General features: G+C 44.7%; 3 protein-coding genes across 16 annotated transcripts; all 3 read left to right on the top strand.

The window, feature by feature from the left end:
• Nucleotides 1-19,642: 19,642 nt before the first annotated feature.
• LOC308410174 (histone-lysine N-methyltransferase set-1-like) lies at nucleotides 19,643-21,796 on the top strand. 2 transcript variants are annotated; one of them, XR_013974133.1, is made up of 4 exons: nucleotides 19,643-19,758; nucleotides 19,842-20,004; nucleotides 20,123-20,315; nucleotides 20,611-20,987. XR_013974133.1 is itself a non-coding variant. In XM_080903339.1 (4 exons), exons 1-4 carry the CDS (start codon nucleotides 19,656-19,658, stop codon nucleotides 21,775-21,777), a joined length of 588 nt encoding a protein of 195 aa, XP_080759465.1. In that variant the 5' UTR covers nucleotides 19,649-19,655; the 3' UTR covers nucleotides 21,778-21,796. The 2 variants fall into 2 exon arrangements, 1 of the variants encoding a protein (XP_080759465.1); XM_080903339.1 differs by lacking the exon at nucleotides 20,611-20,987 and adding an exon at nucleotides 21,649-21,796 and having other exon boundaries at nucleotides 19,649-19,758.
• Nucleotides 21,797-25,146: 3,350 nt separating this feature from the next.
• Nucleotides 25,147-27,820, top strand: LOC308410173 (uncharacterized protein). Of its 2 annotated transcripts, none has more exons than XM_080903338.1 (3): nucleotides 25,147-27,068; nucleotides 27,150-27,203; nucleotides 27,636-27,820. In XM_080903338.1, exon 1 carries the CDS (start codon nucleotides 25,226-25,228, stop codon nucleotides 26,612-26,614), a length of 1,389 nt encoding a protein of 462 aa, XP_080759464.1. In that variant the 5' UTR covers nucleotides 25,147-25,225; the 3' UTR covers nucleotides 26,615-27,068; nucleotides 27,150-27,203; nucleotides 27,636-27,820. The 2 variants fall into 2 exon arrangements, with proteins under 2 accessions (XP_080759464.1, XP_080759463.1); XM_080903337.1 differs by having other exon boundaries at nucleotides 27,147-27,203.
• Nucleotides 27,821-44,972: 17,152 nt separating this feature from the next.
• On the top strand, nucleotides 44,973-58,123 carry LOC308410577 (uncharacterized protein). Of its 12 annotated transcripts, XM_080903985.1 has the most exons (15): nucleotides 44,973-45,005; nucleotides 45,592-45,735; nucleotides 46,890-47,052; nucleotides 47,140-47,332; nucleotides 49,189-49,266; nucleotides 49,938-49,982; nucleotides 50,687-50,731; nucleotides 51,436-51,480; nucleotides 52,185-52,229; nucleotides 52,930-52,974; nucleotides 53,888-53,941; nucleotides 54,120-56,109; nucleotides 56,229-56,294; nucleotides 56,743-57,093; nucleotides 57,588-58,122. In XM_080903985.1, exons 1-15 carry the CDS (start codon nucleotides 44,984-44,986, stop codon nucleotides 57,800-57,802), a joined length of 3,501 nt encoding a protein of 1,166 aa, XP_080760111.1. In that variant the 5' UTR covers nucleotides 44,973-44,983; the 3' UTR covers nucleotides 57,803-58,122. The 12 variants fall into 12 exon arrangements, with proteins under 12 accessions (XP_080760111.1, XP_080760115.1, XP_080760117.1 ...); XM_080903989.1 differs by lacking the exons at nucleotides 51,436-51,480; nucleotides 52,185-52,229 and having other exon boundaries at nucleotides 52,930-53,007; XM_080903991.1 differs by lacking the exons at nucleotides 49,938-49,982; nucleotides 51,436-51,480; nucleotides 52,185-52,229 and having other exon boundaries at nucleotides 49,189-49,233; nucleotides 52,930-53,007.
• The last annotated feature ends 13,627 nt before the right edge of the window (nucleotides 58,124-71,750 follow it).

The raw sequence follows: 71,750 nt of genomic DNA, 5'->3' as shown, positions 1-71,750 counted from the left end.
GGTTTCCCGTGTCCCCCTCAGTTCAGTTTCCAGTGTCCCCCTCAGTTCAGTCTCCTGTGTCCCCGCTAGCTCAGCCATTAACTCCACCACACGCTCCATTTTCACCTCTACCATCGCTTCAGTCATCAGTTCGGTCTGCCACTCAGTCGCCCTTAGTTCCGTCATCCACACTACCACCTGTTTCCCTTCCACCCCAACCATCACTACACCCAGCCATTCAGGCTGCTACTCAGTCAGACATTCAACCCATAGCCCTGCCGTTACTATACTCTGTAGCTGAGCCACTAGCCGCCCGACCCACAGCCACTTCAGCCACTCCTCCACCCGTTACACCTCCACTACAACCATCACTGCAGTCTCCAGTGTCCCCAGTGCAGTCTCCAGTGTCCCCAGTGCAGCATCCCTTAGCACAGTCATCCACTCAATCACCAGCTCCACTTTCCCCTCAACTATCACTACCACCTCTAGCTCAGTCTCCTGTGCACTCACCTCTGGTTCATTCTCCTGTGAAGTCATCAACTCCACTGCCTACTCCACTCTCACCACCTCCGTTACAACAGACATCAGTTCAGTCCCCTGTGCCAGTGCAGACGCCCTCAGTTCAGTCTCCCGTGCAGTTATCTACTTCACCACCATCAGTAGCTCAGCTCCCACTCTCATCCGCATCTCCAGTAGCTCAGCTCGCACCTGAACCATTGGCCCAGTCCCCGATAGCAATACGGTCTTCTGTTCGGCTTAACATTCAGCCAGGGGTCCCAAACCTCTCTGGCTCTACATCAGCTCCTGCTGGAAGCTCGGATGAGCTCATCCAGGACTCCGCGGCTCCCACGCCGCCATCTACCTCGTCCGCTGGGGGTTCCAGTGAGCCCGGCCAGCACCTCCTCGTCTCCGCTGGAGGGTCCGAGGGGCCCGTTCAGCCTCCTGTCTCCGCTGGAGGGTCCGAGGGGCCCGTTCAGCCACCTGTCTCCGCTGGAGGGCCCGAGGAGCCCGTTCAGCCTCCTGTCTCCGCTGGAGGGTCCGAGGGGCCCGTTCAGCCTCCTGTCTCCGCTGGAGGGTCCGAGGGGCCCGTTCAGCCTCACGCCGCATCAGCTGGAGGGCCCGAGGAGCCTGTCCAGCCGCCATCTGCGACCGCTTCGTCATCGCCTGGTCCGGCTGCATCCGCCTGTGCTTCTGCTACGCCTGGGCCAGCCTCTGCCTGTGCTTCTGCTACGCCTGGGCCAGCCTCTGCCTCTGCTTCTGCTACGCCTGGTCCAGTCTCAGCCTCTGCTTCTGGTCCAGCTTTGGCTTCTGCTTCTGCTCCGCCTGGTCCGGCCTCAGCCTCTGCAGCTCCGCCTGGTCCGGCCTCCGAGTCTTCGTCCTCGTCTGGTCCGGCCTCCGAGTCTTCGTCCTCGTCTGGTCCGGCCTCGTCTGGTCCGGCCTCGTCTGGTCCTGCCTCATCTGGTCCTGCCTCGTCTGGTCCTGTGCCCACCAGGCCATGGCCAGCACGCCTGGGACTGGAGGGCCGCCGCCGCCTTCCGCGCGGTCGGCCCCCTGAACTGCTCCGTCGTCTCCTTCGGCGCCGCCGCCGCCTTCCGCGCGGTCGGCCCCCTGAACTGCTCCGTCGTCTCCTTCGCCGCCGCCGCCGCCTTCCGCGCGGTCGGCCTCCTGAACTGCTCCGTTGTCTCCTTCGCCGCCGCCGTTGCCTTGCGCACGGCCGGCCTCCTGAACTGTTCCCACGTCGCCGCCGTTGCCTTGCGCACGGCCGGCCTCCTGAATTGTTTCCACGTCTCCGCCGTTGCCTTCCGCATGGTCGGCCCCCTGAACTGCTCTGTGTTTGGGTTATTTTCTTGGGCTCCGGTGTTTGCTGTGCTCTTCTTTTGTTTTCTGTTCCGAGCCCTCCGTCCTGGGCCCCCGCCGCCCGCCCTGGGTTGTTTTCTGTTTGGTTTTGTTTTTCTGTGTTTGGGCTGTCTGGAGCCAGCCCTTGAGGGGGGGGTACTGTCATGGTCCTGGGCCATGTTGGCCCAGTGTTCTTAGTTTCCTTGTATGTTTGTATTTTGTTCCTTGCTTAGGCCATGTTTTCTGAGTTGCCCTGTTGTGTTGTTCCCTAAGTGTTTTCCCTTCATGGCTTTTACCCCCTGTGTGCCCCTCTGTGTATCTGTGAGCCCTCGTCTCTCCTTATGTTTTATTCCATGCTTCCCCTGCCCATTATGTCTAAGTTCTCCCCGTGCTCTCTCTTCCCCCTGTGTGCCCTCTATGTATTTATGAGCCCTCGTCTCCCTTTGTGGTTGTTTCATGTTTCCCCAGCCCGTTATGTCTGTGTTTTCCCCGTGCTCTCTCTCCTCCTGTCTGAACCTCTGTGCACTTCCTGTTTACCTTGTGACTCTCACGCCCGTACATGTCATGTTCAGTTCACCCCGCCCTGTCTCGTTATGATTATCAGTGTCACCTGTGTTCCCCGTGTGTTCCCACTTTCCTCGTTAACCCTCTGTGTATTTCTGTCTGCGTCTCCCTCTGTTCAGCGTGACGTCGTCCCTCATGCTGTGTGTGATTCCCCCGTGTTTCCTGGTGAGCTTTATGTTAGTTTTTCCCAGTTTAGTTTTGTATCTCCTATTATCTTTGGTCAGCAATAAAGCTGCTTTTTGAGTTCATCCCCGTGTGTGTGAGTTTTGCATTTTGGGTCCTCCTCCTGCCTGCCACACAGCCGAGCCTTGACATCCTCAGACCTGACATGGGCTGCCTTTTTGGTCCAGACCAAAAAGGCTAGGCAGCGCCTGTATCACCTACGACAACTGAGGAAGTTCAGGGTCTCTCCAAAGATCCTCAGGATTTTCTATACAGGCGCTGTGGAGAGCATCCTCACACAGAACATGACATCGTGGTTTGGGAACAGCTGTGTGAAGGACCAAAAAGCTCTCCAGAGAGTGATCCGTACAGCAGAACGCTGCTGCAGGATTGCTCTCCCCCCGCTTCAGGACACCTACACCAGGAGATGCCGGACTAGAGCAGCACAGAGACTGAAGGACCCGTCCCATCCAGGCAACAAACTGTTCCAACTTCTGCAATCTGGTAGAAGGTTCCGCATCTTCCGGGCAAGGACAGAGAGACTCAAGAGGAGCTTCTATCCCCAAGCCATCCGTGCCCTAAACACACACACCCGCCCTCTCACATCATCTATAATTGACTGAGACAGGACTCTCTTCCAGACACTCTAAACCAAGGCACAATGTACATTTCAATTCCTTTAATTTTAAATATGTTTATATTGTCTATCCTGTAAAATAGTCAGATGTCTATTCATATTAATGTACAGAATTCACCTGCTTGCTGCTACTACTGCACATTCACCCAGTGTGTGTGTGTGTGTGTGTGTGTGTGTGTGTGTGTGTGTGTGTGTGTGTGTGTGTGTGTGTGTGTGTGTGTGTATATATGTTCTTCCTCTACCCACCCCCCCCACCCCATTTTTGCACATGTCGAGGAGCGTGTCAGGCTACATTTCACTGTGTGTTATACTTGTATAACTATGCATGTGACAAAGAACCTTGAACCTTGAATACCATCCACATTTCACCAGGGCTTGTGTTTCTACCTGATGACATCCACAAAACACAGGGGCCTGTGATACTGGCTGATGCCATCCACATTACACCACTACCAGTGCTTCCTGTGAGGCCATCATCACCACACCAGGGCTTGTGGTGCTGGATGAGGCCATCCACATTACACCAGGGCCCAAGAAACTACCTGGTACCAGACCCACCTGGCCTTTTTGACGGCCACGTCTGGCCCATGTACCTGAAACATAAGAACATGGAGCACATGCCTGTGCCACGGCATGTGCTCCCTGTGAGGCTATCGGCACCACACCAGGGCCTTTATTGCTGGTTTAGGCCATCCACATTACACCAAGGCTAGTGCTCCCTCTGAGGCCAACTTCACGACAGCAGGGCTTGAGCTACTGTCTGAGGTCATCTACATTTCACCAGAGCCTGTGTTGCTGGCTGATGTGATCCACATTACACAAGGGCCTGTGCTACTAGTTGATGCCATCCACATTAAACCAGGGCCTGTGGTGCTGGCCAATACCATCGACATTTCACCAAGGCCACTGTTGTTTGCTGAGGCCATCCACATTACACCAGGGCCAGTGGTGTTGGCCAATACCATCCACATTTCACCAGGGCCAGTGAAGTTGGATGAGGCCATTCACATTACACCAGGGCCTGTGGTGCTCGCCAATACCATCCACATTACACCAGGGCCAGTGGTGTTGGCTAAGGATATTCACATTACACCAGGGCCTGTGGTGCTGGCTAATACCATCCATATTTCACCAGGGCCAGTGTTGTTGGATGAGGCCATCCAAATTACACCAGGGACAGTGCTTCCTGTGAGGCCATCATAACCACACCAGGGCCTGTGGTGCTGGCCAATACCATCCACATTTCACCACGGTTTGTGTTGCTGTCTGATGCAATCCACAATACACAAAGGCCTGTGCTACTGGCTGAAGACATTCACATTACACCAGGGCCTCTGGTGCTGACCAATACCATCCATATTTCACCAGGGCCTATGGTGCTGGATAAGGCCATCCACATTACACCAGGGCCTGTGGTGCTGGCCAATACCATCCACATATCACCAGGGCCACTGTTGTTGGCTGAGGCCATACATTTTACACCAGGGAGAGTGCTTCCTGTGAGGCCATCTTCACCACACCAGGGCCTGTATTGCTGGTTTAGGCCATCCACATTGCACCAAGGCTAGTGCTCCCTCTGAGGCCAACTTCACGACAGCAGGGCTTGAGCTGCTGTCTGAGGTCATCTACATTTCACCAGAGCCTGTGTTGCTGGCTGATGTGATCCACATTAAACCAGGGCCTGTGGTGCTGGCCAATACCATCGACATTTCACCAAGGCCACTGTTGTTTGCTGAGGCCATCCACATTACACCAGGGCCTGTGCTACTGGCTGACACCATCCCCATTACATCAGGGCCAGAGTTGTTGGCCAATACCATCCACATTTCACCAGGGGCAGTGTTGTTGGATGAGGCCATTCACATTACACCAGGGCCTGTGGTGCTCGCCAATACCATCCACATTACACCAGGGCCAGTGGTGTTGGCTAAGGACATTCACATTACACCAGGGCCAGTGTTGTTTGCTGAGGCCATCCACATTACACCAGGGACAGTGCTTCCTGTGAGGCCATCTTCACCACAACAGAGACTGTGCTGTTGGCTAAAACCATCCACATTACATCGGGGCTATTGGTCCTTGCCGATGTCATCCACATTTCACCAGGGCCTGTACTGTTGGATGAGGCCATCCACATTACACCAGGTACAGTTCTTCGTGTGTGGCAATCATCACCAAACCAGGGCCTGTGGTGCTGGATGAGGCCATCCACATTTCACCAGGGATTGTGTTTCTGCGTGATGACATCCACAAAACACAGGGGCCTGTGATACTGGCTGATGCCATCCACATTACACCACTACCAGTGCTTCCTGTGAGGCCATCACACATCAGCAGGGCCTGTGGTGCTGGATTATACCATCCACATTTCTCCAGGGCCAGTGTTGTTGGCTGAGGCCATCCACATTACTCCACTGCCAGTGCTTCCTTTGATTCATTCATCACCACACAAGGGCCTGTGGTGCTGGCCAATACCATCCACATTTCACCAGGGCCACTGTTGTTGGCTGAGGCCATACACTTTACACGAGGGACAGTGCTTCCTGTGAGGCCATCTTCACCACACCAGGGCCTGTACTGTTGGATGAGGACATCGACATTACACCAGGGACAGTGCTTCCTGTGAGGCCATCTTCACCACACCAGGGCCTGTACTGTTGGATGAGGCCATCCACATTACACCAGGTACAGTTCTTCGTGTGTGGCAATCATCACCAAACCAGGGCCTGTGGTGCTGGATGAGGCCATCCACATTTCACCAGGGATTGTGTTTCTGCGTGATGACATCCACAAAACACAGGGGCCTGTGATACTGGCTGATGCCATCCACATTACACCACTACCAGTGCTTCCTGTGAGGCCATCACACTACAGCAGGGCCTGTGGTGCTGGATTATACCATCCACATTTCTCCAGGGCCAGTGTTGTTGGCTGAGGCCATCCACATTACTCCACTGCCAGTGCTTCCTTTGATTCATTCATCACCACACAAGGGCCTGTGGTGCTGGCCAATACCATCCACATTTCACCAGGGCCACTGTTGTTGGCTGAGGCCATACACTTTACACCAGGGACAGTGCTTCCTGTGAGGCCATCTTCACCACACCAGGGCCTGTACTGTTGGATGAGGACATCGACATTACACCAGGGACAGTGCTTCCTGTGAGGCCATCTTCACCACACCAGGGCCTGTACTGTTGGATGAGGCCATCCACATTACACCAGGTCCTGTGGTGCTGACCAATACCATCCATATTTCTTCAGGGACAGTGTTGATAGATGAGGCCATCCACATTACAACAGGGCCATTGGTGCTGGCCAATACCATCCACATTTCTCCAGGCTCAGTGTTGTTGGCTGAGGCCATCCACATTTCACCAGGGCTTGTGTTTCTGCCTCATCACATCCACAAAACACAGGGGCCTGTGATACTGGCTGATGCCATCCACATTACACCAGTGCTTCCTGTGAGGCCATCATCACTACAGTAGGGCCTGTGGTGCTGGATTATACCATCCACATTTCTCCAGGGCCAGTGTTGTTGGCTGAGGCCATCCATATTACTCCACTGCCAGTGCTTCCTTTGATTCATTCATCACCACACCAGGGCCTGTGGTGCTGGCCAATACCATCCACATTTCACCAGGGCCACTGTTGTTGGCTGAGGCCATACACTTTACACCAGGGACAGTGCTTCCTGTGAGGCCATCTTCACCACACAAGGGCCTGTACTGTTGGATGAGGCCATCCACATTACACCAGGTCCTGTGGTGCTCACCAATACCATCCATATTTCTTCAGGGACAGTGTTGTTAGATGAGGCCATCCACATTACAACAGGGCCTGTGATACTGGCTGAGGACATTTACATTTCACCAGGGCCTGTGGTCATGGTTGAGGCCAACCACATTTCATCAGGGCCTGTGTTGGTGGCTGATCCCATCCACATTTCACCAGGACCACTGTTGTTGGCATAGGCCATACACTTTACATCACAGACAGTGCTTCCTATGAGGCCATCTTCAACACAACAGGGCCTGTACTGTTGGCTGAGGCCATCCACATTACTCCAGGGACTTTGGTGCTGGCCAATACCATCCACATTTCACCAGGGCAAATGTTGTTGGCTTCTACCATCCACATAACACCAGGGACGGTGCTTCCTGTGAGGCCATCTTCACCCAACCAGGGCCTCTGCTGCTTGTTGATGCATCCACATTTCACCAGGGCAAATGTTGTTGGCTTCTACCATCCACATTACACCAGGGCCTGTGCTACTGGCTGATGCCATCCACAATACACAAGGGCCTGTGCTGCTGGCTGATGCCATCCACATTACACCATGGCCAGTGGTGTTGGCTGAGGACATTCACATTACACCTGGGCCTGTGGTGATGAACGATATCATGAACATTTCACAAGATCAAGTGGTGTTGGGTATAGCCATTCACATTACACTGGGTGTGTGGTGCTGACCAATACCATCCATATTTCACCAGGGCCTATGGTGCTGGATGAGACCATCCACATTTCACCAGAGCCTGTGTTGCTGGCTGATGTGATCCACATTACACAAGGGCCTGTGCTACTCGTTGATGCCATCCACATTAAACCAGGGCCTGTTGTGCTGGCCAATACCATCGACATTTCACCAAGGCCAGTGTTGTTTGCTGAGAACATCCACATTACACAAGGGCCTGTGCTACTGGCTGATGCCATCCCCATTACACCAGGGCCAGTGGTGTTGGCTGAGGACATTCACATTACGCCAGGGCCTGTGGTGTTGGCCAATACCATCAACATTTCACCAGGGCCAGTGTTGTTTGATGAGGCCATTCACATTACACCAGGGCCTGTGGTGCTGGCCAATACCATCCACATTTCACCAGGGCCAGTGTTGTTGGATGAGGCCATCCAAATTACACCAGGGACAGTGTTTCCATTGAGGCCATCATCACCACACCAGGGCCTGTGGTGCTTGCTGATACCATCCACATTACACAAGGGCCAGTGCTGCTAGCCTTCCACATTACCCAAGGGCCTGTGTTGCTGGCCGAAACCATCCACATTTCGCAAGTGCCAGTGGTGTTGCTGGCTGATCTCATTCACAATACTCAAGGGCCTGTGCTACTGGCTGATGCCATCTACATTACACCAGGGCCTGTGGTGCTGGTCGATACCACCGACATTTCACCGGGGCCAGTGTTGTATGCTGAGGCCATCCACATTACACCAGGGACAGTGCTTCCTGTGAGGCCATCTTCACCACACCAGGAACTGTGCTGTTGGCTGAAACCATCCACATTACATCAGGGCCAGTGGTGTTGACTAAGGCCATCCACATTACACCAAGGTCTGTGGTGCTGGCCATTACCATCCACATTTCACCTGGGCCAGTGTTGGTAGATGAGGCCATCCACATTATACCACGGCATGTGCTGCCTGTGAGGCTATCATCACCACACCACGGCCTGTATTGCTGGCTTAGGCCTTCCACATTGCACCAGAGCTAGTGCTCCCTATGAGGCCATCTTCACGACAGCAGGGCTTGCACTGCTGTCTGAGGTCATCTTCATTTCACCAAAGCCTGTGTTGCTGGCTGATGTGATCCACATTACACAAGGGCCTGTGCTATTCGTTGATGCCATCCACATTAAACCAGGGCCGGTGGTGCAGGCCGAAACCATCCACATTACACAAGGGCCTGTGCTACTGGCTGATGCCATCCCAATTACACCAGGGCCAATGGTGTTGGTTGAGGACATTCACATTACAACATGGCCTGTTGTGCTGGCCAATACCATCCGCATTACACCAGGGACAGTGCTTCCTGTCAGGCCATCATCACCACACCAGGGCCTGTGGTGCTGGATGATGCCATCCACATTACACCAAGGCCTGTTGTGCTGGCCAATACCATCCACATTTCACCAGGGCCAGTGTTGTTGGCTGAGGCCATCCACATTACACCACCGCCAGTGCTTCCTTTGATGCCATCATCACCAAATCAGGGCCTGTGGTGCTGGCCTAGGCCATCCACATTACACCAGGGCCTGTGCTACTCGATGATACCAACCACATTTCACCAGGGATTGTGTTGCTTCCTGATGCGATCCACAATACACAAGGGCCTGTGCTTCTGGCTGAGGACATTCACATTACACCAGGGCCTGTGCTACTCGATGATACTATCCACATTTCACCAGGGATTGTGTTGCCGGCTGATGCGTTCCAGAAAACGCAAGGGTGTTTACTACTGGCTGAGGATATTCACATTACACTAGGGCCTCTGTAGCTGGCCAATATAATCCACATTCCACAAGGGACAGTGCCTCCTGTGAGGCCATCTTCACGACACAACGGCCTGTGCTTTTGGCTGAGGCGATCCACATTACATCACGGCCTGTGATGCCGGCTACTACCATCAACATTACACGAGGGACAGTGATTGCTGTGTGGCCATCTTCACCCCACCAGGGCCTCTGCTGCTCGTTGATGCCATCCACATTACACCTGGGCCTCTTGTGCTGACCGATATCATGCACATTTCACCATGGCCAGTGGTGTTGGCTAAGGCCATTCACATTACACCAGGGTGTGTGGTGCTGACCAATACCATCCATATTTCACCAGGGACAGAGTTGTTAGATGAGGCCATCCACATTACAACAGGACCTGTGCTACTGGCTGAGGACATTTACATTTCACCAGGGCCTGTGGTCATGGCTGAGGACAACTACATTTCATCAGGGCCTGTGGTCATGGCTGAGGACATTCACATTACACCAAGGCCTGTGGTGCTGGCCAATACCATCCACATTTCACCTGGGCCAGTGTTGTTGGATGAGGCCATCCAAATTTCACCAGGGACAGTGCTTCCTGTGAGGCCATCATCACCACACCAGGGCCTGTGGTGCTGGCCGATACCATCCACATTACACAAGGGCCAGTGCTGCTAGCCATCCACACTACCCAAGGACCTGTGGTGCTGGCTAATACCATTCACATTTCACCAGGGCCAGTGTTGTTGGATGAGGCCATCCAAATTACACCTGGGACAGTGCTTCCTGTGAGGCCATCATCACCACACCAGGGCCTGTGGTCCTGGCTGATACCATCCACATTACACAAGGGCCAGTGCTGGTAGCCTTCCACATTTCACAAGGGCCAGTGGTGTTGCTGGCTGATGCCATTCACAATAATCAAGGGCCTGTGCTACTGGCTGATGCCATCTCCATTAAACCAGGGACAGTGTTGTTTGCTGAGGCCATCCACATTACACCAGGGACAGTGCTTCCTGTGAGGCCATCTTCACCACACCAGGGCCTGTGGTGCTGGATGAGGCCATCCAAATTTCACCAGGGATTGTGTTTCTGCGTGATGACATCCACAAAACACAGGGGCCTGTGATACTGGCTGATGCCATCCACATTACACCACTACCAGTGCTTCCTGTGAGGCCATCATCACCACACCAGGGCGTCTGGTGCTGGATGAGGCCATCCACATTACACCAGGGCCTGTGGTGCTGGCCAATACCATCCACATTTCACCAGGGCCAGTGTTGTTGGCTGAGGCCATCCACATTACACCATTGCCAGTGCTTCCTTTGATTCATTCATCACCACACCAGGGCCTGTGGTGCTGGCCAATAACATCCACATTTCACCAGGGCCAGTGTTGTTGGCTGAGGCCATACACTTTACACCAGGGACAGTGCTTCCTGTGAGGCCATCTTCACCACACCAGGGCCTGTGCTACTTGCTGATACCATCCACTCTACATCTGGGCCTGTGGTGCTGACCAATACCATCCACATTTCACCAGGGCCAGTGTTGTTGGCTGAGGCCATCCACATTACACCAGGGACAGTGCTTCCTGTGATTCCATCATCACCACACCAGGGCCTGTGGTGCTGGCCAATACCATCCACATTTCACCAGGGCCACTGTTGTTGGCTGAGGCCATACACATAACACCAGCGACAGTGCTTTTGGCTGAGGCCATCATCACCACACCAGGGCGTGTGGTGCTGGATGAGGTCATCCACATTACACCAGGGACAGTGCTACTCGTTGTTGCCATCCACATTACACCAGGGCCTGTGGTGTTAGCTAAGGCCATCCACATTACACCAAGGTCTTTGGTGCTGGCCATTACCATTCACATTTCACCTGGGCCAGTGTTGGTAGATGAGGCCATCCACATTTGACCAGGGCCTGGCTGCTGTCTGAGGCCATCCACATTACACCAGGTACAGTTCTTCGTGTGTGGCAATCATCACCAAACCAGGGCCTGTGGTGCTGGATGAGGCCATCCACATTTCACCAGGGATTGTGTTTCTGCGTGATGACATCCACAAAACACAGGGGCCTGTGATACTGGCTGATGCCATCCACATTACACCACTACCAGTGCTTCCTGTGAGGCCATCATCACCACACCAGGGCGTGTGGTGCTGGATGAGGCCATCCACATTTCACCAGGGCCTGTGGTGCTGGCCAATACCATCCACATTTCACCAGGGGCAGTGTTGTTGGCTGAGACCATCCACATTACACCACTGCCAGTGCTTCCTTTGATTCATTCATCACCACACCAGGGCCTGTGGTGCTGGCCAATAACATCCACATTTCACCAGGGCCAGTGTTGTTGGATGAGGCCATACACTTTACACCAGGGACAGTGCTTCCTGTGAGGCCATCTTCACCACAGCAGTGCCTGTACTGTTGGATGAGGACATCCACATTACACCAGGGACAGTTCTTCCTGTGAGGCCATCATCACCACACCAGGGCCTGTGCTACTTGCTGATACCATCCACATTACACCTGGGCCTGTGGTGCTGACCAATACCATCCACATTTCACCAGGGCCAGTGTTGTTGGCTGAGGCCATCCACATTACACCAGGGACAGTTCTTCCTGTGATTCCATCATCACCACACCAGGGCCTGTGGTGCTGGCCAATACCATCCACATTTCACCAGGGCCACTGTTGTTGGCTGAGGCCAACAACAGGGACAGTGATTTTGGCTGAGGCCATCATCACCACACCAGGGCGTGTGGTGCTGGATGAGGCCATCCACATTACACCACTACCAGTGCTTCCTGTGAGGCCATCATCACCACACCAGGGCGTCTGGTGCTGGATGAGGCCATCCACATTACACCAGGGCCTGTGGTGCTGGCCAATACCATCCACATTTCACCAGGGCCACTGTTGTTGACTGAGGCCATACACATTACACCATGGACAGTGCTTCCTGTGAGGCCATCTTCGCCACACCACTGTGTTAGTGGCAGAGGCCATCCACATTACACCCGGGCCTGTGTTGTTGTCCGAAACCATCCACATTTCACCACGGCTTGTGTTTCTGCCTGATGACATGCACAAAACACAGAGGCCTGTGATACTGGCTGATGCCATCCACATTACACCACTACCAGTGCTTCCTGTGAGGCCATCATCACCACACCAGGACCTGTGGTGCTGGATGAGGCTATCCACATTACACCAGGGCCTGTGGTGCTGGCTGAGGCCATCCACATTACACCAGGGCCACTGTTGTTGGCTGAGGCCATACACTTTATACCAGCGACAGTGCTTCCTGTGAGGCCATTTTCACCACACCAGGGCCTGTACTGTTGGATGAGGACATCCACATTATATCAGGGACAGTTCTTCCTGTGAGGCCATCATCACCACATCAGGGCCTGTGCTACTTGCTGATGCCATCCACATTACACCTGGGCCTGTGGTGCTGACCAATATCATGCACAATTCACCAGGGCCAGTGGTGTTGGCTGAGGCCATCCACATTACACCAGGGACAGTGCTTCCTGTGATTCCATCATCACCACACCAGGGCCTGTGGTGCTGGTCAATACCATCCACATTTCACCAGGGCCACTGTTGTTGGCTGAGGCCATCCACATTACACCAGGGCCTGTGCTTCCTGTGAGGCCATCCTCACCACACCAGGGACTGTGCTGTTGGCTGAAACCATCCACATTACATCAGGGCCATTGGTCCTTGCCGATGTCATCCACATTTCACCAGGGCCAGTGGTGTTGGCTAAGGCCATCCACATTACACCAAGGTCTGTGGTGCTGGCCATTACCATCCACATTTCACGTGGGACAGTGTTGTTAGATAAGGCCATCCACATTACAACAGGGCCTGTGCGACTGAATGAGGCCATCCACATTATACCATAGCTAGTGCTCCCTCTGAGGCCCACTTCACGACAGCAGCTGCTGTCTGAGGCCACCTATATTTCACGAGGGCTTGTGTTGCTGGCTGATGCGATCCACAATACACAAGGGCCTGTGCTACTGGCTGATGCCATCCCCATTACACCAGGGCCAGTGGTGTTGGCAGAGGACATTCACATTACGCCAGGGCCTGTGGTGTTGGTCAATACCATCCACATTTCACCAGGGCCAGTGTTGTTGCCTGAGGAAATACACATTACACCAGGGACAGTGCTTCCTGTGAGGCCATCTTCACCACAACAGGGCCTGTGCTACTGGCTGAGGCAGACTACATTTCACCAGAGCGCATGTTGCCGGCTGTGGCCATCTACATTTCACCAGGGCCTGGCTGCTGTCTGAGGCCATCCACATTACACCATGGCCTGTGCTTCCTGTGAGGCCATCTTCACAACACTAGGGCCTGTACTGTTGGATGAGGCCATCCTCATTACACCAGGTACAGTTCTTCCTGTGTGGCAATCATCACCAAACCAGGGCCTGTGGTGCTGGATTAGGCCATTCACATTTCACCAGGGATTGTGTTGCTGGCTGATGCGTTCCACAAAACACAAGGGCTTTACTACTGCCTGAGGAAATACACATTACACCAGGGACAGTGCTTCCTGTGAGGCCATCTTCACCACACCAGGGCCTCTGCTGCTCGTTGATGCCATCCACATTACACCTGGGCCTGTGGTGCTGACCGATATCATGCACATTTCACCAGGGTGTGTGGTGCTGACCAATACCATCCATATTTCACCAGCGACAGAGTTGTTAGATGAGGCCATCCACATCACAACAGGGCCTGTGCTACTGGCTGAGGACATTTACATTACACCAGGGCCTGTGCTACTGGCTGAGGACATTCACATTACACCAGGGCCTGTGGTGCTGGCCGATACCATCCACATTTCACCAGGGCCAGTGTTTTTGGATGAGGCCATTCACGTTATACAAGGGCCTGTGGTGCTAGCCAATACCATCCACATTACACCAGGGCCAATGGTGTTGGCTGAGGACATTAACATTAGACCAGGGACTGTGTTGCTGGCTGAGGCCACCTATATTTCACGAGGGCCTGTGTTGATGGCTGATGCCATCCACAATACACCAGGGCCAAAGATTTCTGTGAGGCCATCTTCACTAGACCAGGGTCTGTGCTGCTTGCTGATGACATCGAAAATACACCAGGTCCAGTGATTCCTGTGAGGCCATCTTCACCAGACCAGGGCCTGTGCTGCTTGCCATCCAAATTACCCAAAGGCCTGTGTTGCTGGCCGAAAACAACTACATTTCACCAGGGCCTGTGGTGTTGCTGGATGAGGCCATTCACATTATACCAGGGCCTGTGCTACTCGTTGATACCATCCACATTTCACCAGGGCTTGTGTTGCTGGCTGATGCGATCCACAGTACACAAGGGCCTGGTCTACTGGTGAGGACATTCACATCACAACATGCCCTGTTGTGCTGGCCTATACCATCCACATTTCACCAGGGCCATTGTGGTTGGCTAAGGCCATACACTTTACATCAGGGACACTGCTTCCTATGAGGCGATCTTCACCACACCAGGGACTGTACTGTTGGATGATTCCATCCACATTACACCAGGGCCTGTGCTACTCGATGATACCATCCACATTTCAGCAGGGCCACTGTTGTTGGCTGAGGCCATATACTTTACATCAGGGACAGTGCTTCCTGTTAGGCCATCATCAGCACACCAGGGCCTGTGGTGCTGGATGATGCCAACAACATCAACAACAACAACAATCTTTATTGAAGGGAATCATTGCCATGGTAACAACAAATGGTAGTTAAAAAAAATGTAGCATTAACAAAGATGAGGAGATACATTTACTGAATACCAAATAAAGACACCTTCAATGCTAAAGATATCACAGGTGTAATGTAATGTTGCTATGGTTTAGATTTTATTTTCTATCATTCATAGACTATGATGTGTTTGTAGCCACATGGACATCCCACACTGATTTCAGGACCCTGCAAAGAAAACAACATGGCCACCATGTTGGATTTTTGGAGTCACAAATCTGGGCTAACGTTAGCAAGCTGCATTCAGAGAAACTATGGATTTTGGGACTTGTGAGCCATACTTTTCGCTGGCAGCTTTATCTACATTTAAATTAAATCAATGTCTCTCCCAGAGCTCCAGTTCGGTGGCGTCTTATATGGCTCGATCTCCTTACACTGGTACCAAGGTCAAAGCTTTCAAAGTACGGACATCTACATGCGTTTTCGATCTGGATGGGTAAATATGGTTGTCATCAGAGAGGTGAAGAACAAGAAATTGTTGTTTGCTGAAATGAATGATCACGTGTAAATCTTATATTTTGTTGACTTGGAATTTTACAGTGAATCAGTCCTACAGTTTAAATGAGCCTCCATTGACAGACTAGGTTACTGTGGAAATGCAGGGATTGGCGTGATTTGACCTGTAAGGCAGGGTCAGGAGGGGTGTGTTCACATGTTGGTGCCATATTCTACGCCCTTCTGGCTGCTGTAAAGAAACACGAAAAGGCAGCAGCTATCCGGCATTTTGGCTAAACTCAAAGACGTTCATAAGATGACTGGAGAGCAAAGGACTGCACTACTGTTTTGACTTTCATGTGTGCATGTCCCAGTAGCTCTGATGTAACGTGAAGACTCTTTTAAAGCAAAGAAACAGATGAATAAAATACTAGCATTTTACTCAGCAAAACTGAAGTGGATGGTTTGTGGATGGTTTGTAGCAGTTAGCAGGCCAGACTATTTGTCATTAAAAAAAAATACTCCAAAAGGCACCATGAGCACAAACACAGTTGAGAGGTTCAGTTCAGCCACAGTGTATTAGTGGAAGCCAAAGAGTTCATCAAAGAGGACATGCACCCAAACTTTAAGCCTCAGCAAAACTGAAGCAGTTTAGTTCTGAGAAAGAGTTCAGTTATCATAGACAGAAACTATCCATGTTTAAAGTTGGACATTTTAACATGGGACACCCATGATTCCCAGCCTCAAGTGGCCACTATTGGAACTGCATCTTTCAGCACCTCAGTGCTGCTTTTGTTTTCCAGCCCCAGATGATGTAGCTTTGTGTACCTATCTACACCCTAATTACAAACATTGGTAAAAAAAAAAAAGAAAAGGAAAAAAAAAGTTTTCTTAAGTTTCTAACTTTGGCTTGATTCATGGCTTCCTCTTCATTGGTCCATACATGATGTAAGTATGTATTCTAGTTGTCAACTAGAAAGTGCATTTTCTGAAGAAACTGCAGTGTGAATGCTTGAATCTGAATGTATGCATTGAAATGAATTAATTGCTGAATTTTAAGTTAAAAAGTTTGAATGAGAAAAAAAGAAAAAGAATTTAATCTGAAAACAAAAGTGCTGAAGTGCTAAAAGCTGACGTTTACACAGAAGAAGAAGTTGGAAAAAAGCTGAAAATGTTTTAATTGTAAATTAGAAAAACCTTAGAAATGAGAAAAGAAAATTTAGAGTCAGAAAACCTCTGAATGAATATTAAAAGTTCATATTCTTTGAGTCACTGAATGACTAAAATGTGATCCCTCCACTTGGATCCACACAGTTTAAAAATTTTAAATGTCTGAGCTTTGAAAGACAAGGTGCTGGAAAGAGAACAACGATGGCAACGTTTTGAGGGTAAAATCATACCTGTAGAGCAAACACTGAGGACACAGCAGCAGTTGAAAGAGAAGTGTTTAAGATGAATCTTGGCAGAGTGAGAGACAGAGCTAGTTAAGCAGGCAGGTGTGAGCCTGGTTGCTATAGTGACTGCACCCAATGGCTCCATACACACGCACACAGACATGCGCCTCACTTCTGCTGCTTAAAATGAACAGAAAAGTCATGTGAGTGAAGTTGGCCCCCCACCTTCTTCAAATCCAACAAAAGTGGTATCAAACGTTTGTGCTACGTTTGTGCTGGTTTGTGCTGCAAAAATTTTCATTTCTGCTACTATCATTTTAAAGATATTAATCAAAATTTCTAGAGGTCATCAGAGGTCAACCAGCCCCCCCACATTACCCAAATCCAACAAAAGTGGTATCAAACGTTTGTGCTACGTTTGTGCTGCTAAAATTGTCGTTTGTGCCGCTTTCATTTTAAAGATATTAATGAAAATGTAAAGGTCAAAAGGTCAACCAGCCCCCCCACATTAATGGAATCGAACAAAATTGATGTCAAATGTTTGTGCTACGTTTGTGCTGGTTTGTGCTGCTAAAATTGTCATTTGTGCCGCTTTCATTTTAAAGATATTGATAAAAATTTCTAGAGGTCATCAGAGGTCAACCAGCCCCCCCACAGTAATGGAATCAAACAAAACTGGTGTCAAACGTTTGTGCTACGTTTGTGCTGGTTTGTGCTGCTAAAATTGTCGTTTGTGCCGCTTTCATTTTAAAGATATTACCAAAAGTTTCTAAAGCTCAACCAGCCACTTTCTTTACCGTAAAGAAATTGAGAGATATTAACCAGCATTGGATATTTTTTTCTTATGATCACACTCTTAAACCTAGTAATCAAACTGCAATAACTTATTTAAAAACTAGGTTAAATATAGCATTTAAAATAATTAATGCATTCGGTTAGAGAAAAAACTTTATTTGCTGGTAACAAAATACAAAACTACGAGAACAATGTAGTATATATGTTTCCTGTTAGAAAAGGTAAATACATTGAACTGTCTGAGCCTCACAAGTCTAATACAATAACTGAAAAATAACAGCTATTTCCATCATCTAACTCACAAACTAGAAAAGGACTTTCTTTCATGAGATCTTGCCATCATTTCTTTGTGTAGAGCACAGCGTGCGGACATACGCTGGTGTTTTCAGATGCTATGGTTACATCCTTTCTTAGGTCATCATACATCTCCCAGATGTACGGGGTCCTGTTACAGAATGTCATATAATGCCCGAGTGTTTCTGGTGTTGGGCCCTCCTGAAATGTAATGACTGCTTTCAGTGTGAATTTCTCTCCTTGAAGTAGCAGAGTGGATGGGAATTCAGTAAGCAAAAACCTTTTTGGACTGTGAAAACTGTGCTCCAGAGTTTCTGTAGAGCATTTTCCAAGGTCTGTGTCAATCTGTTAGGGAAAATATTCTAAAACACTTCTTCAGTAAAGACTCAGAGAAGAGAAACACACAGAGTTCTTGCTAGCAAGGGCAGCTCCCTACTGAGAGACTCAGGTGAGGAACTGCCCTGGTCTTTATTTTATACTCCATTGAACGTATGTGTGCGTGTGTGTGTGTGTGTGTGTGTGTGTGTGTGTGTGTGTGTGTGTGTGTGTGTGTGTGTGTGTGTGTGTGTGTGTGAGTGCGTCTATGTGGTATGGATTGACATTTGACCTGCGCTGTACCTGGGCTCCGGGGACATTTCGACTTTTTGCTGTGTATTCATGTGTCCCCCTAAAACATGACTTGTAAATGTGCCCTTTAACAAGTGTATGTCGACGGCAATACGAAGACGGATTAAAAACACAAAGGTAAGCCTTTTTTAATGTAAAATGCACCATGACTTTAATACTATATGAAATTATAGGTGCACAGGCCTATATTAAACTGGTTTAATTTATGCTTTATGGACTGTTAGTGAGTCTTTGAAGAAGTAAAACGGCCCCAGCGTTTGTCATTGAGTAAATAAAATAGGGCTGATGACTAACCGCGTCAACGCGATAAAGCGGGCTAACCCGTGTTAGGATTTACTCGGTGTTAAAGCATTATTGTGGCTTAAACGTGTTAATGCCGACATCGCGACTAACGCGATTAACAATTAAACCAGCGCAGTCTGAGTCAAAATCCCTGATGTCGCTGTTAGCTAATTTCGGGCAGTTTGTCCAATGTCTGTCCATTCTGCTGACAGCCCTAAAATAAAAGCAAGGGTATAAGTGTATTTAGTCGTGTATTTATTTATATGCCTGAAGAAAAAACTTCTTACAGTTTTGATGCCTAAGCTTTCTCAGTACTTGTATCACTCTCTGCAGTCGCCATTACAGAAATGTCACATGTCGCCATTTTGAGTACTAGGCCTTTAACATTTTAAAAGAAGGCATAAATTAGGACTATGAATAAGTCAGCTGTGTTTATGCTGTAAACTACACTACTGCTAGTTTTGCTACTACTGATGATGATGACAATGATGACGTTAATCGTAATACTTTATATGCTTTGGTAATACAGCCAATCAAAACGTACAGGAGAACATGCGAAGGAGACGCATTCCTCCACGGGAGGATGCAGTCTGTCATGTTTCTGCTGGAAGGGACAAACTGGGACTTGATATCCACTACATAAATGCCTTCAAAGGTAAGTTGGTCTTTAGTTTGGATTAGATTTGGAGTTTGTCACTTTGTCTTTTGTCACTCACTTGGTATGCCTCTGCAATTCAGGTCGGGGCATTTTCACGACTGTTCCATTCCAAAAAGGAGACTTCCTTTTGGAATACAGAGGTAAACTCATAACAAAAGAAGAATGTGAGCGGAGACACAGAGTTTATCATGACAGCCTGAAGGTGTTCATGTTTGAATTCAAGTTTGATGGAAAACTCTGGTGGTGCGTATTATATCAGTGTAGTTTGATTAAGATTAAATGACACATTGCTTTTGATTTATGAAAAAAAAAGCTTCCTAACTAACTAGTTAAGCTAATACTTTTTTGCCTAACCCCACAGTGTGGATGCATCTCAAGAAGATGGGTCATTAGGCAGACTTGTCAACGACAACCACATCAGTCCAAGTGCTAAGATGAAAATATTAAATATCAATGGAAAGCCCCATCTATGCTTATTTGCAAGCAGAGACATAAGTCCAGGCGAAGAAATAGACTATAATTATGGTGACTCGGATTGGCTCTGGAGATGCAAGGTATTTCTACAATTGTACTTTTTGGAACTGATAAATTGCATACCGTAAGCCATTTTTACATTTGTACCTACTCAAATTGGCTTAACGTGACTTAGGGCATCTAGTTTTTCACTGAAATTGAGTATCACCTACTGTGCCTGGGGTCACTATAGCAATGCAGCCGAGCATCCAGTGATATAAATGCCACAGCAAGCATGGACGTCAAGGTGACAAAATGCCTGCTGCTCAGTCTATACTTTAGTGTTCAATTCAGGGATCACGCTGTTAATTTTGGTCGCTATTTCAAACATTTCAGAGTTTCAAAAATGATGGCTTGGATTTTCACGAAGGAGGCGCACTCATAACTTATCGAGTGACACCATTGACCAGCCACCTGGTGGCATTCAGTCTATGTCAAATTTTCTGATCACTTTGGATCACTTGGAACCTTGGTGCAGTAGTTACTGAAAAACTACATGGTACTATAACCTACTGGAAAAACAGGGGTAGGTACTAATGGAAAACAGGCAATTGTGATGGCTGCCACATCAAAGCCCTCTAAAAGCACTAAAAAAATATCAGCAGGTATGCAGAAATAAAAAATGGCTTTCGGTTTCTAAATTTTAACAGTGATTGATGTTTAATGTGATTCTACACAGCAAAATCTCCAGTGTTAAATTAACACTGGAGAGTGTCTATAAGGGTCCACTGTGTGGACCCTTATAGACAGTGTTAAATACAACACTGTTGAGTGTTAAATTAACACTTTTGACAGTGTTATATGTTTAAAAGTAACCTAGTCAGTTTTGCAGATTAACAATGGCTAACACTGAGCAGTGCTGATTTTCTAACACTGGAAAATAACTCAAAATGTTAGAAATATTCCAGTGTTAGAAAATCAGCACTGCTCAGTGTTAGCCACTGTTAATCTTCAAAACTGACTAGGTTACTTTTAAACATATAACATTGTTAAAAGTGTTAATTTAACACTCAACAGTGTTGTGTGGACCCATATAGACACTCTCTAGTGTTAATTTAACACTGGAGATTTTGCTGTGTAGCCTCTTTAGTTAGATTCATTTTAAATTTTGGCCCTCGAAGATAAATGGGCCCTAGTGACAGTTCGTTGCTGCTACAGGTGATTGTTTTACTCCTTTAGCAATGGCTTAAAAAATAAAGAAATCACACTGACTATTTGTCTCTTAATCATAGGGACTTAAATTCTCTATACATGACAGTGAATATTTTAAAGACATTAGCTTGAAACTTATCTTTCTCATACAGTTTATTTAATGTTTCAAAAGCCTCTTCAAAAATGCACTGTATATTCATTTTCTATCTGTTACACACGAAGATTGAGACCAGCCAGATTCAGAAGACTGTGAGCTGCCTAAAGCCGCAACCAAACAGCTTTCCAAACAATGATCTGGACCTGAAACATCCAGAGCCTGAAAGGGTAAATATAATCCAGTGTACCACTTAATGAACTAATAATTTAATCTATCATCATTCTTTATGGATGCTGTGTGTGTGTGTTTGGCAGTCACCTGGGTGTGATGTGATTTACATGGACCGTGGCTTGTAGGTCCTTTTCATTGTTTCAAAGTGCAAGTCTGGATAACATCTGAGTGTGTGTGTGTGTGTTAACCACCCAAATGTGACTTAGGAGGACCACACTGTTATTGGGAGACTCCGTCAAAGTTTGCTTCATGGTGACATCACTCTGGTTTTAGGAGGGGTCTTCTTGTATTTTTTGACAGTTTGACCTACAGCATGCAGAACTGACTACATGTGCTTTGTTTCTATGTTGAAATGGTTTGAAACTCAGGCTTGAACATTAAGATAGATAGTACTATACAACTTCTTAACTTGTTTTAGGCACTTTTTACTGCTGTAGTGCATGGGTTCTCTCTGGCTGTGTACTCTGGCTTCTTCCCACAGTCCAAAGATGTAGCTTATGGGGTTAGGTTAACTGGTGATTCAAAACTGCCCTTTGGTGTGAATGCAAATGCTTGTCCTTCCATGTTAGACTGGTGATCTGTCCAGGTTGTACTGCCCTATGGTAGCTGGTATAGGCCCCAAACCTGCTTGCTACCCCACAATCCTGATAAGGATAAGTGGAAGAGGATGGATGATTGCAAAGGAATCAGTTGTTAATTATTGTAGCCAGTATTTTTTTCAGAAGAAAAAATACCCCCCCCCCCAACACACACACACACATCATTCTTTATGGATGCTGTGTGTGTGTGTGTTTGGCAGTCACCTGGGTGTGATGTGATTTACATGGACGAAGTTTATTAGTTGATATCTGCAACTGAATTGAAAACACCTCACCTTTCCAACTGTCCAAAACAAATAAATGTTGCAATATTTTGCTAACAGTTTCACAATCATCGTCTGGTGTGCACAACAATATCATCTTTGGACAAGTGCATTCAGTGTGTGGGACCGGTTTCCTCCCTCAAGTGGCTTGGCTATAAGTGCAAAGGTGAGACATTTAGTGAATAGGTACAGTGTATAGTAAAAAGCATTAATAGAGTTCAACAAGTTAAGACTAGCTGAAATGAACACTGCTCCCTTTTTAATTAATGGGTGGTCACGTCTAATTAAAGAAATGTAGTATTACCTCATTGGTGCAGGACCTTGTAAAAATGGTATACTTGGGATTGTCCTCAATTCCCCATTCCATAACATAAACTGCTCAAAATAATAAAGGGAACACTTAAACAATGCGATGTTACTCCAAGTCAGAACACACTTCTGTGAAATCAAACTGTTCACTTAGGAAGTAACACTGACAACCAGTTTCACATGCTGTTTTGCAAATAGAGTAGACAACAAGTGGAAATTATAGTCAATTCACCATAATAAAGGACTGGTTCTGCAGGTGGTGACCACAGACCACTTCTCAGCACCTATGCTTTCTGGCTGATGTTATGGTCACTTTTGAATACTGGCGGTGATTTCATTTTAGTGGTAGCATGAGACGGTCTACAACCCACACAAGTGGCTCAGGTAGTGCAGCTCATCTAGCGTAGCACATCAATGTGAGCTGTGGCAAGAAGGTTTGCTGTGTCTGTTAGTGTAGTGTCCAGAGCATGGAGGTGCTACCTGGATGTGGAGTAGGCCATAGGAGGGCAACAACCCAGCAGCAGGACCGCTACCTCCACCTTTGTGCAAGGAGGAACAAGAGGAGCCCTGCAAAATGACCTCAAACAGGCCACAAATGTGCATCTGTCTGCTCAAATGGTCAGAAACTGACTTCATGAGGGTGGCTTGAGGGTCCAGCGTCCACAGGTGGGGATTGAGCTTGCAGCCCAACACCATGCAGGATGCTTGGCATTTGCCAGAAAACACAAAGTTTGGCAACTTCGGCACGGGCACCCTATGCTCCTCACAGCTGAAAGGAGGTTCAAACTGAGCACGTGACAGTCTGGAGATGCCGTGGGGAACGTTCTGCTGCCTGCAACATCCTCCAGCATGATCATATTGGCAGTGGGTCAGTAATGGTGAGGGGTGGCATTTCTGTACCTGCCAGAGAGCCTGACTGTCATTGGGTAACAAGATGAGGTCCTCGGACCCTTTGTGAGACCACATGCTGGTGCGTTTGACCCTGGGGTCCACCTAATGCGAGACGACACTGGACCTCATGTGGCTGGAGTATGTCAGCAGTTCCTCCATGACAAAGGCATTGATGCTATGGACTGGCCCGCCTGTTCCCCAGACCTAAATCATGTCTCACTCCATCCACCACAAACTGTCCAGGGGTTGGCAGATGCTTTAGTCCAGGTCTTGGAGGAGATCCTTCAGGAGACCATCCGCCACCTCATCCCGTGCATGCCCAGGCATTGTAGGGAAGTCATACAGGCATCTGGAGGCCACACACATTCAACTACACACTTTCATGCCATTCAACTACCTAAAGAACAAAGTATTTAATAAGAATAATTCCTTCATTCACATCTGGGATGTCCTTTTTTTTGGGGGGGGGGGGGGGGGGGGGGGGGGGATTAGCAGTGTATGTGTAGTCATTAAAATATCCTTAAGTGTGAACAGTTTGGTTTTTTTTTTTTTTTTCAGCATTTGACATTACTGCAATGCTTTGACAAAAAACTACTTCACTTAAATAGAACTGCAAAGCTAAATCAAGTCTATCAAAATGTGTTTCAGTTTGTTTAGGGGTCTGGCACAAATCTTGCCTTACAAAATTGGCAAATCAGAATTGCCACCAGTCAACACAGGTGTGTATCCCATTCATATTTGGCTTGACTTTGTTTTTCAGTTTATTTTTTACCTGTCTAAAGTATTGATCAATTAAAATAACTTTTGTTCTTACATTCCAGAAAGAAGAAATTTCTGAATATTCAGGGGAGGATGGATTGCCACATTCAGTTCTGGATCAAATATCAAGCGATGATGATGGCAACCACAGCATATCAGAAGAAGAATATGTGCCAGATTCAGAGTCATATGATGAAGATTCAGATGAAGACATCTCATTATTGCCAAGCACATCAAAAGGTCTGCTATGCCAAAATGACATCTCCAAAGCGCATGAACAATCAGATTCAATGAATTTAATCCACAACTTGACAAAGGACAAGCCACAAGATAAAAATGAGCTTTGCGAAACTCAATCAGAAAAAATGACTTTAAGTAAAAGAAATTACTGCTATTTTTGTGGCAAACCACAAGCTAAAATTTCCCGCCACCTGAAAACGCACAAAACGGCTCCTGATGTTGTGCATGCATTTTCCCTGCCTAGAGACTCAAATGAGCGTAAAAGTCTGTTAGAGAAATTGAGAAATAAGGGAAATTTTAAGCATAATGCTGCAGTTTTGCATGGTGGAGTGGGACCACTGAAAGTGAAGAGAAGACCCAAGATTAAAGCAGTAGAGGGAAAGTTCGCTCATTGCTTTTATTGTCAAGGGATGTATGTTCGCAAGGATCTTTGGAGACATGTCCGCAGATGTCCGAACAAACCAAAAGATGACACGGATAAAGAACCTGGAAGAACCAAAGTACTCGGCCTGGCTTTAACTCTGGAGTCTCAGTGTTATCCGCAGGTGTCAAGTGGAGTCTGGAAGGTTCTTGCTGTTATGAAACAAGATGAGATTGCCTCAGCTGTGCGAAATGACTTTACTGTTATTCAGTTTGCCCAGTCCCTCTACAATAAACATGGACAAGACCCTACAAAGTATGATTATATACGACAGAAGCTTCGTGAAGCGGGACGTTTGTTGTTGTGTCTGCGCACAGAATTCTCAGTGCATAACATGGAAGAAGCTATTAAGCCTGCTAATTTCCAGAGAGTTGTGCAAGCAGTAAAGAAAGTTTCAGGTTTTGATGAAGAGACACTGTCATACAAAACTCCAAGCCTTGCGCTGAAACTGGGACATACACTGCATAAAATGTCTGACATTATCCATTGTCGTGCCCTCATGACAGAGGATGAAGCCCTAATCAAGTCCACTGATGCGTTCAAGAAGTTGTATGTCTCCAAATGGTCCGAGATGGTGTCTCACCGTGCCTTGAACACATTGAGTGAGGCAAAGTTTAACAAGCCATCAACATTGCCCTTTACAGAAGATGTTCGGATTCTCCATCACTACCTTCAAAAATCTGCAGAAAGTGCCTTTTGCAGCTTGGAGAACGAAGCCACAGCTCAGAATTATGCCCAACTTGCACAAGTTACACTCTCACAAATCATTGTGTTCAACCGAAGACGTTCTGGAGAGGTTTCAAAGATGCGCCTCAAAAGTTTTCTTGAAAGAGACAAAACAGCACTCCACACAGATGTTGCCATGGGGCTCTCAGAAATGGAACAGAGACTCTGTAACTATTTCTGTAGAATAGAAATAATGGGAAAAAGGGACAGAAATGTTCCAGTTCTGCTAACACCAAGCATGCTGGATGCTCTGTCACTACTGGTTAGTAGGAGGCCTGACTGTGGTATTTGTGCCACTAATATCTACCTCTTTGCAAGACCCCGATCAATGAGTCATTACAGAGGAATGGACTCCTTGCGTGTTCATGCACACCAGTGTGGAGCAAAGCAGCCTGAGTATCTAAGATCGACACAGCTCAGAAAACATGTTGCCACACTCTCACAAGTCCTTAATTTGAAAAACAACGAACTTGATCAGGTTGCAGATTTCCTGGGTCATGATATCCGCGTTCACCGCGAATTCTACAGATTACCAGTTCCCACAACACAGCTGGCCAAGATTTCCAAACTGCTTTTAACACTGGAAAAAGGACATCTTTCCCAGATCCAGGGGAAATCACTGGATGAGATCAAAATAGAAGGTTTGTATTGAAAGGAGCAAATATTAGGGCAGTAGTTGAATATTATGCTTTATCAACAGAATTAAAACCTAAAAGCACAGACCATTCTGTTAAATGTCCATGATTTAAGGTTCTTGAAGTCTATTGTTTCATCACTTTGCAACATTTGGCAAACTGCAGAGTGGTGGCCTTAAATAGTAAAACTATGTACTATAATTTCCAGTATTTGTTCTGTATTTTGTCATATCTCGTTGTTAATGTGAGGTTTTTGGGGGGGTTGTGTTTGTTTGTTTTTTTTGTTTTGTTTCCCCCCCCACAATTTCTCAGATGAAATTGCATTAAGTGATGCTGAAACAAAGGACAGTGAGAGTGAATCAGATGATGATGACACAGCACTCACAATGTCGGCGTGTGGCACCAGTGAGCCTGTACATGCAGTAGCTGATTCCACAAACACAGCGCAGCTCCAAGACACTGTAGATTGTGGTAAGTTACCACTAGCTTGGTTTCTGTGGATAAAATGTTTGTTACAAATATTAAAACTTAATCAAATTGTGTAATCAGCAGATGAAGGACCACTCACAATGCCTGCAGCAAGTGAGACTGCTGCTCCCTCTGAAGGTAAGGGGTGCAGTTGGTTCTCTAAGCTTATTATTGTTTCATCACTTTGCAACATATGGCAAACTGCAGAGTGGTGGCAAAAAGTCACTTGGATGAGTGACAAAATGTTTCTCCAACTGAAAACGCTACGTCCAGATTAACAGAATCAACGTTTTGGGATTTACTTACCTGGATGATTGAGCATGCATCAAGAGACTTTTATTCAACTTTTTATTCCGTCTTTTATTCACAGCGGAACACTAAATGTTGTCTCATTTTAGAAATTTGATAAATTTTCAAAGAGAATTTTAGCTCGTTTTGATATTGATGGTAGCAACACATTTCAGAAGTTAGTACAGGGTAGCATCCATTCTTTTAACAAGCAAATGTTTTTTGTTTTTTTTGTTTGGTTTTTTGTTTGTTTTAACTACTACTACTTTATATATCTTCCAGAGAAAAATGCTGCTCAATCCCACAATTCCCGAAGAGCTCCCAAAAACATGTGGTCCAAGGCTGAGGTTGCTGCAGTGATGAGGCATTTTAAAGACCACATAAACGAAGGGAAACTAGCCACCAAAAATGAATGCAGTCATTGCAAATTGGTAGAAGATCCGGTGTTGGCAGGAAGAACAGTTCAAAACATAAGAGATTTTGTAAGAAACAGAGGATTAACTGCAAAAAGGCAGAAAAAAATGAATTAAAATAACTGTTTAGCCAGATGTGGTTTTACATCTTGGTCAGATTGCCAATTGTTGTTAACACTGATGTTCTGTTTAAAGAAAAAAAAAGTTCTTGTTAAATACAGAAGCAGTTTGTATTTCATAATTTTTACATTTAATTTATTTAGGGTTTTTTTTGACGGGTTATATTTAAAATAAAAATTATAAATGCATATTTTCTCCCCTTAATATTTACCTTTAAACTATTAAAATTCATTTTAAATGTTTTTAATTTTTCTGTTTTCTATATTTTTATATTTCTGTGGGAAGCGTGGGCATTTTTGTCCATAGATTTCTTTTTTTATTTATGGTTAAAATTAATGTTCAGATCCAAGAACACTAATAAAATGATGTTCCAGTAATCCTGTGTCCTGTCAGATGTGTATTCATGGTAATGATGAGCTATTTAAATATTACATCATTGTCCCTTTAAAGACCCAATATTGTTTTTTTTGGACCTCATAAAACACATTGTTGTCAAGTGGACAATGTCTCCAGAAAACACAATAGAGTCTGGTTGGTGTGTATCAGTGTATCTAGACTTCTATAGGGAGTGTATGAGGTCTGAAGTGACCCAAATTTTTTTCAGATTTTTTCGAACACTTTAACCTCGCTCCCTTGGCTCTAAGTCCATTGAAAAGGGTAGTCCACTTAAACCACCACTGGGCGGATTGACGTAGGATAGTCCCTCCATACCACATAGACCCGTATGTGTGTGTGTGTGTGTGTGTGTGTGTGTGTGTGTGTGTGTGTGTGTGTGTGTGTGTGTGTGTGTGTGTGTGTGTGTGTGTGTGTGTGTGTGTGTGTGTGTGTGTGTGTGTGTGTGTCCTGCTGATCAAAGGGTCATAAAAGGCAGATCCTTGGTCAGGAAGAGGGTAGACCTCCCTCACCCTAGATAACATTGGTGAGGAAGTCAAGCAGTTAAAGCACTTAGACTAAAACAGATGTAACTACGTTAATCCTACCATAAAACAATAAGAGAAGGTATGACCTCTCTCGTGCTCCCAGGATGTGGGTGTGCATTCTAGTGTGGAATACACACCAAGCCTTTGCAGCCTGTTAAAGATCACACACAATTAATTATATGCCTCTAAGTATACATGGTTGAATATTTCCTAATACAAATAACTACATGCAGTATTCTACCATATGCAAACTTATATCACTAAAAGATTATACTGACTACTAAATACAATTTTCCATTAACACAATCCATACAAGCTCTCTCAGGGTGAAACTGTGACAAACAGTCCCTGTGCAAAGTTGCTTTCCTGATGAATCTGTTTTAAATGCTGTTGGAGATGCATCAGGACTTTCGATTGGTCTTAGGCATGGCGATGCTGGAAGGTTGAGCCCTTGTTCAACAGCAGACTGAAGGTGAGCTATGCCAGAAGCTGAGAGGACTGACAGATCAATGGAAACAAAAGGTATTTGCCTTGTGTTTGGTGTGTAAAGTTTGCAGTACTGGGAGGAACACTGTCTTGTGAAGTGAACACTTGGATTTTCCGTCATTGTTTTTTGAATTACTGTGGACACATGGCACTGTGCATCAACACGATGAACACCAGTCTTCAACTGAACAGGGCAGAATATTGAGCTCAGCACCTCTGCCCTCAATGAATAGGCATGTTGAGTGACACCCTTTGAAGCAAGGGATTTCACAAGCTGGAATACTTTGTTCTCCTCTGAACTATTCAACATGTTTTGAGCAGTACGACTGTCACAGTAAACGCAGCACAGACTTTGACAGAAGGCATCAAAGGCACAGGTGTTCATGACACAGTATTGTCCTTTGCCAAGTTTTACTGCACTGTAAACCCCAACAGTCTACCTGACTTATAAAGTTTGTGGATATAACAATTGAAATTCCTCAAAGTTGAAACAACTTAAAACTTTTGTTCTGTTAACGATTCAAACAGTTATAATTGTACATGGCTTAGAAGTTAAGAGTAAATACTGCTTTCTTAATTATGATTTTTGAGTAAATGTTTTTTTTCCGAGCTCCGCATGTGTATGTCAACTACGTCATGACGTTTTCTCTCTAACCTGAACGACGTTGACAGAAAATTCTGTTCAATATGGCTGCCCTTCTCGAGCGACTGGAGAGCACATTTGGAGAAACTTGTAAGTAAAACGGAACCTTCGTTATGTTTATTTTTTCCGTAAAAAAGCAAGTATATTAATATGTTGCAGGCAAGAACTTCGATTTCGAATGCGCTGTTGTGTTAAAAAGCACAGAACAGGGCTCAGGGAGGGGCGGCCATCTGCTGCGACCGGTTGGGGTGAGAGAAGGAAGACAGGATAAAAGACATGCTGTGGAAGAGAGACAGAGGTTAACAACAGATATGATTCAATGCAGAGAGGTCTGTTAATACATAGTGAGTGAGAAAGGTGACTGGAAAGGAAAAACTCAATGCATCATGGGAATCCCCCGGCAGCCTATGTCTATTGCAGCATAACTAAGGGAGGATTCAGGGTCACCTGGTCCAGCCCTAACTATATGCTTTAGCAAAAAGGAAAGTTTGAAGCCTAATCTTGAAAGTAGAGATAGTGTCTGTCTCCTGAATCCAAACTGGAAGCTGGTTCCACAGAAGAGGGGCCTGAAAACTGAAGGCTCTCCCTCACATTCTACTTTTAAATACTCTAGGAACAACAAGTAGGCCTGCAGAGCGAGAGCGAAGTGCTCTAATAGGGTGATATGGTACTACAAGGTCATTAAGATAAGATGGGGCCTGATTATTTAAGACCTTGTATGTGAGGAGCAGGAGTTTGAATTCAATTCTGGATTTAACAGGAAGCCAATGAAGGGAAGCCAAAACAGGAGAAATATGCTCTCTCTTTCTAGTCCCTGTCAGTACTCTTGCTGCAGCATTTTGGATTAGCTGAAGGCTTTTCAGTGAGTTTTTTGGACATCCTGATAATAATGAATTACAGTAGTCCAGCCTGGAAGTAATAAATGCGTGAACTAGTTTCTCAGCGTCACTCTGAGACAGGATATTTCTAATTTTAGAGATATTGCGCAAATGGAAGAACGCAGTCTTACATATTTGTTTAATATGTGCATTGAAGGACATGTCCTGGTCAAAAATTACTCCAAGGTTCCTCACAGCATTACTGGAGGCCAAGGTAATGCCATCCAGAGTAAGAATCTGGTTAGATACCATATTTCTAGGCTTTTCAGGGCCGAGTACAATAACCTCAGTTTTATCTGAATTAAGAAGCAGAAAGTTAGCGGCCATCCAGGTCTTTATGTCTTTAAGACATTCCTGCAGTTTAAGTAATTGGTGTGTGTTATCTGGCTTGGACAGATAGAGCTGGGTGTCATCTGCATAGCAGTGAAAATGTATGCTATGTCTTCTAATGATGCTGCCTAAGGGAAGCATGTATAATGTAAACAGAATTGGTCCTAGCACTGAACCCTGTGGAACTCCATAATTAACCTCAGTGTGTGAAGAGGACTCTCCATTTACATGAACAAACTGGAGTCTATTAGATAGATATGATACAAACCACTGCAGTAGACACGTTTCATTCTCTTTAATCTAACTGAAATTGCTCTGCTCGTGCTTTGCATTTCACTACGACAACATTTTTCTATATTTGTAACACCTGCTGTAGGTACCTGTAATACCTACAGCATGTTCTAATCGCTCTAATAGGATATTATGGTCGACAGTATCGAATGCTGCACTAAGGTCTAGCAGGACAAGCACAGAGATGAGTCCACTGTCAGAGGCCATAAGAAGATCATTTGTAACCTTCACTAAAGCTGTTTCTGTGCCGTGATGAGCTCTGAAACCTGACTGAAACTCTTCAAATAAACCATTCCTCTGCAGATGATCTGTTAGCTGTTTGACAACTACTCTTTCAAGGATTTTTGATATGAAAGGAAGGTTGGAGATTGGCCTATAATTAGTTTCATCAGTTGTTCAGTTCTTATAAAATGTTGTATAATTGTACCAAATCACTGAGGATACATCCAATGTGTAAATCACAATCAACAATTTTACTGTGATATTCGCTCGTGTTTAGAGAATCTCCATCATCTTTGTTACTGAGTTTCCATTTTTGTAGGGCCAAATTTGTATTAAAAATTAATATTTTCATATGATGTGAAATGACTCAATCATTTCTAATTTTTAGAAGAAACCATTCATTAAGTCCCTTAAGGTGAAGATTTCATATATTGATAATGATAAAATTAACACAAATTAAAGGTTTCACTGATGAACACACAATTTTTCCTTGCTTTGAACCCCATGTTCTATATAGATTACAGCTCTGATCTGGAGAACACTATTTTAAAATACTGTGTAGGGTTTTTGTCAAATGATTAAGAAACAGACTCTCTGTCACAAGAAACAGAAAGGTTGTATCTTAAAAGAAAAGTCTCCAAAATTTGGTAGAGTCTGATGTCATGCAGTTTCATAAACATGTATTCTCCCCAAAGAATGACACCTGAAAACTTTGCGTTAAATGAACTTTTCTTTTCCCTTTTTAGGAGGTGCCTGATATCAACGTGAAACGCACTGCAGTACTTCATGCCCTTCCTGTATGTCTATGTCTGTGTCACTTTTGGGCTCCTGAGAGGGGTTATCATCCACTTCCTACTCCACAAAGGCTTTGTGTGGATACTGACGCTTCACTGTACCATCCTGTCTGGCAACCTCTGCTTCTTTTCGTATTTGTTTTGCAGAACAGATCCGCATGTTCCCTTCAATAAAACCAAGATGACATGCAATGAATTTATCTATCCTTATAGGGAGATTTTCATGCTTGAACAGACCATGTTTAATGTTCTTGAACTCTGCTTCAACATTAGCTGAAGTTGCAGTGAGTTTTTCGCTCTGAAATAGGGGAACCATTTCTCCAGTCCAGAGTGGTAGGTATCCTCCCAATCTAATTAGGTGTGGGACGAGCTCAGGTAGATAGTGCATATTGTCTCGATCACCATGATCTTCAGCATGGCACCTGCTCCCCTCACAAATATCTGCCACCCTCTGCCTTAAGTCGGTGTTTATTTCTGTGCATGGATCCAATCTAATGTCTTCTTCTTCCTTATCATCAGAAACATAGTCTCATCTGCAATTTTTCTTTTCAGATTTGATTTGGACACTTCTGACATAATGGGGTTTCCAAAACTGTCACAGCCTTCTGTCTCACTTAATGCCACAATAGCAATGCTACGTATTAGGACCTTTGCTTCTTCCAAGGATTGGGACTTGACAAGTTGTGCCATTGATCGCACGTAGAAATCCCTCACCCGATGAGGCTTTTTTCTCAAACAGTCCCACTGGCAAATCATTTTGATTAAGTGTGCCACACCCACTCTAATGAAACATTCAATTCAATTCAATTTTATTTATATAGCGCCAAATCACAACATAAGTCGCCTCAAGGCGCTTCATAGATACAGAGAAAAACCCAACAATCATATGACCCCCTATGAGCAAGCACTTTGGCAACAGTGGGAAGGAAAAACTCCCTTTTAACAGGAAGAAACCTCCGGCAGAACCAGGCTCAGGGAGGGGCGGCCATCTGCTGCGACCGGTTGGGGTGAGAGAAGGAAGACAGGATAAAAGACATGCTGTGGAAGAGAGCCAGAGGTTAATAACAGATATAATTCAATGCAGAGAGGTCTGTTAACACATAGTGAGTGAGAAAGGTGACTGGAAAGGAAAAACTCAATGCATCATGGGAATCCCCCGGCAGCCTACGTCTATTGCAGCATAACTAAGGGAGGATTCAGGGGCACCTGGTCCAGCCCTAACTATATGCTTTAGCAAAAAGGAAAGTTTGAAGCCTAATCTTGAAAGTAGAGATAGTGTCTGTCTCCCGAATCCAAACTGGAAGCTGGTTCCACAGAAGAGGGGCCTGAAAACTGAAGGCTTTTATTCGATTCCATTACTGTGGGGGGGCTGGTTGACCTTTTGACCTTTACATTTTCATTAATATCTTTAAAACAGATGCAGCACAAATGACAATTTTTGCAGCACAAACCAGCACAAACGTAGCACAGTTGATTGACACCAGTTTTGTTTGATTCCATTAATGTTGGGGGGCTGGTTGACCTCTGATGACCTCTAGAAATTTGTATGGATTTCTTTAAAATGATAGCAGCACAAACGTAAATTTTTGCAGCACATACCAGCACAAACGTAGCACAGTTGATTGACACCAGTTTTGTTCGATTCCATTAATGTGGGGGGGGCTGGTTGACCTTTTGACCTTTACATTTTCATTAATATCTTTAAAACAGAGGCAGCACAAACGACAATTTTAGCAGCACAAACGTAGCACAAATGTTTGACATCAATTTTGTTCGATCCCATTAATGTGGGGGGGCTGGTTGAAGTTTTGACCTTTACATTTTCATTAATATCTTTAAAACAGAGGCAGCACAAACCAGCACAAACATAGCACAGTTGATTGACACCAGTTTTGTTTGATTCCATTAATGTTGGGGGGCTGGTTGACCTTTTGACCTTTACATTTTCATTAATATCTTTAAAACAGAGGCAGCACAAACGACAATTTTAGCAGCACAAACGTAGCACAAATGTTTGACATCAATTTTGTTCGATCCCATTAATGTGGGGGGCTGGTTGACCTCTGATAACCTCTAGAAATTTGTATGGATTTCTTTAAAATGATAGCAGCACAAACGTAAATTTTTGCAGCACATACCAGCACAAACGTAGCACAGTTGATTGACACCAGTTTTGTTTGATTCCATTAATGTGGGGGGGCTGGTTGACCTTTTGACCTTTACATTTTCATTAATATCTTTAAAACAGAGGCAGCACAAACCAGCACAAACGTAGCACAGTTGATTGACACCAGTTTTGTTTGATTCCATTAATGTGGGGGGCTGGTTGACCTCTGATAACCTCTAGAAATTTGTATGGATTTCTTTAAAATGATAGCAGCACAAACGTAAATTTTTGCAGCACAAACCAGCACAAACGTAGCACAGTTGATTGACACCAGTTTTGTTTGATTCCATTAATGTGGGGGGGCTGGTTGACCTTTTGACCTTTACATTTTCATTAATATCTTTAAAACAGAGGCAGCACAAACCAGCACAAACGTAGCACAGTTGATTGACACCAGTTTTGTTTGATTCCATTAATGTGGGGGGGCTGGTTGACCTCTGATGACCTCTATAAATTTTCTTGAATATCTTTAAAATGATAGCAGCACAAACCAGCACAAACGTTTGACATCAATTTTGTTCGATTCCATTAATGTGGGGGGGCTGGTTGACCTTTTGACCTTTACATTTTCATTAATATCTTTAAAACAGAGGCAGCACAAACGACAATTTTAGCAGCACAAACCAGCACAAACGTAGCACAGTTGATTGACACCAGTTTTGCTTGATTCCATTAATGTGGGGGGGGCTGGTTGACCTCTGATGACCTCTACAAATTTTCTTGAATATCTTTAAAATGATAGCAGCACAAACGACAATTTTTGCAGAACAAACCAGCACAAACGTAGCACAAATGTATGACATCAATTTTGTTCGATTCCATTAATGTGTGTGTGTGTGTGTGGGGGGGGGGGGGGGGGGCTGGTTGACCTTTACATTTTCATTAATATCTTTAAAACAGAAGCCGCACAAACCAGCACAAACGTAGCACAGTTGATTGACACCCATTTTGTTTGATTTAATTAATGTGGGGGGGCTGGTTGACCTCTGATGACCTCTAGAAATTTTGATTAATATCTTTAAAATGATAGCAGCACAAACGACAATTTTTGCAGCACAAACCAGCACAAACGTTTGATACCACTTTTGTTGGATTTGAAGAAGGTGGGGGGGCCAACTTCACTCACATATGTCATGTCTACTGAATTCTCATTTTTCATGCCTGTGGAGTTTATTATATGGATGTGGTGACAGTGTAAAGACAGCCTGCTCTTCTGATTTAACTTTTCAAGCATTCACACTAATTAGTGTTTAAACCTCCCATGGTTCTATATCTGGGGATGTGGCTTTGGTTTGCACTGATGAAAGCTTATAGTTGAAATGTGTTTGACGGTAAATGGTCAATAAAGAAGACAGCATTTTGTTTTGTTTTTACACAATGATTTTGTCATGTGCTGTGTGCAGGCAGGAACTGCGGACCCAATGTGCAGACACTTGGAGGTAAAAGTGTGAACTCAAAACAGCTTTAACGCTAAACACAAATATAACAAAAGCAAGAATACCAAAAGAAACTTACACAGGCAGCCAAACAGAACACACAGCATAGGATGAGGGAGATCGCAACAAAGACCAAAGAAAACTCAGGGCTTACATACCCAGAGAGAGCCATCAGGGAATGGGAGACAACAGAGAAACACAGCTGGGACAAATAAGGGTAGCGAGACAAGGGAAGCAAATCCAGATACATTAACATGAGACATGGACTTTCAAAGTAAAACAGGAAACATAACACAGACAACGCGGACTTGACGACTGGGATACAGCAGACAGGGGGAGACAGAACAACTATGTAACACAGAGACAGAAACCAGAAGACAGAACTCTAAGAAACCAAAAGACTAAAAATGATAAATAATGGCAAAATCAAAGTTCAATAATAATGTAAAACTCAAAATTTTGGGTCAACGAACCCAGGCACCCTAACAGATTTATTTTTACAGTTAATTTTTTTCTATTTAATTATTTAGTTACAGTCCACCATACCTCTGATCCCCTGTCAATCCATCCACCCCCTTTTTAATGGTGTATCTGATTCAGGGTCATGAAGGGCTGGAGCAGCTGTCACAGACTGAGCAAGGTACACCCTGTACAGGTCACCAGTCTATGGCAGTGTCCCACTGTGTGTATTTTAAAAAGTACCGCATCTTAAAAACCACGGCTGCAGATAGATGGCCTTGGCAACTCTTCACTACATTATGAGGGGGATTTTATTATAGCAAATGACAAAAAAAAATGGACCACTCATGATCTATTCAAAATACAATCTAGAGATGTTTTAGTCCCTTAAAGAGAGCTAATTATGTTTATTTCCAGCTCCATACTTTAATTTGTGCACTACAGCAAATTTGTGTGATTCATTGCTGAAAATATGCTTATTTATCCTATACTGAGTCTTGGTGCAGTCCTTCAATTTATCTTCCATTTGAAATATGCCAGTTTAGCTGTCCTCTCTTTGAGCCAACCTTTGTCTTATTGGCTGCTCCTCAGAAGTTTTGAATAGCAGGTGGGTGGTACTTCTGTGCTTGGAGCAGGGATTACTTGTACATATACTGACCTCATTATTTGAAACTTGGCCCATGTTCGATATGAGCATTCACCATTTATATATACACAATATCTGTTGGTGTGTGTGTGTGTGTGTGTGTGTGTGTGTGTGTGTGTGTGTGTGTGTGTGTGTGTGTACTTGTTTTCATGACATCTTAGGACAATTTTATGATAACACACTCACAAAATGAGGACGCTCAGAAAAATGAGGACATTTTTGAGGTCCTCATTTTTCTGAGCCTTCTAAAGTGTTCTAGAGGCTCCCAACATGCTCCCAAACCAAAAATCTCGGAAGTCCTGAAACATCACAATTTTATGAAAAAGTGTGTTTAAGTGTGTTTAGCGTTTTTGCTCACTTTCAGTTTCACCGCCTACTGGCCAGTTTTGGAACTTAACACACTTTAAACACACTTTCAGTGACGTCACTCTGCGAGTCCTCATATTGTAGGTGTGTCAGACACAATAACACATTTGACCCAGGTTATACCCTTCTGGGGCTTAGCGGACACATGCGTGGACAGCACCTTTTAGCTCTTATGTCCACAGTCGTATTCAATGTTGAAATGGAGGTGAAATTTATTTGAAACATTCGTGGAATAGTAACAGATGAATTTTGAGGCTTCTGAAAATTGTTCGTTCAAACCTTGCCAATTAAACAATCATTCTAACACACATCAAAATCTTTTCACATTTTTATACATATTAAGGTGAACTCTAAACAAGGGTAACAACAGTTAAATCAGGCAAATCTTGACAAAAATGAAGGTCTTTAGGTTCAGTTATCAGTGCCTGCACAGCTTGGTTTCTTTTGTTGTTGACAAAATGTATCGAAATATAAAGTTTCAACATTTGTCTAATTATATTACTATTAATTAATGAGTCTTACTTCTCAAGATCAATGCACAAATTGTCTGACCTTCACTATGCAGAATGATGTGTGTGCAGATTTTGACCCTTGAAGAGTTTATATTAATCTGAATTAATATAATTGCATCTGCAATCCGCAGTTGAACTTGGAGATTCCTGCCGCTGTCATCTGATTCAGTATGATCATCAGGCTCAGTCTCGACTCTGTGTATCTACAAGAATTGATGAAAAAAGTCAACACTTTATTAATTATATTTTAAATTCAACTTACCTTATACTTTTTACAATATGGTATAAAATGCATATTGTTTCTTTAAAAACTAATAACACACTATTAAAAACTGCAGAATGCACAATTCCAGCTTCATTTAGTAATTCAATTAGTAAATAAAAGTGAGTAATTAAGTCACTTAATTAACTAAGCAACTGTAAATGTCACAGTATACAGAAGTACAATTCAATTTCAATTCAATTTTATTTATATAGCACCAAATCACAAAAAAAGTCGCCTCAAGGCGCTTCATAGGTACAGAGAAAAACCCAACAATCATACTGTATGACCCCCTATGAGCAAGCGCTTTGGCAACAGTGGAAATGAAAAACTCCCTTTTAACAGGAAGAAACCTCTGGCAGAACCAGGCTCAGGGAGGGGCGGCCATCTGTTGCGACTGGTTGGGGTGAGAGAAGGAAAACAGGATGAAAGACATGCTGTGGAAGAGAGACAGAGGTTAATAACAGATATGATTCAATGCAGAGAGGTCTATTAACACATACTGAGTTATAAAGGTGACTGGAAAGGAAAAACTCAATGCATCATGGGAATCCCCGGCTGCCTACGTCTATTGCAGCATAACTAAGGGAGGATTCATGGTCACCTGGTCCAGCCCTAACTATATGCTTCAGCTAAAAGGAACGTTTTAAGCCTAATCTTGAAAGTAGAGATAGTGTCTGTCTCCCAAATCCAAACTGGAAGCTGGTTCCACAGAAAAGGGGCCTGAAAACTGAAGGCTCTGCCTCCCATTCTACTTTTAAATACTCTAGGAACAACAAGTAGGCCTGCAGAGTGAGAGCGAAGTGCTCTAATAGGGTGATATGGTACTACAAGGTCATTAAGATAAGATGGGGCCTGGTTATTTAAGACCTTGTATGTGAGGAGTAGAATTTTGAATTTAATTCTGGATTTAACAGGAAGCCAATGAAGGGAAGCCAAAACAGGAGAAATCTGCTCTCTCTTTCTAGTCCCTGTCAGTACTCTTGCTGCAGCATTTTGGATTAGCTGAAGGCTTTTCAGGGAGTTTTTAGGACATTCTGATAATAATGAATTACAGTAGTCCAGCCTGGAAGTAATAAATGCATGAACTAGTTTTTCAGCGTCACTAAGAGACAGGATATTTCTAACTTTAGAGATGTTGCACAAATGAAAGAAAGCAGGCTTACATATTTGTTTAATATGTGCATTGAAGGACATGTCTTGGTCAAAAATGACTCCAAGGTTCCTCACAGTATAACTGGAGGCCAAGGTAATGCCATCCAGGGTAAGAATCTGCTTAGATACCATATTTCTAAGATTTTCAGGGCCGAGTACAATAACCTCAGTTTGATCTGAATTAAGAAGCAGAAAGTTAGCGGCCATCCAGGTCTTTATGTCTTTAAGACATTCCTGCACTTTAACTAATTGGTGTGTGTTATCTGGCTTCATGGACAGAGCTGCGTGTCATCTGCATAGCAGTGTAAATGTATGCTATGTCTTCTAATGATACTGCCTAGGGGAAGCATGTATAATGTAAACAGAATTGGTCCTAGCACTGAACCCTGTGGAACTCCATAATTGACCTTAGTGGGTGAAGAGGACTCTCCATTTACATGAACAAATTGTAGTCTATTAGATAGATATGATACAAACCACTGGAGTGCAGTACCTGTAATACCTACAGCATGCTCTAATCGCTCTAATAGGATATTATGGTCAACAGTATCGAACGCTGCACTAAGGCCTAGCAGGACAAGCACAGAGATGAGTCCACTGTCAGAGGCCATAAGAAGATCATTTGTAACCTTCACTAAAGCTGTTTCTGTGCTGTGATGAGCTCTGAAACCTGACTGAAACTCTTCAAATAAACCATTCCTCTGCAGATGATCTGTTAGCTGTTTGACAACTACTCTTTCAAGGATTTTTGATATGAAAGGAAGGTTGGAGATTGGCCTATAATTAGCTAAGACTGCTGGGTCTAGAGATGGCTTTTTGAGTAAAGGTTTAACTACAGCCAGCTTGAAGGCCTGTGGTACATAGCCGATTATTAGAGATAGGTTGATCATATTTAAGATTGAAGCATTAATTAATGGCAGGACTTCTTTGAGCAGTTTTGTAGGAATGGGGTCTAAAAGACACGGAGGTTTGGAGGAAATAATTATAGAAGTTAACTCAGAAAGATCAATTGGAGAAAAAGAGTAACTTAACATCAACGGTACTAAAAGTAGCTGTAGATAATATTACATCTGTGGGATGATTATTGGTAATTTTTTCTCTAATGATAAGAATTTTATTTGTGAAGAAGTTCATGAAGTCATTACTAGTTAACGATGGTTGGCTCAAAAGTGCTCTGATTGTTTGTCAGCCTGGCTACAGTGCTGAAGAGAAACCTGGGGTTGTTCTTATTTTCTTCAATCAGTGATGAATAGTAAGATGTTCTGGCTTTGGGGGGGCTTTCTTATAAATCAGCAAAATATTTCTCCAATTATGATGATCCTCTAAATTTGTGACACGCCATTTCCTCTCCAGCTTACGAGTCATCTGCTTTAGGCTACGTGTTTGAGAATTATACCACAGAGTCAGGTACTTCTGATCTGAGACCTTAGTTTTCACAGGAGCTACAGTATCCAGAGTCATATGTAGTGAGGAGGTAAAATTATTATTAACAAGATAATTGACCTCTGTTGGGGTAGCGTTCAGATAGCTGCTCTGCTCTGTGTTGGTACAGGTCATTGAAGATGATAACAGTGGGTGGATTACATTCTTAAACATAGTTACAGCGCTTTCAGAAAGACATCTGTGATAAAGTCTACTCTCCACTGCTGTGTAATCAATTATTGTAAATGTAAATGTTATCAGGAAATGATCAGACAGGAGAGGGTTTTCAGGAAACACTGTTAAATGTTCAGTTTCTATGCCATATGTTAAAAACAAGATCTAGAGTGTGATTAAAGTGGTGGGTGGGTTCTTTTACATTTTGAGAGAAGCCAATTGAGTCTAATAACAGATTAAATGCCATGTTGAGGCTGTCATTCTTAGCATCTACATGGATGTTAAAATCACCCACAATAATTATTTTATTTGAGCTGAGCACTAAATCAGATAAAAAGTCTGAGAAATCAGAGAGAAACTCTGTGTAAGGCCCAGGTGGACAATAGATGATAACAAATAAGACTGGTTTCTAAAATTTTTCAGCTGGGGTGGACAATGTTAAGCATCAGGCTTTCAAATGAATTAAAAGTCTGTCTTGGTCTTTCATTAATTAATAGGCTGGTGTGAAAAATTGCTGCCACACCGCCCCCTCGGCCTGTGCTTCGAGGTTTCTGGTAGTTAGAATGACTCGGGGGTGTTGATTCATTTAAACTAACATAATCATCCTGCTACAACCAGGTTTCTGTAAGGCAAATCGATTGTTCTTTCTTTGTAATTGTTTATGTTTAAGTTGTTTGTTGCTGGTTTTTATTTTGTTTTTCGTCTGTTTGGGAGCTGACACAGTCTCAAAGGAGATGTTTTTTTTGGGGGGGGGGTAACAGGAGAAGAGAAGCTGCAGAGAGGCGTGTAAGACTGCAACTCTGCTTCCTGGTCCCAACTCTGGATAGTCATATTATGGGGGGTTTAATTAATTTGTCCATATTTCTAGAAATGAGAGCTGCTCCATCCAAAGTGGGATGGATGCCGTCTCTCCTTACAAGACCAGGTTTCCTTCAGAAGGTTTGCCAATTATCTATGAAGCCCACATCGTTTCTGGGACACCACTCAGACAGCCAGCAATTTAAGGAGAACATGCGGCTAAACATGTCACTCCTGGTCTGATTGGGGAGGGGACCAGAGAAAACTACAGAGTCCGACATTGTTTTGGCAAAGTTACACACCGATTCAATATTGATTTTAGTGACCTCCGATTGGCGTAACCGGGTGTCATTACTGCCGACGTGAATTATGATTTTACTGAATTTACGTTTACCCTTAGCCAGCAGTTTTAAATTTCCTTCAATGTCGCCTGCTCTGGCCCCTGGAAGACAATTGACTATGGTTGCCGGTGTCTCTAGCTTCACATGTCTGAGAACAGAATTACCAGAGTTTGACCCCCGACGGGTGTGTCGCCGAGTGGGGAAAAACGGTTAGACATATGTATGAATTTGAGGAGTGGAACCAAAATGCAGACACAAAGGAACGTGAAAGAAAATTTGAATATTAACAGAAAGCAAGCCGTTTATTAATCTCTACTTTTAAGATTAGGCTTCAAACTTTCCTTTTTGCTAAAGCATATAGTTAGGGCTGGATCAGATGACCCTGGATCCTCCCTTAGTTGTGCTGCAGTAGATGTAGGCTGCCAGGGGATTCCCATGAAGCACTGAGTTTTTTCCTTTCCAGTCACCTTTCTCACTCACTGTGTGTTAATAGACCTCTCTGCACTGAATCATACTTGTTATTAATCCACAGCATGTCTTTGTCCTGTCTTCCTTTTCTCACCCCAACTAGTCACAGCAGATGCCCGCCGCTCCCTGAGCCTGGTTCTGCCAGAGGTTTCTTCCTGTTAAAAGGGAGTTTTTCCTTCCCACTGTCGCCAAAGCGCTTGCTCATAGGTGGTCCTATGATTGTTGGGTTTTTCCTCTGTATCTATTATTGTGCAATCTACTGTACAATATAAAGCGCCTTCAGGCGATTGTTGTTGTGATTTGGCGCTATATAAATAAAATTTAATTTAATTAAAAGATTACAAAACAGAAGGCAGAGGTGAAGATAAACAATAACCTAACCTGGGGAAAATATTTTTTATTAAAAAAACAAAAAACAAAAAAACCATGAAACCTGACATGGATACAAAGATACCTGGAACATGGAAACGTGGCACCAAAGACAACAGATGACCTGACACTGAACAAATTAGGACAGGACTTACAGTGGCTTGCAAAAGTATTCGGCCCCCTTTAACTTTCCCACATTTTGTCACATTACAGCCACAAACATGAATCAATTTTATTGGAATTCCACGTGAAAGACCAACACAAAGTGGTGCACACGTGAGAAGTGGAACGAAAATCATACATGATTCCAAACATTTTTTACAAATAAATAACTGAAAAGTGGGGTGTGCGCAATTATTCAGCCCCCTGAGTCAATACTTTGTAGAACCACCTTTTGCTGCAATTGGATTCCATTAAAATTGATTTGTGTCACGGCTGGGAAGGCGAGCCGTGTGGTGTGGAGGAAGGAGGACCCGAGATGCAAGCAGTGGATGAAAATGCTAGTGAAGTTTATTTACAAGGTGTAGTGGCAAACAAGCAGTGGGGCATGACAAATAACTGAAGACACCTAAACTGGGAAGAACTAAAATAACAGACCTGGGAGCATACGACAAAGGGCTGAGAGGCCGAGACGACGACCAGCAGGACACCGAGTAACACAGACTGACACGGAGGAACACAGACAAACCGGCAACAGGCAGGAGAACACACAGGGCTTAAATACACACACCAGTAATCAGGGGATGAGAGACAGGAGGGCAATACGGCTGGGAGGAATCAGAGCTGACGGGACAGGGGAAACGTAAAGTGAACACACTCACATCAGACAGAGACCTTCACAATAAAACAGGAAACTCAGACACGGGGAACCAAACAAGACACAGAACTAAACAGACAGATTCACAAACAGACGGGGTGACACCATAGACAGAGACACAGACTCAGAGGCAGACCAAATATAAGACATAGAACTCAAACAATAATAATAATCATCATCATAATAATAAACTAGAAAATGATAATAAACTAAAAGCGCTAGGTCACCGACCCAGGACCATGACAATTTGTGTTTGTGGCAGTAATGTGACAAAATGTGGAAAAGAGGGACGAATACTTTTGCAAGCCACTGTAAGTACACAGAGAGATAATGAGGGGATGAGGAACAGCTGGGACAAGGGGAAACAAAACTAGACTCATTGCATATAGGACAAGGACTTTCCCAATAAAACAGACATCACAAGGGTAATCTAATAAACAAATGAACTTAGCAAACCTAAAGAACTTATAAACAAACATCGACATCCAAACAAACTAAAACTTAAAACGCTGGGTCAACAGACCCAGGAAAGTGACAGTAAAATCATTTATTATATACATTATACTTATTTTCTTAAATTGCTTATCTATTATCTGTATTTTCACTTGGGGGTCTAGGGGTGCTGCTCTTCTTTTCATGACAAATTAGGACATGTTTATGATAACACACTGACAATATCAGGACAATTTTGGCCTTACTCTATCAGTGAACAGCATGCCCATGCTAACTTAAACTAGACCAGCAAGCTAACCCCATGTGTATTAAGTGTTACTTCAGAATAGGAACCAAACAAATTAACGGAACGAAATTAACTGTAACAGCAGTTTGCAAAACATTGTGACAGTTCTCAAGTGTTCCTACCTCAAATACAGCACGTGTTGCTGTGTTTTTGTTGTTAAATGGACGAGGAGAGACCGTGGCTGGTGAGAGGATGCAGCATTTCGTCAGTGGAGCATAGAACGACGTCTCTGATTGGTCAACAAGTGAGTAAAGATGCATCTGATTGTTCGAAAGCCTCAACCAAAGAGCTGCTGGTCACGGCAAGATATAAACTCGCCGGAGCTCTGCGTGAACGGCACATCCGGGACCTTCAGCACTCAGGAGAGATTTATCTTGACGTATGTATTTACCTTTGATATCCATGATTTCACGCACGCTTCGAGGTAAAGTTGTATGTTTAACAAGCTAATTAATGTTAGCTAAATGGAATGGAAACAACACACAATCGATTTGAATAAAGTTAAAATGGTGCATGATGATAAATGGTAATAAATATACTTTAGCTTTATCTTCAGCAACAGATATTAGAAGTTAAATTTAATTGTTTTTAAATTTCCACTGGAGTTAAAGGGCCTGCGGCCCTCTCTGCATCTGCAACTGCAGAGACAGTCAGTCTAAGCTCTTTTTAAGTGTAGGCTACTGCAACACGCATTTTATTTCAAGATATGTTTTCTGGGATTTAAATGATAATATTAATGTTTTCCTGTTTAGCACAAATCAATGACATTAGTGTTTCAGTAATGGTAGTAAAGTGCACAGTTTACAGTATTTGTCCGTGTATTGGCATGTTAAAATTATTCGTGAAGGTAATTTAATGTCACATTACATTTGCAAAGTGTTTGCACTGGTATATTAGTCTGATTAGCAAATGCATTGTGATTTAAGGCAGAAAAATACTATTTAAAATACCATGTAAAGAAAGTACTGGTTGGTTTTGTCTTGCTGACTTTTCGTCATTTTCTCATGAAGATGTGTACAGGTTGAGCAGATTGAGAGTGAAGAACATGTCAAAAAGAAGACTCAGACTTCGTCCTGAAGCAGAGGCTGCTCACTTTATTTTATCTGGAAGTGACAAGACTTGTTTAAAGGCCCAATGGATCAATGACTATAAAGGTATGTTATATGTTGTTCCTTATGGCTACTGCATGAATATTACCAGAGCTGCAACTAATGTTTATTATAATATTTAATAATATTGTCATGGCCCTGCGACCATGACTCGGTGACTTTGTGTTTATGTTCTTTATTGTTATTACTTTCATTATTATTCATGGCTGTTTTGGGATGGTTTGTGTTTGGGATTTTAGACACTGGGTTCTGGGTTTGTGCTCCCTCTGTTGGTCCCTGGTGTTAGTGTTCCCCTGTCTCATCAGGTTAATCAGGTCCAGCTGTGTCTCCCACCTGTGTGTGACTTCCCAGTGTCTCTCTGTGTATTTATAGTGTGTGTTTGCCTCTGTTCCTCGTCGCGTCGTCTGTGTTCATACCTGGTGTAATCCTCTGCGTGCTCTCCCTGCTGTTCTCCCTTCATGTTCAGGTTTCCCACTCCTCTGTGTAGTTTATCCCAGTTTAGTTTCGTCCTTAGTTCTGTTTGCCATCTCCACTTTGTGTTTGATATTATCAATAAATCACCCTCACACCTGAATAAGTGCTGCGTTTTGGGTCCTCCTTCCACTCTCCACACGGCCGCTGCCCCGGACCGTGACAAATATATAACAATTGCTTCAGTTTCCCTGAGGGAACCTCCCAAAGCTAGCTAGCTATCTATCTATCATCTAGATTAAAAAATGTTTTATATTTTCATGTATTTGAAATTTGTTGCCAACTATTTTAATAATTGTTTTTTTTATTATTAGCATTTATTTATTGTATCAACTCATTTGTTGCAGCCCTGAACGTAAGCATCTAGATCAGGGGTGCCCAATCCCGGTCCTCGAGAGCTACCGTCCTGCAGCTTTTAGATGCATCCTTGTTCCCACACACCTGAATCAAATGGTTTGATCTCTTCAGCATGCCATCATGTTTGGCAAAGGCCTGATAACAAGCCATTCATTTGATTCAGGTGTGTGGGAACAAGGATGCATCTAAAAGCTGCAGGACAGTAGCTCTCGAGGACCGGGATTGGGCACCCCTGATCTAGATGTTCCCCTCACAATTAAAACATTTTGTGATTGTTTGTTCTGCATATGTTTTGTCAGTGGCTGATCAGCTGCAGTAAACCTGATTTGGATTGTATTACTTAACGCTACTTATTGAACATCTTGTATTAGGACGTGGTGTATTTGCCTCTGAACCAATTGAAAAGGGATCCTTTGTGGTCGAGTACCGTGGGGAGCTTATCTCAGAACATGAACGGGACAAGCGGCAGAAAAAGTACACAGAAAAGCAAACTGCTTTCCTATTTGATTTTAAATGGAAAAATAGCACATGGTGGTAAGTAAAGGCATATACAATATCAGTTGTTCTTTACAACATTATGTTTTTAGTGAACAAAACATATGTTCTTTTCTTCACTTTTAGCATTGATGCCTCCCGTGAAGACGACTCACTTGGCCGGCTGGTTAATGATGACCACAAGTACCCAAACTGCAAGATGAAACAGCTGGCAGTCCAGGATAAACCTCATCTCTGCTTGTTTGCTATTGAAAATATCCAAGCGGAGAGTGAAATCACCTATGACTATGGAGAATCTATGTGGCCATGGCGAGCTCTGGTAAGTAAATCCTCTTCATAGATTGTGCAGTACAGGGAATGTTAAATATTAGTAGATGAAAAGATAGATATTATTCTAGTTATGAAGACCAGAGTAGATCAGTGCAGGGTTTTATTGACAAAATTTGATATTTTTGTCCTTTTACAGATGTTTTTGTCCATTTAACCTGAAGCTGATCAGTTTACATGATTGGATTTCTGGGGAAATAGATGGCTTTACATCAGTGTTGGGTTTAGAGCTTTTATTGACAACAGCAGGACAAGTTAGAAGTCAGGAACATGAACTCTACATGTGTTCAGTCGTCATGTCCTCATATTGTTTCAAGCTGTGAAGAACATGAGTGTGTTTCAGAATATATATATCTTTGCAGCAGTTACGATAATAATGTGCTGTTTGCACGATGAGCACTGCTGCTCTTTCTCAGCAAGAGCCTCCCCGAAATTGACCGTGCGCTTTGTGTTGTCCGTACGCGCATCTGTGCATTTCGTGGCGTCTGTGCAGAAATGACTCGCAAGACAAGGCTGCAAACTATTCTCACAGACTTCAAATGTGCACTTGAATCCAAGAAGATAGAAAAGGATCTCTCTCTGTCTCTCCCCCAGCTCTGCTGACTTGCCACTGAGAGAGTAACAACTGCCCCTCCCCCCTCTGCTCTGCAAACACGTGGCTGCTTTTGCACCCCTCCACTCACTTGCTCAGAGCCAGTGTGTGCAAAGTGGAGCAACATAACACTGACAGAGGTTCAGAGAAGGGAAAAAAAACAAAAAACGGAGCAGGCTGCCGTTGTTCACTTCAAGAAGGCGGCTCTATAGGCTGTTTTGTTTGCGACCGACACACAGTATAAATATATTCTCAATCACATTCACACCACTCTGTTATATCAGTTCCACTACATCAAGACTATTTTATGGTGGTGAGCTGTTTTATTGTCATGTATTTTGCATAGTAAGATAACCATGTCCTGCATTCAAAACCACTGAAAATGTCTATGGTGGTGCTGTACCTAATATTTTGCTCATTTGATCCAAAACCTATTTTTCCTTTATTTTGAAGGCTGAGGCTTAGATCCATTAGGTATTCACGAGAAAGGCATCATCACATGTCAGGATTACAGTATATCGAAAATATGTGATTATAATGGGAGTCAATGGGACCCAAAATGGTACGAGGAACACAGGAGGTAACACTTATGTGAATCTCCTTTGCTATATACCACACCATAGAGGGGATCATTGAATTTTAAAAATAATCCTAAAATGCACCTCATGGCCAAGTTTCATGCAACTAGTCTTTAAAATGATTGATATATTGAGAATCAAAAATCCAAAGGGTCCCTATTTTGACTTAAACCCTCCGAGGGTTTTAAAGCATCAATTTGGTCTTTATTCCAATTAAATTTAATATTTTTGTCCTTTTACACATGTTTTTGTCCATTTAACCTGAAGCTGATCAGTTTACATGATTGGATTTCTGGGGAAATAGATGGCTTTACATCAGTGTTGGGTTTAGAGCTTTTATTGACAACAGCAGGACAAGTTGGAAGTCAGGAACATGAACTCTACATGTGTTCAGTCGTCATGTCCTCATATTGTTTCAAGCTGTGAAGAACATGAGTGTGTTTCAGAATACGTCCTCATATGGTTGGACCAACAACTCTAGTGTGTGTGTGTTACACTGTCCTCATATTGTTGGGTAGCAGAACTGTACTGTGTTAAGTTTCTATAGAATCTGGCATAAGGAAGTCAGATCCTTCTGTAATAATGTTCACTGAAACAAGTATGATCTGTAGTTAATGAGCTAGTCAGCATTTGTAGTACAGAATGTTTCTGACATTATATTGTTGTCTTTTGTTGCAGACACCAAGTGTTGAGACCCTGTCCCAACCTCCTACAGACCAAGAAGTGAGTGACAAATCCACTTCATTCCTCCAACAGGTTACGCATAAATTTTTGTATTTGGAATCAAGTATATGAGTCAGTTGGGCCTAGTGCATAAATGAAATGCACTTTGATTGTATTAAAACAATCAGTTTGAGTGAAAGTTTCCCAAAATCAACATTAGCATTAGGAGAAGGAAATTAGCTATACCAGTTGTTAGTCCAAACTTCCCCTTTAAAGCATCAATTTGGTCTTTATTCCAATTAAATTTAATATTTTTGTCCTTTTACACATGTTTTTGTCCATTTAACCTGAAGCTGATCAGTTTACATGATTGGATTTCTGGGGAAATAGATGGCTTTACATCAGTGTTGGGTTTAGAGCTTTTATTGACAACAGCAGGACAAGTTAGAAGTCAGGAACATGAACTCTACATGTGTTCAGTCGTCATGTCCTCATATTGTTTCAAGCTGTGAAGAACATGAGTGTGTTTCAGAATACGTCCTCATATGGTTGGACCAACAACTCTAGTGTGTGTGTGTTACACTGTCCTCATATTGTTGGGTAGCAGAACTGTACTGTGTTAAGTTTCTATAGAATCTGGCATAAGGAAGTCAGATCCTTCTGTAATAATGTTCACTGAAACAAGTATGATCTGTAGTTAATGAGCTAGTCAGCATTTGTAGTACAGAATGTTTCTGACATTATATTGTTGTCTTTTGTTGCAGACACCAAGTGTTGTGACCCTGTCCCAACCTCCTACAGACCAAGAAGTGAGTGACAAATCCACTTCATTCCTCCAACAGGTTACGCATAAATTTTTGTATTTGGAATCAAGTATATGAGTCAGTTGGGCCTAGTGCATAAATGAAATGCACTTTGATTGTATTAAAACAATCAGTTTGAGTGAAAGTTTCCCAAAATCAACATTAGCATTAGGAGAAGGAAATTAGCTATACCAGTTGTTAGTCCAAACTTTCCCTTTAAAGCATCAATTTGGTCTTTATTCCAATTAAATTTAATATTTTTGTCCTTTTACACATGTTTTTGTCCATTTAACCTGAAGCTGATCAGTTTACATGATTGGATTTCTGGGGAAATAGATGGCTTTACATCAGTGTTGGGTTTAGAGCTTTTATTGACAACAGCAGGACAAGTTAGAAGTCAGGAACATGAACTCTACATGTGTTCAGTCGTCATGTCCTCATATTGTTTCAAGCTGTGAAGAACATGAGTGTGTTTCAGAATACGTCCTCATATGGTTGGACCAACAACTCTAGTGTGTGTGTGTTACACTGTCCTCATATTGTTGGGTAGCAGAACTGTACTGTGTTAAGTTTCTATAGAATCTGGCATAAGGAAGTCAGATCCTTCTGTAATAATGTTCACTGAAACAAGTATGATCTGTAGTTAATGAGCTAGTCAGCATTTGTAGTACAGAATGTTTCTGACATTATATTGTTGTCTTTTGTTGCAGACACCAAGTGTTGAGACCCTGTCCCAACCTCCTACAGACCAAGAAGTGAGTGACAAATCCACTTCATTCCTCCAACAGGTTACGCATAAATTTTTGTATTTGGAATCAAGTATATGAGTCAGTTGGGCCTAGTGCATAAATGAAATGCACTTTGATTGTATTAAAACAATCAGTTTGAGTGAAAGTTTCCCAAAATCAACATTAGCATTAGGAGAAGGAAATTAGCTATACCAGTTGTTAGTCCAAACTTTCCCTTTAAAGCATCAATTTGGTCTTTATTCCAATTAAATTTAATATTTTTGTCCTTTTACACATGTTTTTGTCCATTTAACCTGAAGCTGATCAGTTTACATGATTGGATTTCTGGGGAAATAGATGGCTTTACATCAGTGTTGGGTTTAGAGCTTTTATTGACAACAGCAGGACAAGTTAGAAGTCAGGAACATGAACTCTACATGTGTTCAGTCGTCATGTCCTCATATTGTTTCAAGCTGTGAAGAACATGAGTGTGTTTCAGAATACGTCCTCATATGGTTGGACCAACAACTCTAGTGTGTGTGTGTTACACTGTCCTCATATTGTTGGGTAGCAGAACTGTACTGTGTTAAGTTTCTATAGAATCTGGCATAAGGAAGTCAGATCCTTCTGTAATAATGTTCACTGAAACAAGTATGATCTGTAGTTAATGAGCTAGTCAGCATTTGTAGTACAGAATGTTTCTGACATTATATTGTTGTCTTTTGTTGCAGACACCAAGTGTTGAGACCCTGTCCCAACCTCCTACAGACCAAGAAGTGAGTGACAAATCCACTTCATTCCTCCAACAGGTTACGCATAAATTTTTGTATTTGGAATCAAGTATATGAGTCAGTTGGGCCTAGTGCATAAATGAAATGCACTTTGATTGTATTAAAACAATCAGTTTGAGTGAAAGTTTCCCAAAATCAACATTAGCATTAGGAGAAGGAAATTAGCTATACCAGTTGTTAGTCCAAACTTTCCCTTTAAAGCATCAATTTGGTCTTTATTCCAATTAAATTTAATATTTTTGTCCTTTTACACATGTTTTTGTCCATTTAACCTGAAGCTGATCAGTTTACATGATTGGATTTCTGGGGAAATAGATGGCTTTACATCAGTGTTGGGTTTAGAGCTTTTATTGACAACAGCAGGACAAGTTAGAAGTCAGGAACATGAACTCTACATGTGTTCAGTCGTCATGTCCTCATATTGTTTCAAGCTGTGAAGAACATGAGTGTGTTTCAGAATACGTCCTCATATGGTTGGACCAACAACTCTAGTGTGTGTGTGTTACACTGTCCTCATATTGTTGGGTAGCAGAACTGTACTGTGTTAAGTTTCTATAGAATCTGGCATAAGGAAGTCAGATCCTTCTGTAATAATGTTCACTGAAACAAGTATGATCTGTAGTTAATGAGCTAGTCAGCATTTGTAGTACAGAATGTTTCTGACATTATATTGTTGTCTTTTGTTGCAGACACCAAGTGTTGAGACCCTGTCCCAACCTCCTACAGACCAAGAAGTGAGTGACAAATCCACTTCATTCCTCCAACAGGTTACGCATAAATTTTTGTATTTGGAATCAAGTATATGAGTCAGTTGGGCCTAGTGCATAAATGAAATGCACTTTGATTGTATTAAAACAATCAGTTTGAGTGAAAGTTTCCCAAAATCAACATTAGCATTAGGAGAAGGAAATTGGCTATACCAGTTGTTAGTCCAAACTTTCCCTTTAAAGCATCAATTTGGTCTTTATTCCAATTAAATTTAATATTTTTGTCCTTTTACACATGTTTTTGTCCATTTAACCTGAAGCTGATCAGTTTACATGATTGGATTTCTGGGGAAATAGATGGCTTTACATCAGTGTTGGGTTTAGAGCTTTTATTGACAACAGCAGGACAAGTTAGAAGTCAGGAACATGAACTCTACATGTGTTCAGTCGTCATGTCCTCATATTGTTTCAAGCTGTGAAGAACATGTGTGTTTCAGAATACGTCCTCATATGGTTGGACCAACAACTCTAGTGTGTGTGTTACACTGTCCTCATATTGTTGGGTAGCAGAACTGTACTGTGTTAAGTTTCTATAGAATCTGGCATAAGGAAGTCAGATCCTTCTGTAATAATGTTCACTGAAACAAGTATGATCTGTAGTTAATGAGCTAGTCAGCATTTGTAGTACAGAATGTTTCTGACATTATATTGTTGTCTTTTGTTGCAGACACCAAGTGTTGAGACCCTGTCCCAACCTCCTACAGACCAAGAAGTGAGTGACAAATCCACTTCATTCCTCCAACAGGTTACGCATAAATTTTTGTATTTGGAATCAAGTATATGAGTCAGTTGGGCCTAGTGCATAAATGAAATGCACTTTGATTGTATTAAAACAATCAGTTTGAGTGAAAGTTTCCCAAAATCAACATTAGCATTAGGAGAAGGAAATTAGCTATACCAGTTGTTAGTCCAAACTTTCCCTTTAAAGCATCAATTTGGTCTTTATTCCAATTAAATTTAATATTTTTGTCCTTTTACACATGTTTTTGTCCATTTAACCTGAAGCTGATCAGTTTACATGATTGGATTTCTGGGGAAATAGATGGCTTTACATCAGTGTTGGGTTTAGAGCTTTTATTGACAACAGCAGGACAAGTTAGAAGTCAGGAACATGAACTCTACATGTGTTCAGTCGTCATGTCCTCATATTGTTTCAAGCTGTGAAGAACATGAGTGTGTTTCAGAATACGTCCTCATATGGTTGGACCAACAACTCTAGTGTGTGTGTTACACTGTCCTCATATTGTTGGGTAGCAGAACTGTACTGTGTTAAGTTTCTATAATATCTAGAATAAGGAACTCAGATCCTCCTGTCAATAATGTTCACTAATGTATCTGTGACATATATGTGAACTCAATGCAGCCTTTCATCTCAGCAAATATAATTAATGATTGACAGGGTTCACAAATGAATTTTCACCCAAGATTTTATGTCAAAATGACATGACACAAAGTGTGTGATATGTATGTTAAATCATTCTCACTATTAAGTTACAATGCATTGTTTTTCATTTCTTAACCTACTAGCAATGTTTTTTACAGTATACTGAATTGCATAATAATTTTGAGTTAGTTTTCAAATGAATTATAATTACAAACATTGAATTTGTTACGTTTCATGTAAGGCCAGACAAAAATCTCGAGTTCTCACCTTTCACCAGACAGCTACCTCAGAGCAGGTAAGCCAGCTGCCTTTTTCTTCTTCATTCAAATTGTTTATGCTATGTAATTATGCATATTTACTACATGAATGCATTTTCATCAAGTCATGGATTGCAGAATGTTCTGCTACTGGAGGGGGAATGACATTCTAGCTATTAATAAATACAAAGATGCTTTTTCTCCATTTTCGTTCAGATCTCTACTGATGAATTCTCAGATTGTACGGATTATGAAGATAAAGACTATTTCCCAGATTCATGTGGCAGTTCCTCTGACACAAGTCTCCATAGTGTGGACATGAAAATCACAGAATGTGTGGTTCCCCAAAATACGTTAAATGACATGGCATTGGAGACGGCTTCAGGACACAGTGGGAAGATCACCAGTTCAGAGAAACCTACAACATTTAGTTTGTCACTGAGAAGTAGCAGTCACAGTACTTCGGTAACAAGCCGCAGTTTTGATTCATCAGGGGTCACATCACCTAAAAACAGCTCCATAAAAGTCCTACCTTTGCCAAACACGGAAAGACAAAGCAAGTACAACAAGAAGCAATACTGTCTATATTGTAAAAAGGCCATTGCTAAATTGGCAAGGCACCTTGAATCTGCCCACGGTAATGTGCCGGAAGTTGCAAGCGCCTTCAGTTATGATAAAAGATCCTGCAAAAGAAGAGATTTGTTGCGCTCTATTAAGAAGAGGGGAAACTTTAACCATAATGCTACTGTGGCAACTTCTGGTGCTGGAGAAATGGTTGCTTGTCGAAGACCCACTACTGCAACAGGATCTGAGGACTACCGTCATTGTAAATTTTGTCAAGGACTATATGCAAGAAATTGCCTTTGGAGGCATGTGAGAAGGTGCCCTCAGAGGTTTAATGAGGAAGCTCCCTCTGGGCAAAGACGGATGCATCTGCAATTACCGAAACCTGATCAAGTTCATGAAGCTGTATGGAAGATTGCTTGTGAAATGAATCAGGATGACATTTCCTTTGTAGTAACGAGTGAAAGAGACATTCTTAGCCTTGGTGAGTCACTGTACAATGGCAGAAAACCAAATGAGAAAAGGAATGATTACATACGCCAAAAAATGAGAGAGATCGCAAGGTTATTGATAACCGCCAGAGCTATGACACCTTTGAAGAGCACAGAAGACCTTGTTATGCCTACTAACTTTCCCCATGTCATACAAGCAGTCAGAGCTGTTGCTGGTTATGAGCAGGAGAGCAACTCATATAAAACCCCATCCTTGGCTTTGAAATTGGGACACAGTTTGGCTAAAGTTGCAAGCATTGTGCAGTGTAAAGCCATCATTGCAAATCGCTATGATGTTGCAGAGTCAGCCAAGCAGTTTGCCACTCTGTATGAAAAAAAGTGGTCAGAGTCCATTTCAGCTGCTGCATTGGGCACACTTCAACAAGCCAAATGGAATAAACCACAGATTTTGCCATTTACACAGGATGTGTCACTGCTGCATAAGTTTCTTGCTACTAAGTCCGCAATGTACATGAAGGACCTTGAGGAAAAACCCAACAGCACAACCTTCGGAAATCTTGCTCAAGTGACTTTGACGCAGGTAGTGCTATTTAACAGAAAAAGGCAAGGAGAAGTTTCAAAAATGGAGCTCCAGGTTTTTACATCCCGGAATCGCACAGAGTTGAATCCTGACATTATGATCGGCCTAACTGAGTTTGAAAGGAAACTTGCAAAGCACTTTGACAGAGTTGAGATTCGTGGTAAAAGATCAAGAATGGTACCTGTGCTTCTCACACCTGACATGATCACTGCAATGGAGCTCCTCGCAAAAGCCAGAAGTGAGTGTCAAGTCCACACAGAGAATGTGTACTTGTTTGCACGCCCAGGTGTCCTTTCCCATTACAGAGGCTCTGACTGCTTTCGCAAGTATGCAAATAAATGTGGTGCAAAGTACCCAGAGGCCCTTACCTCAACAAGATTGCGGAAACAAGTTGCCACTTTGTCCACAGTACTAAATCTAAAAGAAAATGAAATGGATCAACTTGCCACCTTTCTCGGACACGACATCCGTGTCCATCGAGAATTCTACCGGCTTCCAGAGAGTACCCTGCAGCTTGCAAAAGTCAGCAAACTGTTGATTGCAATGGAGAAAGGAAAACTGTCTGACCTGCAGGGGAAAGGGCTGGATGACATCGTGATCAATCCTGATGGTGAATTCTTTTTCTTTCTTTTTTTTTTTTGAAACATAGTTATCTTTGAATATAACATTTGTGAATGTTCAGCAGATTCTAATATAAATATTTTGTCTTGATTATTTTTCCCCAACAAGATGAAGCAGTTACAAGTGATGATGATTCCAGTGGAGAAACCATCACTGACCCTCAACAACACAAAGGTATCTTGACTTGCCCAGTGTGTGATAATATCTTTAAGTTATGAGACTGGAGACAGTTAATAGGTTCATGTCATGTTAGATGGGCTTAAGGGACAGCAGTATATAAATTAGACAGAATGGTAGACACCATTCATTAATATGGTACTAAAAGATCTGGATACATTGAAGTCTGGCAAAATGCATAAATAAGCAATACAAAGGCAAATATTAAATATAAGGATTAGGAGGTCCACTTCTGTGAGATTAGGCACACAAGTTGAGAGGTAGTGCATGCAAGTAATGTGTTTCTAGGGAGATGCCTGAGTATTGATGAGTATTATTAGTAGATTATGTTCACATGTAAAATATTCATATCAAATGTAAAATTACACACTGCCCAATGCTGACTTTGCCTACAATGCAAACAAAAAATGCATTAATTCTCATATTTCACTGTTACTTTTCAAAGGCTCAAGGACCAAGAATTCTGGGAACCAAAGCCACACACTTTACTCAGCTTCCCTGGACAATATGGAGGGCGCTTCTGCCTCAACCACCCTGGACAATATGGAGGGCGCTTCTGCCTCAACCACCCTGGACAACATGGAGGGCGCTTCTGCCTCAACCACCCTGGACAACATGGAGGGCGCTTCTGCCTCAACCACCCTGGACAATATGGAGGGCGCTTCTGCCTCAACCACCCTGGACAATATGGAGGGCGCTTCTGCCTCAACCACCCTGGACAATATGGAGGGCGCTTCTGCCTCAACCACCCTGGACAGCAAAAACATCAGCAACACTGCACCAGGAAAGGGTAAAGGTACCCATATACAAAATGTTTTAAGTGAATATACTTGTTATCAATGGACATGTTTATTCTTTTCAGGCATGACACTATTCAGAGCTTTTATCATAAATCATTTCATCTTATTTGATTCCCAGCAGAACACAGCACTTCAAATGGTTCATTCCAAGCATCCTTAAAGGAGCAATAAGCAATATCTTTTCACTGCTAGGTGTGCTGTTTTGCACTGCCTGTAAACCAAACCAAAGTCTATGGCTGGAGATCAACACAGAGAGAGGGATTGTGACTTCATGCTGTACTCCAGATGAAATTACACCTCTAATTATTCACATAGCCATTTTTAATTCCTTCAACCTAAGTATGATGAATTGTGCTTATTGCTCCTTTAAAGTGCTCCAGTAGAAAGCAAGGTTTAAGAACATTTTGTATTCACATTAGAAACTAGAATATTTTCTCTCTTATCTTACATTCGCATTAAGATATATATTTTTTGTTTCCATTTATGACAGCTGGGAAGGCAAGGTGCAAGTGGACAGATGATGAAGTAAAGGCTGTTGAGCGGCACTTACTTCATTTCATAACAAGCTGCAAAGTACCTGGCAAAAAGGAATGTGACTCCTGCATCCAAGCAGAGCCGGCAGCTCTGAAAGGCAGAGACTGGGTTGCCATAAAGTATTACATCCACAACAGGATCGTAGCATTGAAAAGAAAGATGAATAAATAAAATTACAAAATGCAGGTTCAGGAATGCTGCATCAGTTAAAATTAACTTGATTTTCATTTTTATTTTTTTTTTAATTTTTGACTTTGTCTGTTGGGTTAGTAATGACTAAGTTACTCAGTCCTTTCTCCTGGTTTTTGCCATCATAAGTTAATACTCAAGGGAGATAGTTTGTTACTCTCAGTTATTTCAGTATTGCAGGTCACTCAGTTATTTCAGTATTACAGGTCTCTGCATTGCATTGTTTATACCCATAAATCTGTTTATTATGGGTGCATTTTGTAATTAAAAAATAAGAAAGGCAGAAAATGTTCCATGTTTTTATTCACATAAACATTCACTGCAAAATTAATGCAATACAATATTAAGACTTAAAAAGTAGACTGACCACATTTTTGAGCTATGTCTCTTTTTAAGTCTCTATACAGCTCAGATTTACTGTGTTGTATTAACACATGAATGTCTGATATTTCTGTCAGAAGTTACCCGACTGGTGAGCATTACTATTGTGCATCCATGCCTATTATATTGTAATCTCAAAAGGAGCCAAGCTGAAAATACAGACCCTACCCTTACCTGGTCCTTATAAGTCATGTATACTTGAAAATTATGTGTGTATCCATGGGCTTCACAATTCACCTAAACATGAAATATCAGTGTGTGTGACCTTATGGTACTCATAAGTCACATAAACCTGACAGTGTCCTCATAAGTAGCAGTAAATTCAGGTTTGACCAAAATTTAACCCTAGCCAAAATCTCAACAGATGGGCGTGTTCCTGGAAGCATGGGTCAAATTTTTTTGTGATTCCCATGCCTCTAGGACCTTCAGAAAGGCACGTTCCCATTTGTCACATTTTTGTCATAGGTACTGATATATCATGAAAACACGTATGTGTGTGTGTGTGTGTGTGTGTGTGTGTTAGAAAATATGGAAAAGGAATATTAAGTATTGGTCGAGGAGTTTGATTTCCAAACCAAATGCAAATCTTACTTTCATTCAGCAGTCCACCTTTTCTCAAAGCTCAGTTAAAGACACTTTTGACAATGTCATCTGGGTTGTAGCTTTGTTCCTGAAGATGTGCATGTCTTCAGGAATGAAAAGAAAGAAAGAAAGAAAGAAAGAAAGAAAGAAAGAAAGAAAGAAAGAAAGAAAGAAAGAAAGAAAGAAGTCCAGGAGATCTGAGTAGTTATTATGTCTGATGAAAAGAACAATCGAAAACAACCAAGGCACTTTATCTTCAGGTATTTGTATTAAGATCAGCACAGATTTCACTCTCTGGCATTATTTATAGCATAATAAGACATTTTACTTTTAAAAATCAAGGACACCAACAAGGCAGATAGGGCACATGCACTGGGGCCACAAATGTCCCAGGTTTAGTCCGTAATTCAATTCAATTCAATTTTATTTATATAGCGCCAAATCACAACAAAAGTCGCCTCAAGGTGCTTCATAGATACAGAGAAAAACCCAACAATCATATGACCCCCTATGAGCAAGCACTTTGGTAACAGTGGGAAGGAAAAACTCCCTTTTAACAGGAAGAAACCTCCAGCAGAATCAGGCTCAGGGAGGGGCGGGGCCATCTGCTGCGACCGGTTGGGGTGAGAGAAGGAAGACAGGATAAAAGACATGCTGTGGAAGAGAGCCAGAGGTTAATAACAGATATGATTCAATGCAGAGAGGTCTATTAACACAGCGGTCCCTAAGCGCCACGGACCGGTTCATGCCCGACAATATTTTTACGGACCGGCCTAGTACCGTAAAAAAGAAGATTTATTCATAACACACGTGAAAAGACCCAGGAAAACAGAGTTAACGATAAAAACGATAACAAAATAACGCTAAAAAAACGATAAAAATCCTGAAAACCATACATTTCACACCTGAGCCTCAACTCTCAACTCTCGTGGCCCGGTACCAAACGACTCACGGACCGGTACCGAAGCCCGGGGGTTGGGGACCACTGTATTAATACATAGTGAGTGAGAAAGGTGACTGGAAAGGAAAAACTCAATACATCATGGGAATCCCCGGCAGCCTACGTCTATCGCAGCATAACTACGGGAGGATTCAGGATCAGTGCTCTAAGTGCTCTAATGGGGTGATATGGTACTACAAGGTCATTAAGATAAGATGGGGCCTGATTATTCAAGACCTTGTATGTGAGGAGCAGGATTTTGAATTCAATTCTGGGTTTGAAGGGAAGCCAAAACAGGAGAAATATGCTCTCTCTTTCTAGTCCCTGTCAGGACTCTTGCTGCAGCATTTTGGATTAGCTGAAGGCTTTTCAGCGAGTTTTTTGGACATCCTGATAATAATGAATTGCAGTAGTCCAGCCTGGAAGTAATAAAAGCATGAACTAGTTTTTCAGCGTCACTCTGAGACAGGATCTTTCTAACTTTAGAGATGTTGCGCAAATGGAAGAACGCAGTCTTACATATTTGTTTAATACGTGCGTTGAAGGACATATCCTGGTCAAAAATTACTCCAAGGTTCCTCACAGCGTTACTGGAGGCCAAGGTAATGCCATCCAGAGTAAGAATCTGGTTAGATACCATATTTCTAGGCTTTTCAGGGCCAAGTACAATAACCTCAGTTTTATCTGAATTAAGAAGCAGAAAGTTAGCGGCCATCCAGGTCTTTATGTCTTTAAGACATTCCTGCAGTTTAACTAATTGGTGTGTGTTATCTGGCTTCATGGACAGATAGAGCTGGGTGTCATCTGCATGGCAGTGAAATTGTATGCTATGTCTTTTAATGATGCTGCCTAGGGGATGCATGTATAGTGTAAACAGAATTGGTCCTAGCACTGAACCTGTGGAACTCCATAATTAACCTCAGTGTGTGAAGAGGACTCTCCATTTACATGTACAAATTGGAGTCTATTAGATAGATATGATACAAACCACTGCAGTACCTGTAATACCTACAGCATGTTCTTGTCAGCCGGTGATCGGCTGTGATCAGCTGATCACGGGGCCGGGGTTAAAGAGAGACGCCACCCACCTGTTCGCCGCTCAGACATCAGTCTCTTCGTGTCAGGAGCTCCGAAACTCTGCCGACGTCAGTCTCCGCCTGATTCAGCAACCGTGAGTGACAATCCCTTTCAATCCTTTTTCTCTTCCCGGCTCCGCTCGCTCTCTGTCTGTAACGACAGTTCCGAAGCCACGCTTCGTGCACTGATCATTACTAGAATAACTGCGTGTCTGCTCCAAACCCACCGCTAGCCTTCGCCGTGCTTGGGTCTAGCCAGCACGCCACACGGGCACGCCGAATTACTGTGTGTGATCCGCCCGACCGTGACAGGATGTCTGAGCCGCATATAGACCCAGCGGAATTCGAACGGCTGAAAGCCGAAGTATTATATCTTCGCGGTGTGGTGGATCGGATGAGCACAAAGATGGAGTCTCTCACCGAAACTGTCCTCCAGCTTTCCTCTTCCGTCACCTCGCTGCAACGTCAGCCAGCGCCGGTGAGCGCTGAACCCCGGATCGGACTACCAGATAAGTGGAACGGAGTAGACGGCCGGCCTGATGGGTTGCTCGCCACCTTAGACATGATGTTTGAATGTCAACCCACTAAATACGCCACTGCCCGTGCAAAAGTGGCGATGCTAACCTCTCTCTTGTCTGGCCAGGCTCAGGAATGGGCCGCGGCTCTCTACAACAATAAATCTGCAGCGTGTAATGACTATGCTCTGTTTGTGGAGGAGTTAAAAAAGACTTTCGTTCCCCCCAGCAGTGAAGTGGAAGTGGAGTCACAGCTGCTTCATTTACGCCAGGGCAGCCGACCAGTCTGTTACTTCGCCTCCCAATTCCGCACCCTGGCTGCTAAGCTTCAATGGGGAGATGCTTCTCTGCGCTCCATCTTTCTAGAGGGACTGGCTGATTACATCAGAGACGAGATGGCCGGCCGTGAGGCCCCAAAGACCTTGGATGAGGCCGTGGACCTTGCCCTGAAGATCGACCAACGTGTGATGTCGCGGCCTCGCCATGCCCCTCGGGCCTTAAAACCCTTCCAGCCTCAGCGGACCACGTCGTCACGACCTCCTCCCCCCTCTGATGGAGCCACGGCTAGCCCAAGCAGCACATCCAGCGAGGAGCCCATGCAGCTGGGTGGACTCCCCAAAGAGGAGAAAGAGAGACGCTGGCGTGAGGGCCTCTGCGCCTACTGTGGATCAGCTCGACACCGTCGTCCCCAGTGCCCGCTACGGCCGGGAAACGACGACGCCAGGTAGACTGCGGGGGTGTCCCACCTGGCCCTTCCCACTCCTCCGATCCCTCTCGTTTTCTGTTACCGGTCACATTTCACCTGAAACACCAACAGCTCTCATCCGAAGCCCTCCTGGACACCGGAGCTGCCAAGAACTTCATCGACCAAAAACTAGCCTCTCGGCTTCGCATCCCATTGACTTCCGTCGACCGATTTCTCCCGGTGACCTCAGTAGACGGGCGACCACTCCAACCCTACCCGGTCCAGTTCCAGACCCAGCCAGCCCGCATGTCTGTCGGGGATCATCAGGAGGAGATCCGGTTTCTAGTAGTCTCGGCCTCTTCCTCTCCTCTCATCCTCGGATACCCCTGGTTCCGTCGACATGACCCCCACGTCTCCTGGTCTTCCTGCCAGATCCTGGACTGGGGTCCCCGGTGTTCACGCCGCTGCCTTCTCCTCCGGACTGGACAGGACTCAAAGTCAGAAGAGGCGTCACCCCCGGAGCCCATCGATCTGGATAGGATCCCTCCGGCTTACCATGACCTGTCCGAGGTCTTCAGTAAGAGGCGAGCCTCTGCTCTCCCTCCTCATCGCTCCTACGACATGGCCATCGAGCTCCTCCCGGGAGCAGTCCCTCCTCGTGGTCGCCTGTTCTCGCTGTCAACCGCAGAGAACAAAGCCATGGAGGAGTACGTCGCTGAGGCTCTCCAACAGGGCTTCATTCGCCCTTCTACCTCCCCTGCAGCTGCGGGGTTCTTCTTTGTAAAGAAGAAAGACGGCGGGCTTCGCCCCTGTATAGACTACCGAGGCTTGAATAAAATCACTGTTAAGAACCGCCATCCTCTTCCTCTGCTATCCACCGCGCTCGATTCCCTCTCCCAGGCCTGCATCTTCACCAAACTAGACCTACGCAGCGCTTACAATTTGGTGCGGATTAGAGAAGGGGACGAATGGAAGACGGCCTTCATCACCCCTAACGGGGACTGGGAGTATCTGGTGATGCCCTTCGGCCTCTGCAACAGCCCTGCTGTCTTCCAACACCTGATCAACGATGTCTTGCGGGACATGCTGGGCCGGTGGGTGTTTGCCTATCTGGATGACATCCTGATCTACTCCCGCACCGAAGTGGACCATATTCGCCATGTGCGGGCCGTGCTAAGCAGGCTGCTCGAGTACCAGCTGTTCTGCAAACTGGAAAAGTGTGCCTTCCATCAACGGTCCACTACCTTCCTGGGCTTCACCATCTCCTCCAATGGCCTGACCATGGACCCGCAAAAGCTCCAAGCCGTGACCCAGTGGCCTCAGCCTTCCAGCCTTAAGCAGCTACAGAGCTTCCTGGGCTTTGCCAATTTTTATCGGCGCTTTATCCGCAATTTCAGCACCATTGTCGCGCCACTGACATCCCTCACTAAACCAGCTAACCTGCCCAGGCCCTTCTGCCTCCCCCCTGGTGCGAAACAGGCATTCCGAGACCTTATCCGTCGGTTTGCTACAGCTCCCGTCCTGCTCCACCCTGATCCTGCCGGAGATTTTGTGGTGGAGGTGGATGCCTCCGATGTTGCCGCTGGCGCCGTCCTCTCTCAACATGGCCCGGATGGAAAACTTCACCCGTGCTGCTATTTTTCAAGGAAATTCTCTGACACGCAGCAACGGTATGGTGTCGGCGACCGGGAACTCCTGGCCATCAAATGGGCCTTGGAAGAATGGCGGCATTGGCTCCTGGGAGCGAAAGAACCATTTCTGATCTGGACTGATCACCAGAACCTGATCCATATTCGTTCTGCCAAGCAGCTCAACCCAAGGCAGGCCCGTTGGGCCTTATTCTTCGAACCGTACAACTTCCACCTCGCCTACCGCCCTGGCTCCAAGAACACCAAGGCAGACGCCCTCTCCAGGCAGTTCGCCCAGGACGACTTCACGTCAGACCCTGGACCTATCCTACCGTCTCATTGTTTCGCTGCCCCCCTTCGGTGGCCCTTGGAGGACTCTATCCGGGATGCCCTGACCGCCGAACCGCCTCCGCCGGAGACCCCAGCTGGGCGGCTCTATGTGCCATCCCGGTGCCGTCAGAAGGCCTTGCTCTGGGCTCACTCCTCCCCGCTCTCTGGTCACCCAGGGCCCGACAGAACCCTCCAGCTCCTCCGTCGTGCCTTCTGGTGGCCCTCCATGACTCGGGACGTCCGTGACTTCGTTTCCGCCTGTGACACCTGTGCTCGGGCCAACTCCTCCACCCAGCCGCCCGCTGGCGACCTTCACCCTCTCCCGGTGCCAAGACGTCCCTGGTCCCATGTCGGCCTTGACTTTGTTACCGGCCTTCCATCTGTGGACGGTCTTGACACCATCCTCACCTTTGTGGACCGGTTTTCTAAGGCGGTGCACCTGGTCGCCCTGGCCGGCCTCCCCTCCGCCAAACGGACGGCCGAGCTCCTCCTGGACCATGTCGTCCGGCTTCACGGATTCCCCAAGGACATAGTCTCCGATCGGGGGCCACAGTTCACCGCCAGGTTCTGGAAGGCCTTCTGCCGCCTGATTGGAGCGTCTCCCAGCCTCTCGTCCGGCTATCACCCTCAGACCAATGGGCAGGTTGAACGGACCAATCAACAGTTGGGGCGCTTCTTACGGTGCTTCGTCTCCGCCCAACCGTCGCTATGGCCTCGTTACCTGGTGTGGGCTGAGTTGTCTCATAACCTTCACATCTCTTCCGCCACCGGTCTCTCGCCCTTTGAGGTCTGTCATGGATTTCAACCTCCTATCTTCAGCCATCAGGAAGCGGAGGTCGACGTGCCGGCTGCTGAACGGATGGTCCGCCGCTGTCGCCAGGCCATTTCCCGGGCCAACGCTCTGTACACCCAGCAGCATCATCGCGCCGCCACCGCCCGGGTCACCCCTTCCGGCCGGGGGACCGCGTCTGGCTCTCCACAAAGCACCTACGGCTGCGCAGTGAGTCCAAGAAGCTCGCTCCCCGGTTCGTCGGCCCGTACGAAGTCACTGCCCGGCTCAACCCCGTGGCTTACCGTCTCCGGCTTCCGCCCGCCATGAAGGTCCATCCGGTTTTCCACGTCTCGCAGCTTAAGCGGCACGTCGCTTCCCCACTGGCGCCCCCTTCCCGGGCCCCGCCCCCGCCCAGGATCGTCGACGGGGGTCCTGTCTACGCTGTCCGTCGGATCTTGGACTCCCGTCCCCGGGGCCGGGGGGTCCAGTATTTGGTGGACTGGGCTGGCTACGGCCCTGATGAGCGCTCCTGGGTGCCGTCCCGCTTCATCTTGGATCCTTCCCTCATCTCGGATTTCCGTCGCCGCCGTCCTGGCCCGTCGGGTGCCGGTCCTCGGGGGGGGGGGGGGGGGGTCCTGTCAGCCGGTGATCGGCTGTGATCAGCTGATCACCGGCTGACCTTGTATGTGAGGAGCAGGATTTTGAATTCAATTCTGGGTTTGAAGGGAAGCCAAAACAGGAGAAATATGCTCTCTCTTTTTAGTCCCTGTCAGGACTCTTGCTGCAGCATTTTGGATTAGCTGAAGGCTTTTCAGCGAGTTTTTTGGACATCCTGATAATAATGAATTGCAGTAGTCCAGCCTGGAAGTAATAAAAGCATGAACTAGTTTTTCAGCGTCACTCTGAGACAGGATCTTTCTAACTTTAGAGATGTTGCGCAAATGGAAGAACGCAGTCTTACATATTTGTTTAATACGTGCGTTGAAGGACATATCCTGGTCAAAAATTACTCCAAGGTTCCTCACAGCGTTACTGGAGGCCAAGGTAATGCCATCCAGAGTAAGAATCTGGTTAGATACCATATTTCTAGGCTTTTCAGGGCCAAGTACAATAACCTCAGTTTTATCTGAATTAAGAAGCAGAAAGTTAGCGGCCATCCAGGTCTTTATGTCTTTAAGACATTCCTGCAGTTTAACTAATTGGTGTGTGTTATCTGGCTTCATGGACAGATAGAGCTGGGTGTCATCTGCATGGCAGTGAAATTGTATGCTATGTCTTTTAATGATGCTGCCTAGGGGATGCATGTATAGTGTAAACAGAATTGGTCCTAGCACTGAACCTGTGGAACTCCATAATTAACCTCAGTGTGTGAAGAGGACTCTCCATTTACATGTACAAATTGGAGTCTATTAGATAGATATGATACAAACCACTGCAGTACCTGTAATACCTACAGCATGTTCTTGTCAGCCGGTGATCGGCTGTGATCAGCTGATCACGGGGCCGGGGTTAAAGAGAGACGCCACCCACCTGTTCGCCGCTCAGACATCAGTCTCTTCGTGTCAGGAGCTCCGAAACTCTGCCGACGTCAGTCTCCGCCTGATTCAGCAACCGTGAGTGACAATCCCTTTCAATCCTTTTTCTCTTCCCGGCTCCGCTCGCTCTCTGTCTGTAACGACAGTTCCGAAGCCACGCTTCGTGCACTGATCATTACTAGAATAACTGCGTGTCTGCTCCAAACCCACCGCTAGCCTTCGCCGCGCTTGGGTCTAGCCAGCACGCCACACGGGCACGCCGAATTACTGTGTGTGATCCGCCTGACCGTGACAGTTCTAATCGCTCTAATAGGATATTATGGTCGACAGTATTGAATGCTGCACTAAGGTCTAGCAGGACAAGCACAGAGATGAGTCCACTGTCAGAGGCCATAAGAAGATCATTTGTAACCTTCACTAAAGCTGTTTCTGTGCTGTGATGAGCTCTGAAACGTGACTGAAACTCTTCAAATAAGCCATTCCTCTGCAGATGATCTGTTAGCTGTTTGACAGCTACTCTTTCAAGGATGTTTGATATGAAAGGAACATTGGAGATTGGCCTATAATTAGCTAAGACTGCTGGGTCTAGAGATGCTTTTTGAGTAAAGGTTTAACTACAGCCAGCTTGAAGGCCTGTGGTACATAGCCGATTATTAGAGATAGGTTGATCATATTTAAGATTGAAGAATTAATTAATGGCAGGACTTCTTTGAGCAGTTTTGTAGGAATGGGGTCTAAAAGACACGTTGATGGTTTGGAGGAAGTAATTATTGAAGTTAACTCAGAAAGATCAATTGGAGAAAAAGAGTCTAATATAACATCAATGGTACTAAGAGTAGCTGTAGATAATATTACATCTGTGGGATGATTATTGGTAATTTTTTCTCTAATGATAAAAATTTTATTTGTGAAGAAGTTCATGAAGTCATTACTAGTTAACGTTAAAGGGATGGTTGGCTCAAAAGAGCTCTGACTTTTTGTCAGCCTGGCTACAGTGCTGAAGAGAAACCGGGGGTTATTCTTATTTTCTTCAATCAGTGACGAATAGTAAGATGTTCTGGCTTTGCAGAGGACTTTCTTATAAAGCAACACACTATTTCTCAAGGCTAAATGATGATCCTCTAAATTTGTGACACGCCATTTCCTCTCCAGTTTATGAGTCATCTGCTTTAGGCTATGTGTTTGAGAATTATACCACGGAGTCAGGTACTTCTGATTTGAGACCTTAGTTTTCACAGGAGCTACAGTATCCAGAGTCGTATGTATTGAGGAGGTGAAATTATTAACAAGATAATCGACCTCTGTTGGAGTAGTATTCAGATAGCTGCTCTGCTCTATGTTGGTACAGGGCATTGAAGATGATAACAGTGGTTGGATTATATTCTTAAACTTAGTTACAGCACTTTCAGAAAGACATCTACTTTGATAAAGTCTACTTTCCACTGCTGTGTAATCAATTATTTTAAATGTAAATGTTATCAGGAAATGATCAGACAGGAGAGGGTTTTCAGGAAACACTGTTAAATGTTCAGTTTCTATGCCATATGTTAAAACAAGATCTAGAGTGTGATTATTAAAGTGGTGGGTGGGTTCTTTTCCTTTTTATGAAAAGCCAATTGAGTCTAATAACAGATTAAATGCCATGTTGAGGCTGTCATTTTTAGCATCTACATGGATGTTAAAATCACCCACAATAATTATTTTATCTGAGCTGAGCACTAAATCAGATAAAAAGTCTGAGAAATCAGACAGAAACTCTGTGTAAGGAGATGGGGGGGGGGGGGGGGGGGGGTAGCAGGAGGAGAGAAGCTGCAGAGATGCGTGTAAGACTGCAACTCTGCTTCCTGGTCCCAACTCTGGATAGTCATATTTTGGGGGGTTTAATAAATTTGTCCATATTTCTAGAAATGAGAGCTGCTCCATCCAAAGTGGGATGGATGCCGTCTCTCCTAACAAGATCAGGTTTCCTCCAGAAGGTTTGCCAATTATCTATGAATTCCACATCGTTTCTGGGACACCACTCAGACAGCCAGCAATTTAAGGAGAACATGCGGCTAAACATGTCACTCCTGGTCTGATTGGGGAGGGGACCAGAGAAAACTACAGAATCTGACATTGTTTTGGCAAAGTTGCACACCGATTCAATATTGCTTTTAGTGACCTCCGATTGGCGTAACCGGGTGTCATTACTGCCGACGTGAATTATGATTTTACTGAATTTACGTTTATCCTTAGCCAGCAGTTTTGCATTTCCTTCAATGTCGCCTGCTCTGGCCCCTGGAAAACAATTGACTATGGTTGCCGGTGTCTCTAGCTTCACATGTCTGAGAACAGAATCACCAATTACCAGAGTTTGACCCCCGGCGGGCGTGTCGCCGAGTGGGGAAAAACAGTTAGACACATGAACGGGTTGGTGGTGTACCTGGGGCTTCTGTTTAGGACTATGCTTCCTCCTCACCGTCACCCAGCCGCCCTCTTTCCCCAGCTGCTTGGGGTCTGCCGGGGAACAGCTAGCGGGGCCTACGCTATCTTCGGCTGCACCAGTTACAGGGGCCTGGCTAGCTACGGGTGAATGAAGGGTGCGAAGCCGAGTCTCCCTTCGAATGTGGATCACATCAGCCAGCAACACAGGCTCTTGTGAAATGTAGATGACCTCAGACAGCAGCGCAGGCCCTGCTGTCATGAAGTTGGCCTCAGAGGGAGCACTAGCCCTGGTGCAATGTGGATGGCCTAAGCCAGCAATACAGGCCATGGTGTGTTGACGATAGCCTCACAAGGAGCACATGCCGTGGTATAATGTGGATGGCCTCAGCCAGTAGCACAGGCCCTGTTGTAATGTGGATGGCCTCATCTACCACTGGCCCTGGTGAAATGTGGATGGTAATGGCCAGCACCACAGACCTTGGTGTAATGTGGATGGCCTTAGCCAACACCACTGGCCCTGGTAAAATGTGGATGACATCGGCAAGGACCAATGGCCCTGATGTAATGTGGATGGTTTCAGCCAACAGTAAAGTCCCTGGTGTGGTGAAGATGGCCTCACAGGAAGCACTGTCCCTGGTGTAATGTGGATGGCCTCAGCAAACAACACTGGCCCTGGTGAAATGTCGGTGGTATTGGCCAGCACCACAGGCCCTGGTTTAATGTAGATGGCATCAGCCAGCAGCACAGGCCCTTGAGTATTGTGAATGGCATCAGCCAGCAACACCACTGGCCCTTGTGAAATGTGGATGGTTTCGGCCAGCAATACAGGCCCTTGGGTAATGTGGAAGGCTAGCAGCACTGGCCCTTGTGTAATATGGATGGTATCAGCCAGCACCAAAGGCCCTGGTGTGTTGATGATAGCCTCACAGGAAGCACTGTCCCTGGTGTAATTTGGATGGCCTCATCCAACAACACTGGCCCTAGTGAAATGTGGATGGTTATAGCCAGCACCACAGGCCCTGGTGTAATGTGAATGTCCTCAGCCAACACCACTGGCCCTGGTGTAAAGTGGATGGCATTGGCCAGCACCACAGGCCCTGGTGTAATGTGAATGTCCTCAGCCAACACCATTGTCCCTGGTGTAATGTGGATGGTATTGGCTAGCACCACAGGCCCTGTTGTAATGTGGATGGCCTCATCTACCAACACTGGCCCAGGTGAAATGTGGATGGTATTGGCCAGCACCACAGGCCCTTGTGTAATGTGAATGTCCTCAGCCATGACCACAGGCCCTGGGGAAATGTAAATGTCCTCAGCCAGTAGCACAGGCCCTGTTGTAATGTGGATGGCCTCATCTAACAACTCTGTCGCAGGTGAAATATGGATGGTATTGGTCAGCACCACACACTCTGGTGAAATGTGCATGATATCGGTCAGCACCACAGGCCCAGGTGTAATGTGGATGGCATCAACGAGCAGCAGAGGCCCTGGTGTGGTGACGATGGCCCCACAGGAAGCACTGTCCCTTGTGTAATGTGTATGGCCTCAGCCAAGAACAGTGGCCCTGGTGAAATGTGGATGGTATTGGCCAGCACCACAGGCCCTGGTGTAATGTGAATGTCCTCAGCCTGTAGTAAAGGCCCTTGTGTTTTGTGGAACGCATCAGCCAGCAACACAAGCCCTGGTGTAATGTGCATGGTATTGGCGAGCACCACAGGCCCTGGTGTAATGTGAATGTCCTCAGCCTGAAGCACAGGCCCTTGTGTATTGTGGATCGCTCAGCCAGCAACACAAGCCCTGGTGAAATGTGGATGGTATTGGCTAGCACCACAGGCCCTTGTGTAACGTGAATGGCCTCATCCAACAACACTGGCTCTGGTGTAATGTGGATGGTATTGGCCAGCACCACAGGCCCTGGTGTAATGTGGATGGCATCAGCCATGACCACAGGCCCTGGTGAAATGTGAATGTCCTCAGCCAGTAGCACAGGCCCTGGTGTAATGTGGATGGCCTCATCTAACAACTCTGTCGCTGGTGAAATATGGATGGTATTGGTCAGCACCACACACCCTGGTGAAATGTGCATGATATCGGTCAGCACCACAGGCCCAGGTGTAATGTGGATGGCATCAACGAGCAGCAGAGGCCCTGGTGTGGTGACGATGGCCTCACAGGAAGCACTGTCCCTTGTGCTTCTTGAAATGTGGATGGCCTCAGCCAACAACAGTGGCCCTGGTGAAATGTGGATTATATTGGCCAGCAACACAGGCCCTGGTGTAATGTGAATATCCTCAGCCAGTAGTAAAGGCCCTTGTGTTTTGTGGAACGCATCAGCCAGCAACACAATCCCTGGTGAAATGTGGATGGCCTCATCCAGCACCACACGCCCTGGTTTGGTGATGATTGCTACACAGGAAGAACTGTACCTGGTGTAATGTGGATGGCCTCATCCAACAGTACAGGCCCTGGTGTGGTGAAGATGTCCTCAGAGGAAGCACAGGCCATGGTGTAATGTGGATGGCCTCAGACAGCAGCCAGGCCCTGGTGAAATGTAAATGGCCTCAGCCGGCAACATGCGCTCTGGTGAAATGTAGTCTGCCTCAGCCAGTAGCACAGGCCCTGTTGTGGTGAAGATGGCCTCACAGGAATCACTGTCCCTGGTGTAATGTGTATGTCCTCAGCCAACAACACTGGCCCTCTTTAAATGTGGATGGTATTGGCCAACACCACAGGCCCTGGCGTAATGTGAATGTCCTCAGCCAACACCACTGGCCCTGGTGTAATGGGGATGGCATCAGCCAGTAGCACAGGCCCTTGTGTATTGTGGATCGCATCAGCCAGCAACACAAGCCCTGGTGTAATGTGGATGGTGTCGGTCTGCACCACAGGCTATTCACATTACATCAGGGTGTGTGCTGCTGACCAATACCATCCACATTTCACCAGGGCCAGTGTTGTTGGCTAAGGCCATCCACATTACACCAGGGACAGTGCTTCCTGTGATTCCATCATCACCAAACCAGGGCCTGTGGTGCTGGCCAATACCATCCACATTTCACCAG

Source organism: Rhamphochromis sp. 'chilingali' (assembly GCF_963969265.1).
Source record: "Rhamphochromis sp. 'chilingali' genome assembly, chromosome: 14".
NCBI lineage: Eukaryota > Metazoa > Chordata > Actinopteri > Cichliformes > Cichlidae > Rhamphochromis > Rhamphochromis sp. 'chilingali'.
Note: the sequence above shows the minus strand (reverse complement) of the source record. Positions and strands in the feature narration are given on the sequence as shown.

Excerpts from the sequence above, each read along its gene's own strand:
- LOC308410173 (XM_080903338.1), top strand. The coding sequence starts at position 25,226 with ATGTATGTTCGCAAGGATCTTTGGAGACATGTCCGCAGATGTCCGAAC.
- LOC308410577 (XM_080903985.1), top strand. The coding sequence starts at position 44,984 with ATGATTTCACGCACGCTTCGAG. Across the intron at positions 49,983-50,686 it reads AACCTCCTACAGACCAAGAA|ACACCAAGTGTTGAGACCCT; the intron begins GTGAGTGACAAA and ends CTTTTGTTGCAG. Across the intron at positions 56,110-56,228 it reads CATCGTGATCAATCCTGATG|ATGAAGCAGTTACAAGTGAT; the intron begins GTGAATTCTTTT and ends TTCCCCAACAAG.
- LOC308410174 (XM_080903339.1), top strand. The coding sequence starts at position 19,656 with ATGCGAAGGAGACGCATTCCTCCACGGGAGGATGCAGTCTGTCATGTT. Across the intron at positions 19,759-19,841 it reads CTACATAAATGCCTTCAAAG|GTCGGGGCATTTTCACGACT; the intron begins GTAAGTTGGTCT and ends TCTGCAATTCAG. Across the intron at positions 20,005-20,122 it reads TTTGATGGAAAACTCTGGTG|TGTGGATGCATCTCAAGAAG; the intron begins GTGCGTATTATA and ends CTAACCCCACAG.